General features: G+C 41.1%; 2 protein-coding genes across 2 annotated transcripts; both read left to right on the top strand.

The window, feature by feature from the left end:
- The first annotated feature begins 28,417 nt into the window (after window positions 1–28,417).
- On the top strand, window positions 28,418–28,978 carry FERD3L (Fer3 like bHLH transcription factor). The gene has a single exon (XM_062495505.1). The coding sequence runs from the start codon at window positions 28,418–28,420 to the stop codon at window positions 28,976–28,978; it is 561 nt and encodes a 186-aa protein (XP_062351489.1).
- Window positions 28,979–45,896: 16,918 nt separating this feature from the next.
- On the top strand, window positions 45,897–46,912 carry TWIST1 (twist family bHLH transcription factor 1). Its single transcript, XM_062495492.1, has one exon. It carries the CDS (start codon window positions 46,343–46,345, stop codon window positions 46,910–46,912), a length of 570 nt encoding a protein of 189 aa, XP_062351476.1. The 5' UTR covers window positions 45,897–46,342.
- The last annotated feature ends 25,177 nt before the right edge of the window (window positions 46,913–72,089 follow it).

The following is a 72,089-nucleotide window of genomic DNA, read 5'->3' as shown; positions in this document are numbered from 1 at the left end:
TAAATACATGGAAACCCATAAAAATATTTACAAGACACAGCTAATCTCAAGATAACATTCTTTTGGCCATTGTAAAACTGACTCATCAATATAATGGAGTATATTTTCAGTTACTTTATTTTAACTTTCTTTTTTACAGTTAATATTTACCAGGTCCCTGGGGACGAAAATTACCTCACCCTTTTGCTCCAGGTCTACAGCTGCAGTCTCTTGCCTCACCATAGAAACGCCTGGAATGCAGCGTTGTGTTTCTTTTTCTGTTAGAAAAATAAGAGAAGCTGAAGTAGCAACTGCCACCAAGACAGATAAATGCTTTTATAATTTACTAATTAATAACTTAAAGCCACATTACTGAGTGCAATATAGGTGATTTTTAGGTAGTTTAATGCCCCAATAGGCAGTAAGTCAGCTGCAGTACCTGGTGAATCTTACTTGTTCTCAGAATATAAGTTCATTTGGGTGAGCCAGAACAACAGCAGCTAAATTTAATTTTTCATAATTAATCTGGAGAAGAACCATTTGTCTTTTCAAAGCAACCAGTGATTGTAGGGAGATTTCATTTCAGAGCTCAACACACAACTTATAGAGCATTTGAATTTTAACTAGTTAAGTTAAGCCCCCAGACACTAAGGCATGGAAAATCTATAGTTCTTTTATAAAATCTTGGCCCCTTTTTATTTCAAGAATTCTTAAGCAGAGTGAGAGCTGCATCTCTCTGAGCCAAGAACTATATCTTTTGAGCCACGCCAAGAAATGAGGTAGAAAAAGATGAAAAAACTTGTAGTCCCAGAGTTGATAGGACTTGGCTTTGAAATGGCTTCTGTGATTCTTCCCATTACAGTGCCATATGACTGGAAGGAGTTACAAATACTGATATCCTTCCATAGTGCACAATGACATATTTTTGTTGCTTCTGTTACTATATATGAAAATCTCAGCAACCAAAATGTCATATTCTGTATTTCTTGGAAAAATATTATTTTTATACTTTGCATTTGAATGCAGAAGTGTTAGTGATTGCTATTTGCCTTTTGGCAGCATTGCTATAACTTAAGCCTGACAAAGTATTACTCAGCTGTGAAGACAAGACTTGGACACACAGTGAGTGTTGATATCAGAGCATAGTACCATGGAAAATGAGTTTCCTAGGAACATAAAACACTGCTCATTATTTACCTAGTCTCAGAGTTTAATATAGGGAAATGACATATATTACTGTATTAGATAATCTGTAACTGTTATAATAGACTATTCTTATGAGGGTTGTTTGAAGCAAAAATAAAAAAGGGGAGAAATTGTATAATCTATCTATGACATTATATCACCCTAGTTAGAATTAGGCCTGTGCTTCTCTCCTGAGCAGATAATCTACAGTCCTCAAAGCTGTAGGGTAACAGTTAAACTGAAGCACTGAGAATGATATTTGCATTAGAACTGTAGAATTTACTTTAGTCATAGTAGGGTCAACCCTTCAGTGTGCAATGCACAGAATAAAGTCATGCAACTAAAGGTCTGCTGCTGTTCCCCCTACCTGTCAGATGAATATCGCTGTCAATGAACAAAGAACATCTGCTATTCTTGTAATTCTGCTTTGGAACCAATGCAAATTTCTAAGCCAGTGTATAAAGATAAACTTCAGTTGAAGGCAGACTGGGCTGGCAGTTGCAGGGGTCCAAGAGCTGAATCACATTCTGGTCTCAAAAGGAGAAACATCTGTCTAGATGGAGCAAGACAGACAGCTGCAGGCAGCAAGTAATTCTAAATTTAATCTATTATTACATCATGCTTGTTAGATTATTTTTTTTCAAATTTAATTATTTTTATTCCAGGCAGAGTCTGTCTTTCTTTGGCTTTGTTTTTGATTCATCTTAATCAAAGACAACTCCAACAATGCAAATTCCTCTTTATTATAGTGGTGGTAACTGTGGAGCATTGAAGAAATACATAATGGCTTTTTATGAAAACTCAGCCCCCCAGAAACCCTCAAGATCAGGTTGGATGGCACTCTGAGAAACTCAATGTAATTGAAGATGTCCCTGGTCCTTGCAGGGCATTTGGACTAGATGACCTTTAAAGGTCTCTTCCAACCCAAACTATTCCATGATTCTATGAATATTGGAAGAGCTCTTTTCAATAAATATGTATTTCTGAGCCACAATTGTCAATAAGACCATACTACTAGTCTTCGTTTTCATCCACAGCACAGGACAGTGGCTTTGTGGGACAATGGACTGGATCTCAACTTTTCATTGACAGAAGGAATAGTAAGGAGTTGCTCTAGCAAAACAACCTACTTAATATGTTATAATTTTATTCAGTTGGCTGGGACAGAAGAGGAAGGAAGAACCAAAGCAAATATACTTACAGTACCAACCTGGGATCTCCTGCATAACATCAACAGAGTAACTTTAGGTTTGCAAAGCAAATCAGAATATATGCCAAGGAGGGATCATTTTAAATTGATAATTTAATGGTAAGAAATTTCTCATTGCTTAAAGATAATAGCAAAAAATGTAGGATCAACAAAGTAGAAGGTAATTTACTGCCCCTAATGTTCAAAACCTTGAATGTATGCAAACACACGTCAACAAATAAAGAGGTGAAGCAAGTACTCATATCAGCTTCTAATTCAGCTGGATCAGATCACTGTTTGCAGTCTGTAATAAACACCTCACATTGAACTTTGCTACCTCTGAAGCCGACAGTACTGCCAGATACTCCGTAACTCACGTCACTTGCTGTGGCTCACTGGCCAAAACTTTTAGAGATTTCTTTTGTAACCTACCATATTTTAGCCTGGGGGAGGGCATAAAGAAATCGCACTATATGAAATAATATATCTTATTTTTACACAGTCCTGGAAATTCTTATTTTGAACATAAAGTGTATGATATTATTTCAACTGGAGCTGAAAGAAAAAAATATTAAACTAAACTAAACTATTCTGATTTCAATTCAAGCAGAACCTAATTTATACTTGATGGACGTGTTTATAAATAGATATCTACTGACTGAAGCTTTGTCTCATATTATTATTCACCATCTAATCTTGATTTTTAAAATTCCATGCAATCATTTATCCCCATCACACCTCTCCATGGTGCTTTTGTCTAATTATTCTAGGTAAAACACATGTCCAATGTCAGAAAAATTTATCCAAATAATTCAGAGGAAATAGAAAAGCCAAACACTGGAATAATATGGAGCTGGGTAAAGCCACCATATTGCTCAAGACTTGCACTGGATTTAATTCATCTCATCACTAAACACAAAATAAAAGCATCACCTATTTCTAAACACATTCCTTCCTGTTTGGAAAACTCAGCACTAACTACTCTTAGTCAAACTCCTAGATTAGATCCTTAGTCCCAAAATGGGTTTTTACATGCTTTTAGTTTTACTGATGGTTGTAGAACACCTTCCTGTGCAAACCCTTCCTTTTTACTGACATGTTTAGCTCACAAAAATGCACTGCTGGAATACGTCTGGGATGCAAAAAGCCTAACCTTATTTCTCTCTCTGATCTGCATTATATTGCACTCTTATCTTTATCCCTTGTGTTTCAGAATTATGATAGAGGCTTTGGTTACCTGACCATTTAGCACTGAGTAATAGGTAATATTTATCTTACAGATATTAGTTAATTAGACCAGGAGCACAGACACGTTTCCTACACTGATATTTGTAGGTTATCAGATTGTGCAGGTAAATTGACATCCAGGAATTTCCCTATCAGATAGTCATATCTTAATTCATTTTCACAAGGGAGCCAAGATAAGGGTGATTTGGGAAGAAAGATGCAAGAATACTGTTGAGAGGAAATCAAGACAGGGGACTAAGATGAAAGAAATTGAATATCTGAATTTCTTGATCTCTTCTGGCATAGACTCCATTCTAAATATTTTATATTTGTAGCATTTGGGACTCAGCATCCTCCTTTATACCTTCCCTTCAATAAAATCATAAAAGTGAAACAAAGATATTAGAGGAAGAAAGAGAAAATATATGCAAGGCAGAGAAAGACAAGTTGGCTTAATGAAGTAACAAAATCAGAACTGATGGGGCCCTACCCATGGCAAGGGAGATGGAATAAGGTGATACATAAGGTCTCTTGCAACCCAAACCATTCTAGGATTCTATTCGATGAAGTAGAAAGGTGGTAACTTTCTCCAGATCCTCTAATAGATTTATGAGTTTCCTATGTAACTTGTAGTCTTTTTTTGTTTTGTTTTGTTTTGTTTTGTTTTGTTTTTGTCATTTTCTCACCTTCCAGAATTATTCACTACATATGTCAGTAGATGTATAATAAGGATAAGAGAATAAATGCAAATCCTACTGGACAGAATGTCCAAGATGTAAAATATTTCAATGTGTACAGGATCTAATTAATATGACACTAAACAAGACATATTTCAAATGTGCAATTTTCACGCCTTTTTCTAGATACCATTAAAAAAAGGTATATCAAACGCATAGAAAGGTGAAAAATTACATGATTATTAACCCCATAGGGTTAAGTATAATAGTCTGTAGAAAATACAGGACCATGGTAGTTGGGCCTTTCCCTTGAAATGGCTAACAGGTGATCTGCAGGTGACACTTGCACCCTGTAACTTCTACTTCTGCCCATACTCTTCAGCACAACTTCAGGGAAGTTGCTTCAAAAAGATTACACAGTAAGTGAACCTCAAATCCAGGTTTATTCTTAACAGTCAGATCACTACTGTTATGCCTGCAACCACCAAACAGGAGATCCTCACTTCTTATGTGGTACCTGGTCACTTGAGACCAAGGGGCACCACAAAGCAACAGCCACTAAGTAGGTTTGGGGCACCCTAAATTCAGATCCCCTCCTGATTTTTTTTCATTACAAGTTTTCTCTAATTTGCCACATAGTAGTGTGGGTAATATATCCATAATTTAGTGTACTCACCATCTTGGGGAAGTTGAGGGCTACAATCTGAAATACTTTGATTTAGAAATAGAAAACCTCCTTTAATGTGAGTGCAATCAACAACTGCCTGCCAACTTTCAAGCATTAGATTTTATAAAGTTTCACATTTTATAGGGAATTAAAAAGCACATAGCCCTTTTGGCCTTACTGAGGTCTGTAGGAGCATCTCAATACCATGAAACATCTTTACACTGGCAGCCAAAAGGGACTCAACAGTCCTTGTGAGTCCTTTCCAATTCAGAATATTCTATTCTATTCTATTCTATTCTATTCTATTCTATTCTATTCTAATGAATAAAAATTAATTATCAAGTACCTAAGTATTTTTGTTAGCTACCAAATTACTTTGTTATACAGCAGCTGCTTGATTATCTCAGTCTATTGAGTTAAAGGATAAGCTTGTAATTCTTTAATAATCATGACCAACGGTTCAAAGGTTTTAGCCTCACGCCTCAAAAATAGAAAGCTAAAAAAGTTTTGAACACAGTTTAAAATAACAGAGACAACAGTAAGGCTTTTTTAACACAGCAAAACACCCTTCCTCAAGAGAAGTAGAAAAGGTGTATCAAATTGCTTGATATAAAGGAATTTGAGTGAAACAAATCACTTTATATCAGTGGAGAATATAGTTCTGTTGAAGTCAAATAGATAGAACTTGATATGGAGAAAAACACTATACTCCTTTACAGCAGGATGTCCAAGAAAAAGCTTTTACAGAGAAGGCAGTAAAAATCCAGCTGATGCAATGAGCAGGAAACACTGGGTAGCAGAAAGTTGATTAAGTACATGTAAATTGGAAGACCTTTCCTTGGGCATTCAATCACACACAGAGTCCTGGGGAAAGTCCAGAACAAGAAATCTTCATGTGAATTGCCAGGAAGGGGGAAAATGTGCCCCTTCCTGGAAGGCCTGTTATCAAAGAGTGCCAGAACTTCTAGAAAAAGTAATAAAAGAAGGAGGGGAAAGAAAAATTGCAAACAAATGCATTGTACAGCATTTGACTGTGTAGGGATAAGAATTGAAAAATGATACAAGTGTGATAGGCCTTAACAAGCCATTTATAAAGAGAGAACAAAATAGGGCCACTCAGGGTGAGAAATTACGTAAGCTACACTATGTCTACATTGGTATTTAATTCAAATTAAACAATCTACTTGAATGAAATATGAACCTTAGCTAGATTTCCTGAAAGATGTTATGGAGGCAAGACCTAACATAAATACACAGAGAAGAACAGCATCGGCATAGCAAAAGACACTACTGAGTCAAGTAGATTTTGGGCCAAAACTTCATATTACAAAAGGCCAGTGTGGAAATACTGAAAAACTGGTAGTTTGTAGATGTCAGTTCTAGAAATGACAGACTCATATGAGGGATACAGGTGTTTATTTTTCCCCTCTCAGAGCAAATGAGATCTCCCTGTATACATTTTGCTGTCTGTGAAGTGCAAGCACACAACATCTTATAGACAGAGAGAGCCATCAGAGAGCACACAGCAATCACAAAGATGCTGAAAGAATAGCTACTATCCACAGAGCAGGGAGTGTCTGATTTCCATACTGTGCACTGCAGTTCTATGCATTCCAGTCAAAAGGAGATGATCTAGTACATATGTCAGTGGACATCTCTTTATTTTGTGTCCTCTGCAGTGCTAATCACCAATGTGTCCAGCATACGAAATCTTTATTAATGTCTTCACTAAGAAGGAATAACCTGGATTTCCTGGTAAAATCAGTTAAACATTGAGATTGTCAGGTCTTGAGTCTCAAACTGTGTACTAGTTTTCTCAAAGGTTCTATGCTTGGCAATTAATGAAAAAGTGAGAATTTCATTTTGGTCATTTGTGGTTCTAGAAAAATAAATCTTGAATTTCATAAACCAATTAGTTGGAAAGGGTCCAGTCTACAGAGGCAAATGAAAAAAACAAAATGCATTATGACATTATCAAATTTTTGAGAGGCTGATATGGGAAACAATAACAAGCTTGTCATCTCCAGAAAGGAGAAAAATCCATACTGAGGCAAAACAGAATTTAAAATTTGTAAATTTTACTAACAATCTATAATTTATCCTGAAACTCTTTTATCACGGGCATTGGTGTCTTGGTGACTTCAAAGGACTAGTAAAAAAGACTGATTTCTCTGAAGTCCCATAGACAGTAAGAACTTTATTGTGCTGGACAGGCGAATCCAGGTCCAAAGCTGCAATTTGATAATACTGAATTTTCTTTCTTTATTTCCCCTTTCTTGTCCTGTTTTGATATCATCATCTGAATTTCTGGTAAACTGAGATCAGAAAACTTTGGATTCACATTTGATGTTAAACTGAGAGGTATGTATTTAACGCTTTGATTCCCTGTGCAAAATTTTTTCTAACCTAGGAGCCAACACCATAAACATTTTAAATGTAATGAAAAACAAATCTACAGTTACATACAGAGCTACCCACTGACATAATTCTTTCTGCAGGTAAAAATGAAAGCATGTTCCTGGGTGCACTTTCAACATATTTTTCCATCTGTTCCAACCACTGTTATATATAAGAAAGAAAAGAAAAGAGAAGAGAAGAGAAGAGAAGAGAAGAGAAGAGAAGAGAAGAGAAGAGAAGAGAAGAGAAGAGAAGAGAAGAGAAGAGAAGAGAAGAGAAGAGAAGAGAAGAGAAGAGAAGAGAAGAGAAGAGAAAGAAAGAATAGTTTGTGAGGCAGAATAATGAAGGGCAGATAATAAAATAGATGTCTTCATTTTCAGACTAAAGCAAAATTTAAACTACCAGAATGTATGGGATGACAGAATTCCTGTCTTCAGTTAACATGATGTCTAAAAGAATTTTGCACCTCCAACATTCCCATGGACTTCAGGTCAAATTACTCATAAATGTATTTTATTCATAAATGTAAGATCCATGCTAATTTTGAATAAAATATAATTAGACTATTTTTAATTTGCAATGGCACTCTGATGATTCAGGATCAAATTAATTTGAGATAAAGTGCATGCCATTTCCTGATGACACTGGAAGTGTGCCTGGTCCTCATAATAGTGAATATTATTCACCATGTTTAAAGCTTTATAAATAACTGTCTGGTAAATCTGTTGTTTAGCCATCACTCAGCCTTTGAATGTGCAAAAAGACAAGCACTACTTCATCAATAATGCCAATGAATGAGTTAAAAGTTCCACTCTTTGTTTTTGCTGAAGGAAAGCCTCAAAGAATCAGTACAAATTATAACTAAAGATTCCCATGGCTCACTCTCTCCTAGTGCTTAGCAACAAAAACATGGTGCCCCACATAGTTGCAGGGCCATAATGCCAATATACATAAAGAGTTAGGGGTGGGAGGGTTAAAGGAAAGATGTCAGTCATATTTTGAAGAAAAAATTACAGTAGTGGCTCACCAGAAAGTGTTATGGCTGACAATCTCCATCATTATCTTATTTATTTGTATCATAGTCTGTAATTAGAGGCAGCTGATGTGCTGAGAAATATCTTTTCTACTAGTTACAGAAAATAGGGAAGAACTTATTCAAAGCCTAGTCAGGTTTCCAAATCTTTTTAATTCCATGCAAATTTTCCCAAATACTTTCTTAATAGAAAGAAAGATGGATAAGATACTAGTTGAATCCTACTTCTATGTTAAAAATGTATTGCTATTTCCATGCTTATTATTATTTATCAGTCTCAAAAAAGCATATAGATGCCACTTGACAAGAGATATTGTGCTCATTTTGTGAAATCCTGAAACAGCTGAGGTACAACTATAAATCTGTTTTATGTAGTACACCATTGAAAATTACTTACTTGATTTAGGATTATAGACATCTATTTTATGCTCCAGCTAGCTACAAGGTTACATCTTAGTTGTGGTTTTTCTTCATCCATTTTTAGGCATCACTGTTGCTAGCACACCATTCTTATTTATATGGGTATAATGTCATAACTGAAGCAACAGAAAAAGTTAGCCCAAGACACCTCAAAATCCCCTCTACAATAAGAGATGAGATTTATAGTTCCAGGGTGAGCTCACATAAACACAATTACCATATGAACTGTCTGAGATATAGATAGCATTGCCTAGGGCAATTATCAAGGGCCTCCTTACCTTTTCTTTATCATGTCCCCTTCTGTGTCATGTCTCACAAATAATGAGACCACAGCAATCCCTGCAGAGCCACTGAGACAAGAAAATAATAGAAGCTGAAAGGACTGGTTAATCCTTTCTGTAAGTTAAAATTTTTGCAATTTGGCACAGACTTTACAGGCAATGATATAATGAATTTTGTACTTACATGATACATGATCTAAAAGGAAGTCCAAAAGTTAAGTGCATACATCTTTTGTGAGTCAGGTTTAAATTCCCAGGACTTCCAAGGAATGAAGAGTGAACAGCCTGACTACTGAAATATGAAACTTAGCATTGTTATCATGCATATCCATCACTTTTGTTTGTTAACCTATCTGGAATGAGAGTATTTGGAGGGAGAGCCATGGTGAGCATCTGGCATGTACTAGAGTAGCTGAGACATCTTCAAAAGGACCATATTTTAAGTTCATTCCAGCAAGGATGAACTAGAATGGGCTCCCTTAAAATATAATTCAACCATTCAGTGACTAATTTAACAAAACATGTGGAGTCTGTTTATGCCCTTAAGAAGCATTGATTTTATTATACCAAGGTTTAAACATAGTTCTGAGCCATGAGATCAATACATCAGATTAACCATTTATCAGTTGGAAGCTGACACGTGCAAATTTTTATCAGCTGAAGAGTTTTTCCAGTACATTTAGGTTTGGGCCCATGAGTTTCTCTTCATCTTTCAAGTGTCTGTTAATGCTCACAGAAGTCACTAGCAACAGAGAATGCATACACCTCACTACCTCTCAGTTGCCCACCAGCCCATTGAGGCTGTTCATTTACACAATGCCCTTTGAACATCTGCATAGGTCATTTATTTATTGGTGTCAGTTGATCGACAGGGTAGAAATCACTTCACATTGTAAAGGATCATTCTACATATGAATTAAACCCTAATTAAACAAGTTGCATCCAGTTCACATGATCTTCACGACAAGCCACCATAGTCTTAGTTTTTAAATGGAACTAAACAACTGCATAGGAAAAGAAACGTGTGGGGAAACTTTGACACAGAATGAACAGCCTTACCCCTTTGGCCCTCAGGGTTTCAGACCTGCCATTCTACTCAACAGATGTCATGTTGCAAATCTCTGTTCACCCTATGGCTCTCCTCTTGGGGTCTGCTCACGTTCAGGAACATAAGAGATCATGTCATCCCACAGGACCTATTCCTAGAAATGTTTCACTCTCATCCTTCACAAAGATATCACTAAAGGTTCAAATAACCATACCAGCAATGACTATGTCAAAACTCTTCTCACAAACTTTTGAAATAAATCTCCTGAGAGAACCATTTAAAGACTACATAACCGATGTTATTAGTTAAGTATTATACACTGCCTATTTGAGATGACACAATTCTGTGTGTAGTCTTTTATGAATAACAGCTATTCCTCTTTAGCTTGTTGACTGGGGAACCATAAAAAATTCCATATGGGAATTTAAGTCAATTCAGAGCCAACATTTTGCAACATTTTCTGAGTGATCAGACAAATTAAAATATTTAATTTGGGGTTGGAAAAGTCAGAACAAAATCATATAGCCAATTCTGTCCTGCTCCAAATTCTTATTGTACCCAAGCCTCTTTAAATAAAAATGTGGGATTGGATTCATCTCTAGCACTAAGGAAGTCACGGCTGATCTGCTTACTCAGTGAAACAACAATACTATGATACCACAGTCTCAGAAGACTCACTACCTGTGCATTTCATAGGAAAGGGTACAGCAGATGAAAACATCTGTTGTTTCTGAATTCCTCAAGTTGTTTAAAAAGAACTGGAACTGCTAATATTTAAAATTATAAACATATGAACATAACGCTACCCACTTCTACAGCTGGAAATGTCAAACTTAAGTTTTAAAATCTACATTCTCCAAATACAGCATTTTATTAGTTACATCAGTATTATCAGGCAAAGCCAGCTGCTTGTCAATGACTGCTGATCCAAGCGAGAAGGATTCCACTGCATCTGTTTAGGACAATAGATTAGACTCTAAAATAAAAAGAAATCTCACAGAATACATCAGCAAGTGTTCATAAATGGTCAGCTGGACAGGAGCATACAGAAATCAGTGTCCATTTGACCATGAGGAGGAATGAATGAAATCACTTATATTGTAAGGAAAAGCACCAACAGGGCAAGGACAAGGGTGATAATACACAGATGTACAGAACCAGGGCTAAGGGAAAAGAAGAGATGTCAAGTATGTCAGAGAGAGACTGCTGCTAGGTAGAACAAGCTGGTAGTATAGGAGAGCAGATGCCACTTGTAGAGGACATAAAGAAAGGAAGAATACCTGCAGGGTAAGAGTAGAATGTGTGGAGAGAGAGAGAGAGAGAACTGCAGGTGCTATGCCTTCTCTGGGAACAATACTGGGTGGTGGAAAGGGTTGGCTGTTAAACTAATGCTTCTCTTATTCACTGGAGTGGGGCAAATATGACATAGGTTTTAACATCGCATTTTTATTTCATCTATGCTTGAAGGTAGAATTTGAGCCCAACTGCATGGAGGCACTGAACAAAACACTTTAAAAATGGCCTTTGTCTCAGGAAACATAAAGCCTGTTAAAGCTTGCTGTTCTTGAATAATATTCTGAGGAATGGCAAATAGCACTACGATCAAAATGTTGGTTTTTTGAAAGCCTGTATGTCCTTTCTGAAAACAACCAGACCTTTTACAAAATTTTAGTCCACCACAATTATAACCAGTTTTTGAAAGAATCCTCACAGACCCACAACTCTTTCAGCAGATATACAACTCATCCAAGTACATGCAAACAGAGAAGCATAGTGGAACAGAAGAAATCACTCAGTAAAACTCCCTGTATTAACACTGGGATGAGAATTTATTCAAATCCTAGGAAATTGTAACCCTATCTCCAAAATTTTCTTAGCTAAATTTGGTATCAAAGTCTCTAGCTTCTTTATAAATTATGTGGTAGCAATGAAAGGAAAATCCAAGCCCCTATCTAAGTTAGAATTCATCTTCAAAACCCTGGTGAAATCGAGCTTTTGTTCCTAGGTTTCCTCCTTGGCTGCTTCTTGTGATCAGCCTTGAAAGTTTACAGAGCCCTGGTTATCTTTCCTGGGTTTAATCCAATCCTGATGGAAGCTGAGAAGAGTCTTTGTCCCATTCCTCCCCCACATCCTATCCCAAGGGACTCTCTAACCCGGACTCAAGCTAAGCTACACCAATGAAAGCCATTGACAGAAGGTTTTTTTATACATGAATTTAAATTACCTACTCTGTGCAATGCATCATGATGAGCAAATATGTTAAGGAAGAAGAGCCAGACAAATTCTCAACCTAAATATGTTAACTATATTTGTCTAAGATGGGTTTTAACTGTACAGAAGAGGAGGAAGTTGTCTCTCTCTCTCACACTATACCAGTTTTCTTTCTCTCTGCTTTGGGTGGTTAGGCATAAGGCTTCATCAGCAGTCTATGTGACCATAAAATATTGACTAGAAATTGGAACAGACGTGCAGGATCTCTTTCATTCTGGCAGTGGAGCTATAGCAGCATGGTACATTCCCCCTTGTCATCTTCTCACATTCTCACACAAGATCAGCAGAGGTTCTTACAAATAACTTATCTTAAACAAATTTCTACAGACATCAACAAAGGGAATATAATTAAGCTTCACTGGTTATTCACAGCAATGCCTTTTAGAATTTTGAACTGAAATATCTGAAAGATAAAATCTTGGTAAAAATCAAGTGTTTCTTCCTGTTCATAATTCTTTTTTCCTGGAGTTTTTTCTTGAAAAATATTTATTTAGAAACCATGCATTTTTTTTTGCTTGAGTTCCTGAATTGTCTTGAACCTAACCCAGTTTGTTATGAACATTAGAATAGAAATAAAGATAGAAATAGACAAAACCTTGTTGTACAGTAATATGAGGTCATATTCCTAGCAACTCAATTCATCTAGTCAGTAGTCTGCTTTGGAAAGGGTGGTTGCCTGCCTTTCAAGGATAAGCATTTAGAAGTTTAATTATTCACTCTGCAGTAACAGGTTCTGTCAAGAGTTTGTATTTCATGTAGCTGTTCCTTCTGGCAAGATCCTCCCTGATATTTGGTGGACCAGGCGCACATTTCAATCGACCTTGCTTACTTGAAGGCAACTGATAAAATCCTGTCTTTCTTAGGTGGATAATGAATGTGATTATATATGCTAATATTCATGGTTGTGCACGATAAAAACTTATATGTGTCCCTAACGATTGATCTTGACTAGATGAATTTACAGTGTTGTGCTTTCTAAACTCTCTGGCCAGGACTTGCATCTGTGCCAGTCACCTGCAATGCCTGGTATCCATATGACCAGCTTCTCTAGTGTCACCCTGTTGTAAATTGTGGATATAATGGAAAGCATTTCAAATTGCTTCCTTAGCCAATACTACAAACCTGGCCTACTGTTTTCAATAGCTATAGCAACTGATATTATTCCTCCTGTAAAGAAGTAATTTTATTCTTGTTTTGCCTTACCTTTCCCCAGAACATTCTTATTAAATTCATATAAGCATCCCTCTGTAACAGGCTGATTAAAAGAGAACTGCATTTCATCCTGAGCTCATGTGCAAATATTTCCTCAGTTAACACATCTCTCCATTCCCACTAGGATTAGATCATTGTACATCTAATATTTCATAAGAATTTGCTGCTGATTTGATAAATTGAAAAGATGGCATCTTCTTTACCACAAAGTCTTTTGCCCCACCAAAAAAAAAAAAAAAAAGACCATACTGTAATAAATAACAAATATACAGTACAGCTTCCTAAGACAGATTCCAAGAATTTTATGTGCTGTAATTTAATCCTTAGAGAAGCAGAGGATATTAAATGAACTAAACTGTCTTAGCCAGAAATCTCTGATTTGGGCTGCTCTTTGATGTTTATATCTGAAAGTCTTTGATGTCTTAAAATTGTTTCAGAAATTAGAAAAAAATCTTGACTTTGTAAATCATTTTGTGGTTACATAAATGACAATATGATGATGAATGGCACAGAATTTACAAAAATGAATCATTTCTCTGAATATTAAGTTAATCAAAAAGCCAAGACTGTCTAGTATGAGCTCCTAGCGCTTTAAAGATCCTTTGGCGTTCCAGATGCACAATGAAACAAAAATAGTGTAGCCTTATTATGAGCACCTTTCCACATCTGCAATCCTGTTATACAATAAACTCTTGTTCTTTTGTAACAAGATTGCACTGGTTCTTTTTTTTTCTTTCTTTCTTTTTTATTATTAATTTGAAACATGTGGTGAGAGGGTAATCCAGTAAGCCATAGGCATTTCATATCAGGGCTTTCATGCAATCACATGTAACTTCAACCATCTGGGTGGAAGAACAGATAGAACCTGCTTTATATCGATAGACTGTGAATGATAGCAAGGAGCAGAAAGAGTAGAGTTCTAATGAATATTATAATTTACTTCTACAAACATAGGCTCATTGATGGAATAAACTGGTTTTGCTATTAAATAAAATAACAAGCACTAGGAAATGTTTGTTGCATTTGCAGCATTTTAAATGTATAACTTTGTAAGTGGATGCAAATGGGTACATATGAAAAATAAAAGAGAACAAGTTGCATGCATACACGTGCATAAAAAGAGACATTTCTGCCAGCAATGCATTTTTCTGATTGGTAAATAAATGCAGCTTTTAAATTCATTGAACTTAGTGATTAGGTAGACAATCAAAAGATAATAATTTAGAAACCAGATGTCTGCTTTCATCTTGAGCAAAGAGAAAGCATTTTCTCTGAAAACACATTCATTTATTGTTTATTTTCAAAGTGAAGTTTAAAATTAAATTATAGTGTTTGGAAGGAAAAAAATTAAATAGACATCTGAAAGAAATAGAATCTATTTATAATTTTACCTTTTTGATGTCAGAAGATATCCTAGAGGAAAGCCTTAGGGATATAAATTCTTCTCAGACTTAGAGTAAAGGCATGCAATTTTTTAAGATGCATTATCCTGTATCAAAGTTTTTGGAAAACCTGATAAAAATTTAAGAGTTCGTGCATCTAAAAGATTAAAACCAACAACCAATGCAAACAGTTAAAATTATTTACAGTCGTGTGAAATCCAAACTGCACACATGTGGAGTGCTCTGTATGTTGTAAAAACTGCAGTTCAGTCTGGAATTCCGTACAATAGAAGTTGAGAGAAAAATATGTGACACACAACATCTTTGCCTGTACAGTACAAATTAGTGAGTTTCTACCCTGTGTTTCAGTAACATATTGTCTAATCATTAAGACAATTCTTTGCTGATGTTTTCTTTTAATGTAGCATTCTGTTCTGTACAAGTGACAGAATGGAACAAATTCCAAGGTAAGAAACTGAGCAATGAAATTATACTCTGTTTGCATGAATAGTTTAATAAATAAGATATTAAAAGACTTATCTTCCAGATAATTTTTTTAGATAGTTAGTAGTTTAACTGACTGTTGTTGCTCCTGCTTGTGTGTGTGTAGCCAGCATTCTATGCAGTCCCCAGGCATTCAATACTTCATTTTAAAGAAGAGCCAAAGCCATAAAACAACAAATTACTTTATGACTTAATAAGTTCTTATCACACTTAAAGAGTGAATGGCACTGCTTCTGTATGGATATCTATGGACACAAACAAGTTGTTTGCCTTTTTGGTACTAAAAAGGTCAGACATATTGTATCAAAATAGTCTGCTATATTTCATGTATATTTCCTCAGATGCCATGAACACAAATAAATTCAAGACCTTTTATTTTAACCTAAATAAACTCTTCTGTGGAATTTTTTTTTAGAAACTGAGGACTAGAGGATGTGCTTTATACTCCTGTGGGGAATAAGTGTGCTCTTTCACAGGAAAAAGACAATGGGATTCAGAACTCCAGATTCCAAGGATCAGAATCACAGAAATGCTGTTTGCAGGGGATATTTGGAGGTTTCTCCCTCAAAAGTTTACTTTTGCTAGCTAGCACTAGTTCAGGTAAGACATAACTTAGTGCTACCCTGCCTAGGAATCTCACAATTGAAGATTTCCCATCCTCTTTGGGCAGTCTGTTTCAGTGTTGTACTATCTGTCTGCCAAAATTAGGAGGTTTTTGTCATGTTTGTATCTCCCCTTCTAGTAGTTGCAGGTTACTAGGTTGCTCCCATGCCCCACTTAATACAGTCCGATACATGATCTACCTATTTTGCAGTTTGCAGTACTGGTTTACATTCCACCTGTAGTCCATCACAACATTGTTATTTCCCAACCTGTATGGATACATGAGGTTGTTCTGACCCAGATTCAGGATCCTCATGATGTTCATGTTGGTCCAGTTCTCAAGAATCCTTTGAATTAATGTTTTCCAACTCTTCATGTCAATCATTCTTCTGTATTAACAATATCTGAGGATTTACCTGAGGACATATTCTGTGTCACCATCTAAGCTGTTGATGGAAATGCTGAACAATGAGTCCCAGTACCAAACCATAGGGTACTTTGCTTATTGCCAACTGGAATACAAAGCATTGATTCTACTACGCTTTTACTGTGGTGGTAGAACCAATTTGCAATGTATTTAACAAACAGCCCATATTTCCTCAGATTCAGAGAGAATCTTTTTGGGGACTGTGCCAAAAGCCATCCTGATGACTGGGTATCTATTGTTTTCCTCCTGCCTGCTCAGCCTGCCATCTCATGACAGCAGGCAATCAAGCTGGTCAAGTCTGAACTAGTTGTTCCTGATTGCTTTCATGTGTTTGAGGATGGATTCCAAAGGGGCATGCTTCACAGTCTTCACGGGGATTGATAGGCCCTAAAATTCCCAAAGTCCTTCTTCCATTTTTCCTAAAGATATGTGTAGTGTTAGATATTTTTGATAGCAAGGAATTTTCCTGGTAACCACAGGGTTTTTTCAGAGACTGTAACACTGCAATCTCTGCAGCCAGCTCTTCCAGTGGCCTTGGATGAATGCCATCCATTTCTACTAGCTGTAAATTTCTGTCAGTAATACTTACCCTGTTTCTACTGCATTATTTGGTATCCATCACTTCACCAAATTACATAGGTCAGCGCAGAGGTGTGAGATCAGGCAATGCCTGTGAAAACCAAGACAAAACCCACAAAGCCTACTTCAATTTCTTCTGTATCACTTCATAGAAGTAGCTTTCCTATCTCAAAAAACTTGCATTTTTCCTTAACTTTATTTTGCATCTAACTACAGTCTTGTTCCATCACCTTTTATGTCCCTGCCTGCTTTTAGCTCAGACTAGATACTGGTCTGTTCATTGTCTCTAAATACCAAAGAAATTGATTACTATACATGTGCTTTTTCATTTGTTTTCTTTCCACTTCTTGCATGTTGTCATTGCATTTCAACTAATCAGAAAGATTCCCATTTAGCCAAAAGAAAAACTAGTAAGGGGTCTTGGACCAGTCAAGTGGCTGCATTAGGCTACACTGGTTCCTGATGTTCTAATCATCACTTTTTGACTTGTGAAGCTGATATGAGAAAGGATAGGCTGGTGCACAAAATTGGCTTCTATGTCTTTTTGGTGATTTTCTGTAAGCAGTCTGCTCAGGAAACATGAAAAGTAAAATGGGAAACAGTGGCAGATAAAGCAGATAAAGTCTGAAAAGTCCAGGTTCCAGTAGAGACCCACTCAGTTCTTTAGCCTTGTTTTCTCAGTCAGTGGTTGAGAATTTCTCTCAGCTGGAAAAAAAAAAAAAAAAAAAAGAAAAAAAAAAAAAAAAAAAAAAAAAAGAAATTATTTTTAAACCTTTGACTTCTTACCCCTTTTAAACTCTTATTTTTCCAAGAATTCTCTGACAACCTCAAGACCAGCAATATAGCAGCAAGTTCTGCCATTGACTGAAAATAGCACCTGTGACTGTAGCCGCAGAATGGTATTGCAAATTTCTTCTTTTTCACCCTTCTGAGAATTATTTTGTAAAAATTCTAACATGCATACATGTGGCCAGTGAGAAATTTTGCTGAATCCATTTTTGCTAAAAAGAGCACCAGGTTAAGTATGTCGGTTAGTGACTTTATACTGCTACCTAGGTCTGCAGTTGGTTTAATCCAATGATTAATTTTAGTTTAATTATTTGTAAGATAATTATTTTGAATATTAAAAAGCTATTAACTAAAACACTCTGCTCTCCCAACTCTTTAAGTAACTGTTTCTGTGTTAATCTTTGAATAAGTCTAATAATATTAACTCTTTCAAAAATACACAATGCACTTAAAACATGTGGTTTAAAATATTCTGAAGAAATTAACCATAATTCTAAATAGCAAATTAAAAAAAAACAAATTATGTGATTGCTTAAGAATGCACTAAGAAACTCTCTTTCAACACAGGCTTAGAGGAATGAGTCAAGAAATCCTGGAAAAAAATCTCTCATAGCAATAAAGACTAAACCAAAACCACCACAGCTAGTCTTCAACATCCTAGGACACTCCTGACTGACTACTGTGTACTAAGGTATAACAAGTTTTTAATTCACAGTGTTGATTTTCTACCTGAGCTAAATTAAATGAGATTATATATTCTTTTTTACATTTCAAAAATAGGAAAGAAAATAGATTTTCTCAGTTATTCAATCTTTCTGCAACTAAAGATAAAATGGATTGTTCCATTCCTAAATTATTTTCTCTGGATCTGGTCTCACAAATGAGACAATCCCAGAGAGATTTAGCTTTGAAAGCAAAAGTGAATGATTTGATTTTCCCCGACTTTGTGAGCCAGGATTACCTACCAATTAAAGAATTAAGCTAGTAGACCAGAGACAGTGGGTTTGTTCTTAGCTGTGCAACTAATGTATTTTTGGTAACCCAATGCAAAGAATCAAGGCTGCGTCTCTTCAGCTTATCCTTTTACAAGGTGATATACATACACATTTTGCTGGTGTGGTATTTACATGCCTATACTTGCAATTTAGAGCCTTTCTACCCATGAATGAATAGAATCAAATATGTAAAGAGAGAATAGCAGAATAACATTACTTTCTACAACTCACGTACTCTAGTGTTAGCAAAACATGCCATAGCCTGGACTCTGTATTTATGTGGGTAGCAGTAAATATCTGCAGGTCCTGCTTTATGTGTTTCCATAATTGCACTTGTGGTCTGGGGACATTTTAAATGCAAGGAAGGAGTTGTCTATGACTCACAATGTCCTTTCTGCAAATGAGTTGATGCTGTTGTTCCCCATTGTTAGCCTGGGGAAAATCCCTAACAGGGACTGAGATTTCATTATTCAGTAATTCTCTGAAGCTGGGCAAATCTGAGGCAAAGATGACCTGGGACAGGACATGAAGAAACTGATTTTTATCAGTGAGTTTATAGAATAACTGGACTATGAGTTCTCATTCCTTACTTCCTAGCTTTTAACATACACTTGGGCACATATTTTATTTACTATTTGCTTTCAAAATTTGCTACTTACATATAATTTTATTAGGTATTGTCTTTATTTGCTAAACTCTCCCCTTCCTCTTCATGTTGGGGAGGGAATGGGAGAAACATTTCCCCTGCATAAAAGTAATGTCTGGTCTTCCTTGATCTTCAGGGCCAGGGTAGCACTTTCCCAGGTATTAAAATACTCAGCTTCTCCTTATTTAGTTCCAAAAGCCTTTTACTCACTCATTATGATTATTGCTTTATAACTACTGATAAGCACCAACCTCTGTATTATACCAATATTTCACTTCTGTCAGAACCTAAAAGAGAAAATGGGAGGAAGTAGAAAAAGTGATGCAATGATCTACATATAGGAAGGAAGAGGGCTGTTTAAAAAAATCCAATACCTTGACACATTTTGTATTTGTAATAATCTCAAAAGATTAATATTTATTTTACTTTTACCCAAAACAAATAAAATTGCATTGCAGACATTAGCATCTACGTGTCTACGTGCATGTGTCTATGGCACAACTTTATGCAAATTTATTTTTTCAATGAATAGTCTGACCAGGTACCTAAAAATGAGATGCTATTTTTGTTCTAATGAGAATAAACAAAGGCAGCTCAAATAATATTTAAAAACCTACATGTGAATTCTCCAGAATGTAGTGAATCACATAATTGGAAAAGACAACCTTACACAAGATTTGAAGTAGTCGAATGTTTACCTTGCCAAGATTTTTCTATCAAAATGGTAGATCCTCTCATCTCAGTTGGTAGTGAGCAGCACCTTTTACCACCTTTGAAACCTTTTCTAAAGAAAATTCAGCTTCATGAGCATTCAAAACATTTAATCTCGTACTTATGAAAAATATTAAAAGAGAAAATTAGAAAAATTAGTGTTTTTTGTAGCATAGATTATTAAAGGTATAGTAGACTGGCAAAGTTTTTACTGTGATTTGAGCATGAAAAGTATTATAAAAACATTTAGGTTAATTTCCTCCCCTACACACATACACATGAATCAAACAAATGGGTTAAAAAACATATGATTTAAGAAAATGGCTTTGAGCTTCTTTACCTTCTAATGTTAAACCCATAAAAAGAATATATAACTAATGCCTATTTCAGTAACTTTAATATTGCTGTTAATAATTTTATTACTAATAACAACATGAGTTCTACAACTCAATTACACTGACATCGATGATTCCTTTTATTCTGTAATCCAGCCAAAATTATCATGTGTAAACAAAACAACTGGGAAATGAACGGATTTCCTCATCCTTCAAAATACTGAAAATTGTATATTTTTCATAGGACTACATTTTCAAAAACCCCATTTAAGACCTACTCTGCTAGACCAGGTTACAAGTTATATGGCTTCAAATATTCTAGATTGCTTATAACTTTCCATTAATGTTGCCAAATTTCTTAATGCTTGAGAATGGTAACTTAGTGTAGCTCTGAGTGTTGTACCAGACCAAGGCCTGGGGTTGGATAGCCCCAGTGACAAGTGAAAATGGGCTCTATGATTGTATAGAAACACAGAGGGCAAATAGAGCAGTGAGAAGGGGGAGTCTGGGGGAAAGAGCAATGAACTTCAAGAGGTGAGAAGACTGAATCCCAGGAAGGTAGAACTAAACCATGTTCCACGTGGAAATTAAAGTAAATAGCCTCTTTTCCTCAGTCTTCAACAGTAAGGACAGTTGCTCTCCAGGTACCCAGACCTCTGCTGGAGGACAGGGGTAGGGAGCAGAATGAAAACCCCATGGTCCCAGGGGAAATGGTCAGCAATCTGCTACATCACTTAGATGTAAGTGATGTAGACACACACAGGTCTGCGGGGCTGGCTGGGATCCACCCAAGGGTACCAAGAGAGCTGGCAGAAGTGATCACTCTGCCACCTTTCATCATCCAACAGCAGCCCTGGCTAACCAGGGACATCCCAGGGGGCTGAGTGTGAGGACCATCTACAAGAAGGGTGAGAAAGAGGATATAGGGAAATACAGGCCTGTCAGCCTGACCTTATTCTGGGAAAGGCCATAGAGCGGATCATCTTGAGTGACACCACATGGCATGTACAGGACAACAGTGGGGATCAGGCCCATCCAGCAGGAGTTTATGAATGATGATGCCAGCAAGTATCTGTGAAAGCTTCTGGAAAAGTGTTTGTTACCATTCCCAGATCCTGGTGGCAGTGGAAGAAGATTTGGCTGCATAGTTTTGAAGGCAGTAAGCAGCACAATGGATCTAAAGATTTCAGCCCTGCCACTGGCACACATGAGAAAGATATGATGGAACACAGAATGGAAATCTTCATTTTACAGTTCATTTTAAAAATGTGGCAAATAGCAGTTACACTGGTATGTATTTTGAAAATCACATTTGCAGAATCAAACCTTTTAGGTTAGTAAGCAATCAAAGCTTACGTCATGTCATTAATAAAAACACGTTCCAGAAATATATTAGTAAATCTCTTGATGAACATATATTGCATATAATTAATATAAAAATCATATACCATCCGTGGAGGAACCAAGTATACAAAGCTGAATATTTTAATAGGATCTCCATAAGGTTAAAAGTCTCTATAACACAAAAGGTCACAGAAGTTAAATTCTAGATAAATCAAACTGGAGCTCTCAATTCCAATTTACCTTATTGTTCTATTTGCCACAATTCTTCTATTTCTGTTTGACATTTGTTCTGTTCCTGCTTTCCATTTGTAAAGAGAAAAAAATACTCAATCCACATGTACCAAGCATATTGATATGGCATCTGCTAAAGCATGAAAAATGTTCTAAAAGCGAGATTTTAAATCTTATATCTAATAATGACTTACTTACCACAGAAAAAAAGAAAAAGGTTGAATGACTAAGCAAAAATAAGCAAACACTATTCACAGTATTAGCTGCTTCCAGTGTGTTGAATGGGAATAAAATAGAAATTCAGTTGGAAAGATATTATGTGATACTGTAATTGTAAGCTACTGTCATAAATGCACACAAAAACACGAGCTGTTAAGAGCTATTAAGAAGGACTATGAAGAAAAGAAATTACATACTAGCCAGAAGCTAGCAAAGCAATGGATGGCTGAGAAACTTGGCAAAGGACACATGTTTTCTGGAAATAACTTTCAGTTCAGTCCCTTTGCTAGTTGCAGGAGATACACCTGTGAACTGTAAAAAATATGTAAATTCCAGGAAAAAAAAATAAGAAAAAAAATGGAAAGGATTAATCTCGGTGCCCTATCAAACATACATTTATTCTGTTGATATATAAGCAAAATCTTCACAGAAAACTACCTTTCAGGCTAACATTTCCCTGTATTTTAAAAATTTTGAGAAGTAGAAGAGAAAAATAACATTCAATAATGCCTCTAGTACATAATTATAAAACAATAAAATTAAATATTTGCAATAAAATCTTTGAAAAAAATCTAGACTTCTAGGTAAAGAATACATATTTTATTGCATTCCATTTCAACAAAAAAATATTTGTATAACAAAATTAAGATTAAAGAAGCTATGTTTGAATAACATTGCACTTTTTCATGGATGCTGATAAAAAGCCAGGAAATTCAAAGTTAAGTTTGACATTCCAACCTTAATGCATGTCCTGTTCTCAATCCCTCCCACCCCTAAGGTTATGATTAAGGAAAAAAGTATCATTCATAAAACTTTGCAAGCATGATGAATCCCATCCCACCCTAACCACAGCTGTTCATTTCATTTGTCTATGATTTACTCAAGATTACAGTTTCAAACTTTTTCTTCATCATTTGGTCCCGTATGGGGAAAAATCAATAGTTGCTTCTCTTTAATCTCTTCAAATGGTGTGTAATACCACTGTAAATAAGAATGAACTGCACTTTACTGGCAGAACATACCTAGTTTTATTAGGTTTTGCCCAAAATATTGATTTTTCCTAATGATTTCCTGTGTCAGGGAATAATGATGTTACTGAATGTCACATTTTTTGTCTGAGAAAGCCAAGTTGTGAAACCTGATCTTTGTAAGTAGGTGCTTGTATTCAAATTGGAGTCCTGTTAATGGCAGGCTGTGGCACAGGAATGCATTAATTCAGTCAGATGCAAGTAGGATCAGTGCCTGAAATTACTGATAGAATCAGACTGTAAAGCTTCAGCTCACTGGATATATTCTGGTTTTCAGAACAGAAATAGTACCTCTGCTGAACTAGTAAGCTGGCTTCACCTGCTTTGTGAGCAGAGATTTTTCACATATATCACCAGCCTAAGGAATAGAGTTAATTCTTAAACTGTCTATACAGGTAAACTGTAAAAGAAAAGAAAATTTGCAGAGAATTCTTGCAGACTCCAACTCTAGACACTGTACCAAATACACCAGTTGTGTTTGCCTACATACTCCGGATATACATCTTATTGGATTTTTTTAGTCTTCATTCATACACTGCTAATTCTAGAGATATGGCTCATCCTACAGAACTGAAACCAGCATCTCCAAGCTTTTCACAGTCTATCATGAGAGACAGATTTGAAGTGGACCACGATGTTCACTACAGGTGTTCCTATCTCTGAGGGAACCAGAATGTCTCCATGATAACTTGATGTTTGAATAAGGTGCAGCAGTTTGATAATTTGACCCCATTTCTAGTACCCATATTATTTACCTTAACTGATGCAGTCGACAAATTCTTTCTGCAAATGAGATCTGGGGAAGTCAGGCTGAGGTAACTTTATCCTCTCCTCCATACATTTCACCTGTCTCTAGTGTACCAAAGGCTTTCCCAGCAGTTTCAGCCAGCAAAGCACTGGTTCCTCTGGTCTGTATTAGCTTTGACCTTTACTTCACCAGCCTACTCAGTTCTGGTTTTGTTGCAAGGCACTCGAGAAAGTACTGACCATTTAATTCATTTTATACATTTTGTTAGGTCTCCCTCAGCTTCACTCAGTTGTAAAATCTTTGAACATAAACTCTACCACAGTCCAGTGCCCACTGTCTATTTGACCTCATAGTGCATTGAGATATTTGAGGACTCTTTGACTCTTCCAGTGATATCACATTCAATCACATTTGTTATGCTTTCATTTTAATACTGTGGCATTCTTCTAGCATCAAAATAACCAGTATTCAACTAGCTTTGAATAAATATTTAATTTTTAATATTAATTTATTTTTAATATTAATTCATCAGTGGTGTCCATAGTGCCTTCCTCTTCTCCACTGACAGAGCAAGGGTCAAGACGAGATATTGTCCAAACTCTGTCTATTCCCTTGTGAGCTGGCCCAATCTCCACACCTGTATTCTGTATTAATCCTGTCTGGCCTGTCAGGAATGCAAATTGTAAGTCCAACAGGACAGGAACTGCCCTGGGTTTTGAGGTAGTAAGATCCTGATCCATGAACATTACTGTAATTTTAAGTTTAGCAAGAAGATCAGGCTGCTGCAATGTCAATAATTTGAGAGATTGTATTAGTGTCCCACAGACTCCATCTGTTTCTGTTATCCAGGGCAGAATTTGAAAATGACAGCAACTGTCAAACTATTAATGGACCTGTTAAATGAGATTTTTTTTTTTCCATTCTACAAGAAAAGGGTAGGCATTTTTTTCAGTTACCTATACTTTTATGATTTGCAAAGCAGACAGTACCTTTCAGGTTTTTGTCTAATGAGTCATATCTGATGGAGAGTACCTACATATTTCTGCATCTTAGGATCACTGCTGATTTCCAGTGAATTATCCAGTAATGTGCAGATCTCTGTTAAAATCTATAGCATCTATAGCAATTAATAATTCAAACTTACCAGATTGGCTGTATTTTCCTGTGTGATATTGTGGACAATTATCTGCACAGGCACACAGCACACAAAGTGATAAATGGGCTCGGCAGAAAAGGATATATATACTTTTCTGATAGGGCTAATAGATCAGAAAAGTTGTTTTGGTTTGAGTTTTAAACACAAACCGTACATGAGCATCAAGAAGAATTTTATAGATATTTCTGAAGAATAATTTTGAAAATAGCTGCATAGTGGTATGTAATTGTAGCCATCAGTTCTTAGCATCTCTAAACACCTTGTGAGAGAAATTTTAGTTGATAAACAAGTGAACTTAAAAGATAAGTTTAGAGAGGGGTGAAATAAGGTAGGAGTCATAAAGAAAACTGCACTTATATTTAAAAGAAATCTAGAACACACTTTGGATCACCTAATCTGCTCTGAGACCAGTTTGGAGTAACAAAGCAGCCTCTTATGAGAGTTCACTCTGCTCCTCTGACATTCTTGCTTTGTCTAGGCACTGAAAAATCTGTCTTGCAGCATTGGATATTCATTATACATTGCCTCAGCTCCATACTTTCCCCAAAGTGACAAAAATCACCAAATACAAAAAGTACCACATATTAGGTACCACAGCTGATAGAGTTTATTCTATATAATCTAAAATATTTAATATCAGAAAAAAGTCAATATTTTAGCAAAAAATAAGGGGGGAAAAAAGGATAAAAAGCAGAAAAACAACAGCTTTATGAGAGTATTCACCTTGGTAACAAGTCTTCATTTTCTGCTAGGACCTCCCAGTCCTGTTACGGTCCTGTATTGCTTCCTTTAGGCAACATTATTATTTTTATGGTTTATGTTATATTACTTTGTAATGCATTATTAGCTAGAAAAGCTTGTACCTTTACATTCTTGCAATATAAACCTCTTCCAGCTCTGGTTGTCTTTGTACCTTGCATCCTGCAAAAAACTGCAACTAGAGAGGTGAGCAAGAGCTTCTTTGGGAAGATACTTTGTTGAAGGGCGAATCTGTCCTCTACTAAATGCCATTTTCCTACAGGACAGTAAATTCGTGTGAAGTTTGACATTGAGGTGAAGAGTTAATATTTTTCCATTATTTTATTTCACTATCTGAAGTAGTTTTATTTCCACTATAATTTTGAGTTCTGCAGTGACATATCTTTCCTGGCATTTGTCCTTAATATATACCTCCATGTCTTTAAACAAAATACTTGTCACCTCAGCTAAAAGTAGCCCAAATAAGTCATGGTCCTTAGTGGGTCAGTTATACATATCTGATCTTTCTTCCACCAGGTATTTTTATATAACGCTTGATATTTACGGCTTTTCAACTTACTTTTGGATGCTCTCTAGGCAACACCTCTCTCAACAGAGGTTTTACAGCTCCTCCTTCCCTCATTGCTTCATTCACCAGGTGTTTTATTGAACCGTATTAGTCACAAATAAACAAGTCTGAGCGTCTCTCTCCTTGCTGGCTAAGAAACCTCTTAGCCCCAGCAGGAATTAAGGCAGTCCCCTTGTTGCTCGCTCTTTACCCATCCTTAGGGGGGCTGTTGAAGTATCCTCGGTGCCGCCTCTCACTGTCCCGACAGGCTGGGGAGAGGCTGGTTGTGGTCCCGGACGAGGGGGTGGTGGCGATGTCCCCTCCGGTACCCGCAGCGCTGCCCTGGAGCTGTCCAGCGTACCTGAGCTCCGCGCACCTTCCGCAGCCCGCGCACACCACCCTGGAAGAGGGGACGGAAAGTGACTTTCCCAGGAAAGGGGATGAGTAGTTCGCTCGCTGAGTTGTCAATGACGACAAATCCCGGTTCGCGGCGGGAAATGTTTGCCATCCTGTAGGCAAACAGGAAGTATTTTCGAGGAGAGGGATCCTTCGGCCGCCCCCGTCCACCTCCTTTGATCTCACGGGCTTTGAAATCCCCTTAGAAATTAGAGACTAATTAGCCCCAAAGCGAGAGTGACAACAATGCATGACAAAGGAGAAGATTGGGTTTAAAGAAGGCAGCTCTAGAGTGATGGGCTGACGCTCCTGAGAGAGCCGTGTGTACAAATCGTGTGCCAAAGAAAATCGATCGGATTCGACCTCGGTACATCTGACACTGCCAAGGATTGCCAGGGCCGGGCTGTTTATTTAGGGAGAGTCTGTGGTGCGGGAGGGTGGAGACACAGCCCTTTTTCCAGTCTCACAAAACAAAAGCAAAACAATCCCCAGCGTCTGTCCTCGAGGAAACCTTGATCAAAGAAAGGTACCCAGCGGTGTCGGGTGTGTGGGTGGGTGTGTTTATGTGCATTTCACGGTGTTTTGGGGCACGTATCCAGAGCTATCAGTGCGGGCGCTCAAGTTGATTCCTCTGTGCTCTGCCGGTGACCGGGACGGCTCTACCAAAGGCGCCACCGCTGCCCTGAGCAGGACCAGCTTACCTTCATCTTACGGGCAGGAAGAAGGAGTTTCAAAACAGGTGCAATAAGATGGTCTGAACCGAAATGAGCTTTACGAAGCAGCCTTTTACTGGAAAGATATTTGAACTCTGATTGAAGGGGATTTAGGGGGAATGGAGAGACGATTCCAACAGTTACTACTGGGAATGCAATAGCGGGTCCCCTACAATGCTTACTTAGGCTAATGGAGGTCCTGTCATTCAGTTCCCATTGCGCTGGGATACAGGGTAAACATTCCCCGGTGACCCTCTGCATGCAGGTCCCCTCTTTAGGACATCATTAAAAGCATACAAGCAGTTGCCTGACATCAGTTGTCAGGCTGGCTCCCAGGATTCAGAGATCCCGACAGAAAGCAGGAAAACAAGCCCAGTGGAGCCCCGGCTCTGCTGCTGGGGGCTTTAAGGAGGCTGAAAATCGTTTGGTTGTGGGTGTGTAAGAAGAGACAAAAGTGCTCAGCAGGTAAGAGCGGAGGAACTGTTCCAAGAAGGAACTGTCCTTGATCGCTGTGACAGGATTGACTCGCTGGGGACTTCTCTCTCGGGAGCGTCCACGCGTCCCCGAGGGGATTGCCTGTCTCCTCTCATCAGCATCACGGCGAGAAATTTTACAGCCGCTCTTTCTAGTCCTGCTAATCCTGTTATCCGGGGGGTTATAAATATTAACGTCGCTGGGGCTGGGGATGGGGGACCAAAATAGGCCCTCTCTGAAGTAAGATGTCAGCCAGCCTTTTCCCAGTCCACCAGCGCCCGGGGCTGCTGGATGAGCTGCACGGCAGAGCCCCTCCAGTGCCCTGCCCGGAGGGGCTGCTGGGCACCTCGGTGCTGGATTTCGTGGCCGACCTTTCCCTGGGCAGCCCCCAGGGAGCCCCCGGGGCCGGGGCGGGCCTGAGGCTCTGCGAGGTCACCGCCGGGCCTCCCTTCGGGGACAGAGTCCTGTCGTTTCGGGAAGGGATGGCCCGGGGTTTGCCCCTGGCTGCCTTCGGAAATGGAGATCCCGAAGAAGAAGAAGAAGAGGAAAGGATGCGCAGCGCTTCCCTCCTGGACAGACCCAGGAGAAAACGGATCATCACCTACGCCCAGCGCCAGGCTGCCAACATACGGGAGAGGAGGAGGATGTTCAACCTCAACGAGGCATTTGATCAGCTCAGGAAGAAGGTTCCCACCTTCGCCTACGAGAAGAGGCTCTCTAGGATAGAGACCTTGCGCCTGGCCATAGTGTACATCTCCTTCATGACTGAGCTCCTGGACAGATGCAGCAGACAGGAGGCGAGCTAGGGAGCGTCCGGGCCAGGCGGGATGCAGCTGGGGCTGGGCATCACCCGCGGCAGCGAGCAGGTGGCCTCGGCAACTCCCTCCTGGGGAAGCAGAGCCGTGGCTCCTGCCTCGGCTTCTCACACCGCAGCCAGGACTGTGTAGGTGTGGGATGAAAAAACAGGAGTGTTTGGAGAAGCATGCGCTGGGGTCGGGAGGAGTTGTGGAGAAGATGGATGGAGAGGCTCAGTGTGTTACAGATTTGTTAATATTTATAATTTTTGTAAACGTAAAGGGGGGGGGGGGGGAGGAAATGAAGGTTCGAGACCCTTTGGTTTGTTTTATGCTGCCTGATTGCTTTAATATCTTTCCAATTTGTCGCCTTGGAGAAAGACTGGGCCGGGGCAGTGGAGCCCTTCCAACGTGCAGAACGCGTTTCCAGCGGGTTCGGTTCCTGCCCAGCTGCTTGCCAGGGAAATCTCGGCCCGCGCATTTTAACCCAGCGCTTTCTGCCTTAAAAAAAAAAAAATAAACAACAACTCCTTTTTCTTTGAAATCCGGTCTGCCAAGTCCACGCCGTGTGTCACGGGGCCAGGGAAGCCGAACATCTGGACACAACCGCTTGTTGTCACGATTTTCTTCCCGGGAGCGGCTCTGTCCTTACGTGTGGGCGGCCAGCACCGTCGCTCGCAGCGGGCGGGAGCTGGGCAGGAGCGGCGATCCCGGGAAGATGCGGCTGCCCGGGATGCCCCGCAGCCTTCCCGGCACCGGCGGGGCCCGCCTGGGAAACCGTCTGCGCCCTCCTGAGAGAGAAAACTTGTGAGTTTGTGGGCTTTGGTTTTGGGGACGTCAAGCAGAGACGTTTTCTTTCTCACGGAACATCTTTACAAACGCGCGCACACACACGCACCACGTTTCATCTCTGCAAGGAATAAAAAATAATGAAATACATTCTGAAAAGCCGGAGTGGGAGGAAAGGGGGAAGCCCGAGGCGGGCATGCCCCGGGGATGGGGACAGGGACTACCCCGGGGATCTCTGTCCAGCGTTACCTACTGATGCCTTCGCAGGCATCTCTGGAGAGGGGAGAGATGCCAGGAGGGCTGCAGCGGCCGCAGGTGGCCGTGACCGGTCTGGGAGTGGGGCCCAGGGCCTCCCCTAGAAGCCTCTCCGACCCATCTTGATGTGTCTCTGCCCTCCCTTCCCTCTCCCCTCCCCACTTCTCTTTGCTGCCGGCGCCTTCCTTTGCTGCGGCTGGGAAAGACCTGGATTTCTCCCCGCGTTTGCAGCTGGAGCAACCAACCTGCTCAGAGCCCGGTCCACCCGCATTAAATTGCCCCTTCAAGGCAGTGCTTCTGCGTGGCTTCAGAGGACAGCTTTTTATCTCCATTATACAAAATTACCGCGATATTAGTAAAATCAAGATTTATCCTGGGTTCAAGCTAGTATATCTAGGATACATAGAGACCTGTAGTCTCTTATTTCTTCTGTCGTGTTTTGTTAGCTCTGTGGTGATTCCTCTTCTTTTTCCTCATGTTATTCACTTTAATATTAATAATGAGAGATCTAATATCCTTTATTAATAGTCTAATATTCTTTCTCTTTTCACTTGTTTCCCTGGTTTCTTTTTCTACTAGTTTTTGTTGACCTCCCTGACTCCACACATTGCATCTGCTCTCTATTTGTCAAAATTATTTTTTTTCCAAGAGGCAGTCAGATAGTTAGCACAGCTGTATCCTTTCTAGGAACTGGGGGGTTTCATCTCCTCAGATGGTTTTGTGTTGTTTTGGGGTTTGTTTTCTTTTTTTTTTTTTTTTTTTTTTTTGTTGTTGTTGTTTTTTTTTCCTAAAAATAAAATGAGAAAAGGAACTATGAATGAACAATGTTCCAAAATTAACAATTGTTCACTTAACCCAATCTCATTTTAGTTACCATCATCTCAGGCTAAATGATAAAGACAAATTCTTTAAGGACAATGAAATATGAATTTAATATTCACTTCTTACCACTATTTCTCTGTGATCTCTCACAGTATGATTATATAACTTTCCATAATTCTTCTTGCTCTTGTCATCGAATAAAATTAGAATTCTATAGCACATAGAGTCTTAAGTTAAGAGATTCATAATATAAACATGTCTGTAACAGATAATTCAAAAATTATTGTTTTTCTCTCCTTGGTTTAATAACAAAACACTGGAATTTGTTCAAGATCCAAGTTTTTTTTCTTTTTTCATATTTCTGTTAGAGACTAGAGAAAAGCTGAAAGGAAATGTTATATTTTGTTTTTAAATATAAATGGATCTTGCATTGTGAATCCTGATTTCTAATGGGTCACTGGAAATTTTGCAGCAATACAAACAGCAGTAACATTCTTATATGAGCCACTGATATTAATTACATTAGAAATTAAAAATGCAGTTCTGGTATAAGCCAATGAACACAATATGCAAACAGCACAGAAAAAGTACCAATATGTATTTGAGCTACCCCTGAGTGACACATTAATTTATATAACCTGAGAACCAACCTGGTGAAATTGGCCTTTTTTTTTGTTTGTTTGTATTTTTCATGCTTTTCCAAAACTGATGAAGACTTACCAAAGAAAGCAGTCTAAATACAGTTTTTTCCAAGGATCCAGTGCTGAAATTAAAGCATGTCCTTATACCCGTGAAGAGCTCAGTGAAAGAGCAAGATGCCATACTGACCCATCCCTTGGCCCCTGTGGATATGTCGAAAACCTGGAAGTTTAGTCTGGTAAGAATATAAACCAATTATGGGAACGTTGCAGACAAGTTTCTTGCTGGAGTGCAATCCCATCTCGTTGAAATAACAGAACTGTGGGGTCCTTTCTCCCCTAATCCATGTCTCAGTCCAAGATAGCTGCACTCTAATCCGTGGAGTCAGCACAGTACAACAGCCTGTCAAGCTTGGGAAGACAGTGAAACCCCAACCCTAACAGAGTGCAGAAGTGCTGCTAACTTCAGCAAGGCTTGGATTTCACCCACTGCAGGGAAAGGCCTTCCCCTTGCTCAGAATCCCTGCAGACACCAGGGCTGAATCCAGCTCCTTGTCTCCCCAAAGCACAGTGCCATTATCACCGCATTAAGAACGAAAACTGACAGTGTCAATTACTTCTGGGAAAAGATAATAAGGGGCTTTTTAAAGCCTTAGAGCTGTTTGATCATAGCCCATTTTTAGACCCTGGTCTGAGGTTTGTTTATGTTCTTTTTGGCCACTGAAGACTGACTTTTGGTAGAAATTTGAGTTCCCTTGAAGCTATCATGTTACAATTAGTATTCAGACATATAAACTAAAAAATAAGACTAAATGAAATCATATTTGAGAGACATTTCGTAGCTTTCAAAGAGAAGTATAAATAATCAAATAATTTTGCAATCTCTAGTTAGATTGATCTTGTTTTACAGCTGCTGAACCTGATAGGAGGTTTAAGCAAACCAGTGCTGGAAACAGAATAAAATATTATGATAGCAGTGCAAACTTCTGCATCCACTCTCTGATCAGCTACTATGGCCCCATGATTGGTGTTTATTATCACATTTGTCAGCATTTCCATCATAAACACTCAAGTGTGGAGGGTTTATAACTCAGCTATAAAAATTCCCCCTAGGATGAGACTTGATAAGTGAAGTCTTAGTCTAAGAACACTTTTTTTTTAATTATTCTTCTACAAACTTTAAAATAAATTAGTTATTTGAAGTCATGGAGGTACTAAGCAAAAGTAACAGAAAAGTGGCTTTGATTTCTTTTTCAGATTGGTGATTCTTCTCAAGAAGAATTCCTATATGACTATACTGGTCCTTTCAATTAACTTGGACTTCTGGTTTTTGGTGGGTTGGTTGGTTTGTTTGTTTGTTTTTTTAAATTAAAAACAGCTATGATATTGAAGCTTAAAATGTGACTGCTGTGCATGCTGAGTCCCTGTTGTCACAGGAATTTGTTGTTTTACTAGGCTTGAATGCTACTAATGTGCAACAGCAACTGCCAAGCTTTCCCTAGTAATACAAGAGAATAGTTACAAGGGTGAATAGGTCTGCTGGTTATGCTCTTTTTGTAGTATGGTAAATTGGTGCTTCTTCTAAAAACAAGCTAAATATAATCAGTTCAGATTATTTGCTCTTCAGCTCTGCTCCAAAACAATGCTTGTTTCAGAGAGTGAGATGAACATTTGTCACAGCAATATATCCAGAATAAAATAACTGACAGAATAAAAATATTCAACTGTAATTGCCTAGAATTTTAGCTTTTTAGGAAGTGCAGCTTGGATATTATTTTTTAAATTGTGTTTCATCTAAATGTTGCTTTTCCACTTCTCTTTTCTAGTTTCAGTGACTGCTTTGTGTCTTGCTGGCACTAAAAGTTTAAGCCTTTGAATTTTTCACGGCTACTACTCACTCTGCTGATCACCAGCTACACTCCAGTTCAGTGGTCCTTACATACCTGAAATTCCTATTTCTCCAAAGCAATCAGAACAGGGAAGTAATTCTGTCATCTTTACTTCTGTAGTACAGTTTTCCACATTAATATATACTTACAAAGAATATAACATATTCTAACTGTAGTGTGCATTACATTATTTTAGCATGGTTTTTGCTGCTCTCTGTGCCACAATGGTGACACAGATCATGTCGTCCCATGCCGAGGGGTTTTGAATGGCTCCTACAAAGAGTTGTTGCACCGCAGGACAACAGGCTTCAGTATTGTCACACATTTTTGTCATACCTTTGCCATAATTTCAAAAAGAAAGATAAAGTATATCCTGCTGGCTTAACTGTCTCTCCTTAGCTCTGAAAGCAGAAAAAAGATAATAATTGTCCCTATGAGTTCCAGTTCCATCTTCTATTGCTCCAAGTCTTACAGGAGACCAAGGACAACTAGTACATTTTATGATTTTCTACAGAGCAAAGAGAAAATCTGTGAACGGAGATTCTTCAACATAAACACATGCACTGAAAGAAGAAGTTAATTCAGATGTTGATATTTCTTTTTATTTCTAGTATTGCTTACTTACTATGCATTCTTTAACCTTATTAATAATTCTAACTTTTGAAACTTACAGTTATCAGAGGGAAGAGTGGTAGCTATAGAACAAAGGACACAGGAATAGATATATCACAGCAACCACCATTACTGCTTGAACTTCAGGTTCATGTGGTATAGATGTTGTCTCTGATCTCACTAGAATACAGTTTAGCAAAAACTTCCAAAGCAACCAATGATTTATGATTCTTAATTATTTTGCGTGGCAAAGATGAGATATCATATGAAGGTCTTGAAGTCACTGCTGTAACAAAAGTTGTGACCTGAAGCCATAGCCATTATTTTGGTGTTTGATGATGAAATGGTGGTGTGCATCTCCACCAGTCCTTTTCAGCTGTGAGTAGTGATTACAGTGAAATTATTGCTCATATCCAGTGTTGCTGGGAAACTAAGTTAGACTTTGCAGTGCCCTGAGTTTCCTATTCAAGCTCTTAGGGTCTTGGCAGGGCTCCTTCCATGTGGAAATGTGTGTAAAGAAGGCACTGGAACTTGTTCCCAGAGCCCTGCCAATGGGAAGAGGCCATGATCTCTCCAAGGGCTGTTTCTGGGTAAAATGCCATCTGCACCATAAAAAATGTACCAAGAGACTAGAAATATAAATAAAAGTTTCATTAAACAGAAACTTTTGCAAGTGTAAGGGAAGATTCAACAAAGCCTTGCCACTCTGCTCCAAGCCTGTGCCTGGTGGCTCTTTGAATTTGCCTTTTAACCTGCCACTGCCCTGCTCCCCTCCCTCCTGGCAAACAGAAGGCCCTTATGCTACAAAGAATGTCTCCTTTGGAGCACATTTACTTGGGAAAAGAATGTAAAACCTGATAGAGCTAGATCCAGCCACAGTTCAGCAGATTTCATGTTGCAAGTGTGCTATATTTCCTATTAAAGCTGGCGCCAGCGATCACTTTCTGCCATTCAGTCCACTCCGTGTGGTTGTATATTTTCTTAATGAGGATCTGAAATCAGCCTCTTTCACTTAACTGAGCGTCTGCCAGAATTATGCCATCTTTCCAAATGCGGAGATCATATGATCCATCTGTTGTCTGCAGCCATGCCGGGGAAATATTTTCCAAAGAGAAATGTGGGTTGGTCCCAAAAGTATGTAATTATCCAAATGCTGAAGTGTTTCAGATGTTTCAAGGTGCTCTTGGGCCTGGTCTTGGGCACTGAAGCTCCTATGAAGTCTTTTAGAATAACATACATAACTAAGTCATTGAGTTGCCAGGAAATTTTTGGAGTACAGGCGTAATTTTTAAATTATTTTTAAATAACTTCAATCTGAATCAGATATTTAGGTCTCAGCAACATCATCTGGGGACATTTGTGAGACTCACAATCTTAATAGTTCACTTTTTTGTTGTTAATATTATCATATATGATACAAAATATAAAGACCATTAAGTGAATATGCAGAAAGATGTTTTAATCTACTTTTATAATTATTTAATTATATGCTAGAATACTGCAGTAACTCTGAACACCATTGACTCTCATAACTCTGCAAACTACCAGATGCAAAAGAAGTTGTAGGATGATGAATAATAGTAATGGAGGGGAAAAAAAAGGGAAAGATGATTGAGAGACTGTAAAATGAAGGGCTATCTCAGATCTTTCTCTGCCTTACATGAAGGCGCGTGGAATTCATTTCATATTACATCTGACTCTGTTTAAATTTTCTTTGCAGATATCTTGAATGTTGTCAAATATTATTAAACTGACAGTTTAGGCCCTCATCAGGTGCAGCCTCCTTGACGTACAGAACCAAATTTTAATCATGAGCAAATGGAACTTTCTCTGAAGTTCTGATAACTGTGCTTGAACTATTAAGCCAGCCCTTGGTAAGATGGACTTTAAAGCCTGTAGCTGCAAAATACCTTTACCAACCCCAAGGTATTACATTTGGAAACATCCACCTATTCACTGCTTTATTCTGTCAGCTGTTCTTGGGTTGACAACAGCATAAGTCAGTTCTCGTTTTTATATGTTTCAGACATCCAGGAAAATAATTATTTCAGCATTCCCTCTCAGAACACAACTGCCATACCTATGGACAGAACCACATTATGCTGAGGAAGTTCTGTGATGTTACTAGCTTAGGGTTTGCCCTTGGAGAGAAATAAGTTCTACCAAAGCTGTAATTAAGACACGCAACATTCATCATATTTTTAAAGTTTATAATATCCTGGGATATCTCCTGAAATACATAAACTGAACCGAACCCAAAAAACCCCAAACAAATGAACGAAAACAAAGCCAGATAAATTTCTCACAATGTTTTTGAGAATAGTAGGAGCATGAATTATTAGTGTACCATTGGCCAAATTATTTGAAGGATCCAGTACATGAGCCAAATATCTGACTGGAGAGCATTCTGGTGTATAAGAGCAGTGGTTTTTTCCTTCAAGCTGGAAAGACTTGATAGACACCACAAAGGAAAAGTTCTAATGACATTCACTTCAATGCTGCTTCCCCTTACACAACACAGTTCTTGTGAAGCTATGGGTCATTAGAAACATTTATTGTGAGAGTTTTTGAATCACTTCTATAGCATATAAACACCAAATATCACCCCAAAGATGCAGTGTGACTGCAGAGATGAAAGGAGAAGACTTTATGCCCATATCATTTTCTTTTGCTGAAAACATCCAGTGACACATTTTCAAATTACAGAAAGTCTACACCAAGGTTGGCAATGACCACCTTGCAGTAGCAGGGTGGAAATGCAGGTGACACCGGGGAGGTTTCTTAATGAAAACCAAGGGGAAACACAAACCTATATTTGCTGTGGTTTCTTTCCACTCCATGTATAATGCTACTACTGCCTGCACGGTGTTGCTCACCCACGTCTGTATTGCAAATACAGGCGTGGTGCTTATCTGCATCATTTGTGGTGCCACAGCTGTTACTGGGGACCTGCTAATCCATTCCCTTCAATTTTGATGCCCTTACAGTAGCACCTATTCCAGCATGGGTTTCACATGCCATTTTTAAACACTCTTGAGCAAAGTTCAATGTCAACTTTTTGTTACATAATATTTTGCTAACTTCTATGACTTAAGGAGCAGCAGAAATCCTTTTTCCTCAATGAACAGAGGTATATGTGCAAAGAAATGCAATACCTCCCATTCCCATAACCACAAGGAATGAAAAAATATCTTCTACCTCTTTTTAGCAGTGTAACTTGTTTCTGATATGGCTTAGATCTGTGGGAATATGAAGGGCTGTTTCTCGCAGCAATAGCTGAGGGACTGTATTGCCTTTTTTCCTCCTGTCTATGTGTCTTTGTGTTGGCCCCTTACCCTTAATGTGAGCAATTATGAAGTGCTTCCTATCATACTTGTGATTTAGCATTAAGAACTTAATTTCCCAACAGTGCATCTAATCTTTAAAGATGGTTATTTTTCTTAATTTTTGGATGAAATCTCCTACTCACAGTGAATTCTGTGAGGAAATGGTAGGACTTAGACAGTTAACCTGCCAGCTACACTAACAAATCAGATAGTTTGACATCTAGACCAGACTATTAGTTCCTGCAATGAACTGACAACATGAAACCACAGATGGAAGGATTTGGTGTTGCAAAATTTTACCTGCCAAATTGGAGGCTATGTTGTCCTCTCGGAAGAAACAGCCCATTTTGTGATGCATTCTCAAGAAGGAGAATGTGGCAGCTGTTTCACTTTTTGCAGCAACATGACACAGTGTTATAGGAAAGAAAATACAGAGAGTTATCTTAGTTGATTGAAATGAAGCCAAATGACAGTGTGCCATACCACAGCCACTCAATTACATACGTTGAATGTAGATAAAGTTGTAGTTACCCATAATGGACTTTGGCCAAAAGAAAACATCATGAATCTTTCAAAGACACTAAAGGATTTTCACTGACCAAAACTTTAACATGTTGGCAGATAACTACTAGGTTGAAGGCCATTTGGGGATAACAAAAATAGATCATAAATGTCACTGTAGATAGCATATGGCTGTAAGCCACTGAAATATAATTGATCAAACTTCTATCTGTTTGGAAGGAATGATGACCATTTTACTACAAAATAACCCAGATTCAGCAAAAAATTTTTGCAGACATATGCCATTCAAATTATTCAAACCTCTGATAAAGTGATTACAAGTAAGCAGTGCAGTAAGCTCTGTGAGGCAGTAGTTTATTTTAATACTTTTTTCTTTTTAATTAAAATACATTCTTTTTTATTTACTATCCATTCTTGTAGAGAAAAAGATGACCAACTGAATTATAAAGTTCACAGTTTTGAATTAAAATCCTTCCTATATTCTAGTGAACATCTTCTACCTTCAAATTAATTACAGCAACTGCTGTTGCCAAGAGCTGCATTAGTCCTTCTGAAAAGTGTGAAAAACAAAGTCTAACATTAGATCAAACATTAGAAAATGTCATAAGTTGCTCAAATATGAAGCAAGACATAAACCTGAACATATTTAGAGTCAGAAGAGTATTTTGGAGTTAGGTTTCTACTCTGACTTTGAAAATCTGAGCCATATCTTATCTAAGCATAGGGTACAGTCCATATGTGCCCTACTGAGCTCAAAGCATCCTTGCACTGACTAGGTCAGCAACCACATTTCTGCTATGCAGAAAAATGTGGATGTTTTGAAGACTAAAAATTAATTACAACCTTTTTTAAAAGGGCTATTGTTTTAATAATGAAAAATTCCACAAGTTCAACTAAATATTAAAGAACAATGGCTGATGCTTTATTCCAAAGGCAGCCTTTCTTACACTCTTATACACTTTCTTACTCTTTCTTACACTTACACTTTCTTATACTCTTAGGCTGGACCAATTATAATTTTTATTTTATTTAAAGTTTAATTGACCCTTTTTAAGACTTAATCCAAAGGCCACTGAAACAGTCTCCTTGACATCAAAGGATTTTGGACCGAGTTCTTAATGAATGTAAGCACAAATGTTCCAAAAGGAGAAACAAATATTTCTCTGCTTCTGACATGAGTTATTTTTAGTGCTGCAAGGTCAGATAGTAGGTTTTGGCATGAGAATGTTTGATATAGATACTTTTCAAGGAAGAAGCAGTACAGTATTTTGCATAAATACAAGTACAGATGTTTGTTTGGAGGTCAGAGTTCATAAATAGTCAAGTATGTACATATTACATGAGCAGTGAATGTGTGCTAATTTAGTTTAACATAACAATAAACTACTACCTCTCTGAAAAATTGCCTTTGGAATTTGGTAACCAGGATTTGTCCTCTAGATCACCTTAATTGTTGACCTGCAATATGATCTCTGGTCAGAAAATAAAGCCAGGGATGTAGACCTATGGACAAATCAGTTCTTTGAGGTCAAGGTAACCTAATCATCATCCCATATTCTGCATGGAAGAAAAATGAGATTGGGTTGTAAATGAGGAGTAATGGTGGTTAGAAGACCTTTAGGTATCATAGCTGATAGCACATAGCACAAAACAATTATAATCTATCCACATAGAAAGGAATATATAAACTTGGATCCATGCTGGCAGACTTTTCTGAAAGGAAATACAAGCTGGCAGAGATGGAAATAAACCCCTGCTCCCTCAAAAGTTTTGAAAAGTTTTTCTAGTTCTATGTAGGTGTCCTTGGAAGTAAGATAATTGTGGAAAGAGTGCGATGGGTTCATTTCTGCCTTTTCCTTCCAGGCCACCTCCTCTGCATGGCTACATTCAGCCCATGTAGTCTATGGCCAGGAAGAGAGGATGGATGGCTTCCATCTTGGAGACCTGGCATTCAATCAGCCTACCAATCAAAAAAAAAAAATCAAAACAAACAAACAAAAAAAAATTCCTATGCCCAGGGAAGCATATGTGTATGTTGGGATGACCTTCCATGCTCTTTCCCTCACACCAGAATTTGCTCCCTGCTTCAGATGTAAGGAACAGCCTATTATTATTCTGTCTATCGAACTTCTCTGTTCATTTTTGAGTTATGGTTGTTTCTCACATGACCACTTTTTCATTTTCATCTGTGAGATTCCAAGAGCACCTGAAATCCTAAAGTAGACCACATGTAGTAGGAAGCACTGGGGATGGGGATGATTTTTCCCAGGGTTGCAGTCATGGCTAACACGGTGAAAGTCTACTCCCATGCTGAAATTCTGGCTCTATGGCTCTGATTTTAATTGCTTGAGTTATGGGGAATTTGAGTCTACCCATAAGAAGAAAGCTTTATAGAATGGTTTATCCATGATTGGTGCTGGAGATGGTCCCCCACCTTGGAAGAAAAAAGCAGAGTTTTTGGCTAAAAGGGCCTGAAGTTTAATGGAGTTCCCATGGGTCAAGTGTACTGAGAGATTGAATATATAGATTTGAGTAATGTGTGGGAGCAGGAAGAATACAAGAAAAAAATATATTTATATAGTCCAGGAAAAATGCAAGAGATGGAAAAGAAAAAAATTAAAGGAGCTGAAATATCTAATAAGCTCCATTATTAATAAAAAGAACTACGATCCCCTGGAGTGTAGATAAGATGATTTTACTAAGTGGTCTTTACCGATTTAGATGTGAAACTACATAAACAAGACCCAGAGCCATAATTAGGGGCAGAACTCCACCGCAGCATCAGATATGTTGATTCCTTGTGATGGAAAGGACTGCTCTTGTCTAGGATACATGAGAGGATACCACTCCGGTTTCCTCTGAGGTATTTAGGATCTGCTTAAAGAGCCCCATCCACGGCCACAAATTCTTTCTGGAGCTGAATAAAATGTTTCATCTTAAAAAATGCACGTTGAAAATAATCTCAAATCTGAATTTATTGGGAGACCCGTCTCCTATGTGGGATTGCTAGCTTGCCAATAGGATATAGATATTTCTAGGTCTTGCACAGAATCGAGGGCTGGGAGGAGAGGATGGATGCCGGAGATGCCGCAGGTCGGTGCGCGGGGGGCGCAGCGCTCCCTGCCGCCCGCCCAGGGGCGGGAGGGATGGGCGGCAGGACCGGCCGCGAAATGGGGACGCTGGGGACACTGGGAGCAAGGCTGCCACATCCTTTCGTGGCAGCAAGCTGGTAGGACTTGTACACGAACGGCCACACAACGACCTTAAAAAATGAATAAAAATCATTGTACCAATTTTGACAATGAAACGGACTCTTTAGGGGAACTCCGCATTATCCATCTGTTTTCCAGAGGTACCGAACGAAGCGAGCGTCAAAGCGCCGGCAGCCAGAAGCCGACCCGTGGGAAGCGTCCGCATGTCCGCGGGGGATCCTTTCCGCGTTCCGGATCTCTCCCCAGGACCCAGCACGGCCGCCCCCCGGGTGGGAAGCCACTTCAGGGAGATAAAGCCCTCGGGGCTCGCTGAAACACGGGCGAACAGAGCCGAGAGCGGGCGGGCAGCGCTGCACGGCCCCGAAGCTCGGGTGACCCAGCCTGACGGGGCTCTGGTCAAGGCGGGAGCGGCTCGGCCGGGGAATCGTGCCCTCCGGTGGCCGCCGGCAGCACAGCCCGGCCGAGCCGCGCCGAGCCGAGACGAGCCGAGCCGAGCCGAGCCCAGCCCAGCCCAGCCCAGCCCAGCCCAGCCAAGCCCGGCCGAGCCGCGCCGAGCCGAGCCCAGCCTAGCTGCGCCCGCCCCAGCCCGGACCAGGTAGGGAGGATGAATGACGGGAGACCCTTGACAGCTTTTCCGCGTCCTTGGTTGTTTGAGCTGCCGCGGTGATGGGAAGGAGAAAAGAGGTGAAAGAAGATGAGAAACGGGTCCCGCTCTCATACCCTTTATATAGTCATTCTGCCTGCCTGCTGTTGCTGAGAAGAAATTTGTACCAGGGCACAGTGAAAGTTCTCAGCCTGTTTCCCGGTGTGCTTTCTAGACGGAGCAAATTACAGCATAAACGCCGGTGGGGAAAGTTGATGGGTGATCTCTTGTCTCTTTTGAAGGTATATGGTCCTGACCAGGCTTTCACCTAGAATCCATAGGAATAAAAATACCTGGCTGTGGAAACTAGTAGGGAAACCTCAATTGATTTCAGTGGTCTTTGCAACAGGAAAATAAAACCTCCAATAAAACACCAAATTGAAGGTTTCGGCATCAAAAACTCCTAGGCGAGCTGTCTCTAGGCGTGCATGTATGTAACACATTGTTCTGTATTCCAAGGAATCACCAGCAGTGAGAGTTTTACCACAGCGAACAGCCTTTGTGACCTAAATTACATGTGTATGTACTTGCCGTATGGACAATACAGAACAGCCTTATTGCAATCCAACTGTAATTTTTGTGTATGCACAATATGTATAACACATCTATGGGGACAACATTGTAGTTGCAACCCCCAGATCTTGAGCACATTAGTTCTTAAATTTCTGCACTGATTTATAAACAGGCAGACAAAATCGGGCTTTTCATTCATTCATTCATTCATTCATTCATTAATTCATTCTTAAAAATCAAGGAAAGAACCAACCTTTTGACCTACTCCCCTTAAAAGCTGAGATGTTTCTTCCTGGCTAAGGCAGTAGATACTGTTTGTCCCATCCTGTGGGTGTCTCAACACTTAATGGATGACTACAGAATGGCTGGCATAAAGTTGGGGAGATTCTTTACAGTGATTTTCCTGTGATCAACCATTACTATAATGATCTTCACAGACCAACCTACTCCTCATTTATTCCTCCCAGGAGTTTGTCATTTGTTTAGCTGTGTGTTCACAGGCAATCTAGACAACTGCTTCACCAGTGTTGTACCTTTCTGCACAGGTGACAAAATTCTGGTGTTCTCTGGGTCCTGCCAGTTCATCCCACAACATGTGTTTTCCTGAGCTGAGGCCCAGGGAAGATTGCAGGAATGGACCTGGAAATACCTCATGAAAGGCTCTGGATCTGTTTGCAGTTTTGCTTGCTACCACCAAAAAGTGAAACAGGGTTGAAATTCTGCCCAAGGAGCCAGGAGAGTTCTTACCCAAGCCATGCATATGCATAGAGAAAAACAGGACATGACATCCTTTTTCTCATGCTCTAAAGTGGTCTGCAGGACTATCTTAGTGGCTTAGTAGAGGTTCAAAAGAGATGGTTTAACACTGAATAATTAAAACACAAATTTTATTTTAGTGTGACATGCAAAGGCCCCACCCTAATCCCCATCAGAACTGTAGATTTCAAAATAAATTAGAATTTAATTGATTTTCTTTAATGTCTGCACAGACTTCACTCCCTTTCCCTCCTGACATATATATGTATTCACACTGGAAAAGATCAACAGTACATGCATGCACACACAAGTACATCCTCAGATATAAACACACCAGTATGTCTTTCTCTTTCACACAGACCCCCCAGACATGACTGTCTCACACATCCACCCTCCTCCCAACATAGCTCCACACACCCCAGCACTAGGCAAGGTTGCTGCCTGCCAGCAGGCCTAGGGAATCCAGGCAAGCTCCCTCAGCCAGCCCAACCCAAGTCCCCCGGGACATATTGTTGCCACCACAGCCCATCTGACCCCTACTCTCCTGTGTGGGTCTTGACAGTAACATCACGGACTTAGACGCCTTTGCTCCTGATCCCATAATTTGTGAGACAGAGATAAAACAAAAGCCAGAATGAAGATTGGGGGGGGGGGGGGGGGGGGGTAGGATGTGAAGGCTTGTGCAGTCCTGGTTCATACAGCAGTGTGGAACCACATGAGTCCTGCTAAACAGTGCTGGTTGCTTTTGCTGCAGTTTACACAAAGAGTAGCTGACACTAAGCAAAGACATCTACTATGGTCAGCTACTCCTCTCTCCTCAACTCCATCCCTACATTTCTCCATGCTTTCTATTTTTACAAACCATGTAACACTACTTCTCCACCTGTCATTGACTGCTCCATACACCCTCCATGCACTGCTCTACACACTCTCCTCCTGCCTCATGACAAGAAGGTGATGTCCTGCATCCCATTCAAAGTTCAGGTTACCCAGACAAGTCATGCATCCCGAAAAATCAGCTCAGGAGGTGCTGTCCCTCCCTTCTTTCAGGCAGCATCCTGTTCTGAGCAAGGTAATAGCTATCCAGGTTTGTTTTTCCCTGTGATGTTTTCTTCTCATAAGAAAAATGAGGGACGGTAGGAAGGCAGGAAGGAAGGAAGGCAGGAAGGAAGGAAGGCCCTTCCTAGAGCCACCTACGGATGCTCATCTCTACTGTTTCCAACATTTCTTCTGTAACGACACTGCTCAACACTCCAGAGGAGTAGTGAAGCTCCGAGTACAGATAAAATTATTGGTGAGAGGAAGGTGAAAGGAGAGCCAGCTCTTCTTACCTTGGGATCAGCAGCTGCTGCCAACACAAGGGAACCCCTGAAGGTCTCCGGACAAGCCATGGTGTTAAGCTGAGTGAAGAGGCCTGTGGTTGCAGAAGACACAGCAGGAAAAAGCCAAAAGCCAGGGAAGCTATGCAGACTCACTCTGGGTCCGTGTGCCGGCGTGCCTTCCCTTGCTGGCTAAGGCGGTCCCTGTTCCCTCCCCGATCCTGTTTCCAGCTGTTTCCCAAAAGAGTAGGTTTTGGGCAGACTGCTGTGTGCTCGCACCCCGGGATGGAAACCCGAGAAGGAGAGCTCGCAGAGAGGGGCGGCGAGAGGAGAAGCGTCGGGACAGCTCCGGCGGCTGCGGGTGCCCGGCGGGCGCTGCGGAGGGGCCAGGGCCAGGCGACCGTGGCCGGGCGGCTGCCCCTCGGCGGCGGCGAGCAGGGTCCTGGCCCCTGGCAGCTCCCGGGATGATCCCTCTGCCCGGAGGAAAGGGAGTCAGTCCCCAGGCAGAGACGACTCTCCCCGGAGAAGATGACACCGCTCTTCCAGAAGCCTTGCTTTATTTCATAACTGGGATTTATCGCTCATCTGCCATTCCGTTCGCCCTGTCCGCCCTCACACCTCCACCAAGCCGGGGAGCTCTGCGTTGCCGGCGCTGCCCGCTCCGCCCCGCACCCGGCCGTGCCCGTCCGGCGGTGGCTGCCAGGCTGGCAGCGGAGGAGCGCGGTCCCCACGCAGGGAGCAGAGAGAGTTTCGCCCCGTTTACTGATGGATGGCGATTTCTGGCTTTCCCTCACAGGCGTTCCCCGTTTGAATCTGAGCTGTTGTTAAAAGACACACCACCTGCTCTGTACTGCCAGCGAGCTGGGAAGGCACAAAGGCGGGGGATGGGAAGAAATAGTTTTGGCTGCAGACATGGAAGAGAAATTAAAATAAATAATCTCTTTTCCCAGGAAGTGCCGGACTCGGGCGCCTTGTGGGAGGACGGACTGAAGTGAGTGGTCAGCACACAAAGAGTTTGGGCAAAGAGGGTTTGTAACCCTCCCGTCTCCCGGTATGCCAGGTTGGAGACGCGGATCCTCCCGGGTTCCTCTTAAGACGAGCTCAAGGACTGGTACTTATGCATGTACGAAGCCAATGCTTGGTTTCCCCTCTGCTTCCACCTCTGAAGATGGCTTTCTCCGAGCGCAGTCCTCCAGGCTGGCAGGACGAGGCTGTGCCACCACCCCTCCCCAGCCCAGAAATGTGCGGCTCCCTCGGCAAGTCAGAACCCGGGGCGCTCAGTGATTGGGAGTGCGGCGTGTGCTAAAGAGGGTCAACATTAGGATGTGCCTGGGTGCTGCCCCGCGGGTTATTTCCCTTTTCCTTCGTTCCGCTACAAGCCGTGCCCGCTGCAGCGAGGAAAGCGGGCTTTCCCCGGCCGCTCGGGGCGGCTGCCCCCAGCACAGGCACTGGGCAGCTCGCTGACCCCTTCGCAACAGCGCACCGGGTGCTGGGCATCCCCATAACCTCCCGGGCCGGCCCCTCAGCACCGCCCCAAAGCCGAGCGCTAACCGAAGGAGTCTGAGAGGGAAACCACGGAGAGGGAAACCGAGAAAGAGGTTGGGGTAAGGATGTAAGTGCGTGCGTGTGGGGAAGCCAGATCACTTGTGAATGGCTTGAAAAAAAATAATTGGGGGAGGGCGTGGAGGGGGGGAAGCGGAAACTTTCCTATAAAACTCAGCAAAAGTCCCTCCTCTCCACGTCAGGCCAATGACACTGCTGCCCCCAAACTTTCCGCCAGCAGGAGCTATAAGAACCTCCAAGTCTTCAACTTTCTCCCAATCCCAGACACCTCGAAGGGGCTCCAAGGAGGGATCGGGAGGGATTTTTTTTTTTGGTTGGCCTTTTTATTTTTTTCCTCTTGGATCCTGATGCCATCCCCCCTCCCCCCAAAGTGAGGTCCTCCCTCCTTCCTTCCCTCCTCCTTCTCCTCGCAGGCCAGCGAAGCAGCCGATCAAGGGGGAGCTGGCGGGTTAGGTGCCCCCCTCTTCTCCCTGCCCTCCCCCCCCTCCCGGCCCGCTTCTCGCGTCTCCCCCCAGAGATGATGCAGCAGGACGAGTCAAACTCGCCAGTCTCCCCCGCCGACGACAGCTTAAGCAACAGCGAAGAGGAGCCGGACCGTCAGCAGCTGCCCAACAACAAGAGAGGGGGGCGCAAGCGCCGCTCCAGCCGCCGCAGCGCCGGCGGCGCCGTCGGGGCCGCGGACGAGCCCTGCAGCCCGGCCCAAGGCAAGCGGGGCAAGAAGTGCGGGGCGGGCGGGGGCGGCGGGGGCGGCGGAAGCAGCAGCGGCGGCGGCAGCCCCCAGTCCTACGAGGAGCTGCAGACCCAGCGGGTCATGGCCAACGTGCGGGAGCGGCAGCGCACGCAGTCGCTGAACGAAGCCTTCGCCGCCCTGCGGAAGATCATCCCCACGCTGCCCTCGGACAAGCTGAGCAAGATCCAGACCCTCAAGCTGGCGGCCAGGTACATCGACTTCCTCTACCAGGTCTTACAGAGCGACGAGCTGGACTCCAAGATGGCAAGCTGCAGCTATGTGGCCCACGAGCGGCTCAGCTACGCCTTCTCGGTGTGGAGAATGGAGGGCGCCTGGTCCATGTCCGCATCCCACTAGCAGGCGGCGTCCCCCACCCGCATCCCCCCGGCAGGAGCCCTAGGTAAGACAGGGACCCCGAAACCGGCGGGAAGAAAGGGGGGAGGGAAGCGTGAAGCCGCCCGCTGCGCCGTGAGCCGGACACGCGTGGCCGTGGGGCGAGAGGGCCCGTACCCCGCCCGGAGGGGCCTGGCTTCCCGGAGCAGCCGGAGAGCGGGGCGGCTGGAAGTGCCTCCCCCGCTCCGGCGTGTCCCTCCTCCTGCGCGGCCCGGGGTGCGCCCCGGGCCCCGGGGGCCCACGCGTGGCCGGGCGGGGTGGGCTGCGGGCGGGAGGCGGCGGCGGTGCGGGTGTGCCCCAGCCAGATGGGGCCGGCCTGAGATCACTTTTTCACCAAACGCTGCGGAGCCAGCAGGGCTGCTGGGATGGCCCCTGCTGCCGCCGCCGCTGCTGTTGCTCATATTTTGAAGTGAATCCATGTCCTCCCGTTGTGCTGCCCGATGAGGGTTTCTTACGGCCCCAGCAGTCCCTTTCCTCTGCTCTGACACAGGGGACCGCCGGGCTGGGATATCTATCACACGGTCACCGCACCGCCCGCTCGGCGAGTTCTCCCTTCTCCCTTCCTGCCCGATACGCGTATTTCCAGAGCCAGAGAGGTGTAGGTAGATGTTTGTGTAACTTTCGTTTCAGTAACGAGTTTTCCGCCCTTTCTGGGTTTTTGCAGATGACATTGTTCCCACAGCAGGAGAGAATGGACAATCTAGAGACTCTGAAGTTGGATACGATTTTTTTTGATCTTGTCTAACAGAAAAGGTACCAAGGATTTCTTGGAAATTAGAAGAGTAATATCCAAATTCAAAGCAGGGCGTGGGGAGCACTTAAGGAAAGAAAGAGAGAAGGGCTTTGGACAGTGACTACCCTCTGGGCGTCGGTACAATCCACACATCTCTGCATTCTGATAGAAGTCTGAATCGTTCGATTTTTTTTTTTTAATTTTGACGAAGAATGTTGGAATTGAACTTTTTTTTTATTTGCCTTTTTTTTTTCATGCATGCATTCCCAAGCGGTCGTGCCTATGAGCCAATGATGAAAGGAAATACATTATTGCATTATTGTGGACTTTCTTCATTCTTGAATGAAACCAAGCAGCCAACCAAAAATACCCATGTAGAGATGAAAACCAATTTTTTTTTCCTAGGGGGGAATAAGCTGGGCTCAAGCTGTTATATACCCGGTTCCTAACTTTTTTATTATTATTATTTTTCCTCTGAGAAAAAAAATAAACATTTTATTTATTTATTGATGACCCATGTTAAAATGCAAATAGATCCGGTGTCTAAATGCATTCCTATTTTTATGATTGTTTTGTAAATATCATTGTATATTATTTTTCTGCAATAAATAAATATGATTGAAATTTTAATAACCTTAAAGTTTGGTTTCTCTGAGAATTCAGGGTTAAAACTTTAGATAAATACCTGCTTGTTGAGCTGTAAAGACACCCAGGAGAGAGGGGGCACTAGTATAAACAAATCAGGCGAAAAACGCAAATAAACTAGCTACTGAGAGACACAGGCACGTTATTTATTGAGACAGCTTTATTATTCTGTGCTGAAGCTCACTGCATCTGCAGAGGAAGGTATTGTCTCTTCTCTCTTTCTCTCCCTCTCCCCCTTTTAATCTTTGCGCCAGGCACGGCGGAGTTGTGCGGGGAGCGGAGTTTTCACAGCAGAGCTTTACCCCTGCCTTCGTGTTTTGCCCCCAGATGTGAGGCAGGAGAAAGGCCTGCTCCCCAGCCCCCGGCACTTTTGCTGATATCCCTGAGGAAGTGGCATCGGTTTTAAACAGGGATTCATCCATCCAAAGGCAAAGCAAAAGAAAGTGAGCTTGAAATAGGGAAGTGTCTAGAGAGTGGGGTTTTCCGGTGGAAGTGATGTTTACTCTGCTCTCTAGGGTTTTATATAAAATATATACTAGCGATCATATTTTCGTTGTGCAAAGCACGGAGGGATACTCTAACCCGCCCTCTTCTGCTTTTCTACGTGTAGGGAACATATTGCCCCGCTTTCTTTTCACCATAATTTCCACGGGGTCCCAGTGTGCGGCGCGAACCTGGGCAGCAAAAGAGAGGGAACCTCCAGATCTGAGGGCTCTGAAGGAAGGTGAAAGGGAAGTTGTTAAAAAAAAAAAAAAAACGAACCCCCAAAAAACCCCAGAAAACAAAACAACTCAAACAAAACCTCAGCCCTTATAAATGGACAGCTGATTGAGTCTCTGCTGTCACTTGCTTATCTCCCAGCGCTTGGCAGCCGGGCAGTGAACAGGGAGAGAAGCCTCCTGCCCCTCCGCGGCCGAGAAAGGTGCGCGGATGCGCGGAGACCGCTGCCTTCCTGGGAGCTGAGCACTCTCCTCCTTGGAGACAGGGACTCTGCCGCCGGAGTTCGGCCAGGGTCGAGGCTAAATAGGATGGGGTACTTTTTCAAGACAGAGCCTGTTTGCATAGCTCATGAGTTCATTTTATTGCCTGTATTTATTTCCACATCCACGTATTGCCGTCTATCACCCACATAACGGTATCATGAATATAATATCGGGCATATTTTTAGCCAGTGCGCAATGTTTACAGGAGAGAGCTTGCAGCGCTTGTTTGCACTGACGGATTAGCGAGGACTCAAAAATTAGATGACGGCCCTGGTGGTCGCAGCTCTCAGTGATGGAGAGGCAGAGAAGCCGCTGCGAGGTCCCGAAGGCTCGCTGCCTTTCCCCGGCACTCCGGCACCCGCAGCCGCTCTCTCAGAGACTCCGAACCCCCGGTTCCGATGCGAGAGGCTGCCGAGAAGCAGGTAATGTTTGCCCGCGTTATCTCTGCTGCAGCGAAGGCGAGAGGCACGGGGAGCTGGCGCAGCTTTGGCAGTGGGGTGAAGGGAATTTGGGAGGTTATAGATGATTTTGGTTGCTCCTTTTGGGGGAGAAATCACACTGGAGAAAGGTGTGGAAAACTCCTCACATCTAGAAAGAAAACAGGTTCCAGGGGTGAAAGAAACAGCCAAGCGGACGAGCTGTTCGGTGCTGAAGAGAAGGTGTGTTGCGTGGAAGGGGATTCCTCCGAAATATGAATGAGGAATCAAGTGCACTTTAGAAGCCACGAAACAAACTGTGCTCGGCCTCAGAAATCGGTAGAGGCCCCTTTTGATGGACTTAAAACCTGACTGGCTCTGCTGTAACAAACAGCAGGCCTCTGGGCCAGCCGGTGCAACTTTTTTCCAGCAAGCTAAACACCCGAGTGAGAAAAATCTCTAATTCCTATCCGTGGGGTTCATGCTACCGGCAGGTCTTTCTTTTTCACTTCTGCGTCCCTCCGAGAGAGTCCCTGCCGGCGCCGCAGCATTCCCGGGTAGCAGGCATTCAGCTGGTGCTCTTTCCCGGCTGACAACTCATTAAATAAAAATTCGTGAGAGATAAACCTAGCGTACTAGCGTACCCTTTCCTGGGTTGAAACTGGGGACCGTAGATGCCTGGTTCTCCTCGGGCTGGAGCCAAAAACAATTAAGTCAGCGTCAGGCTTACTGAAGAAAAAAAAAAAAAAAAGAAAGAGAGATAATATGTATATTAATTTGCCTTCTGGGAATTTTAAACACTCTTGAAATCGGGAAATTAACTCGGCCTTTGGAAATCCTGATTGATTTCCTTTTTTTATTATTATTATTTTTTTAATTTTTTTTTTCTCGGAGGCATCAATCTGCCCCGTTTATTCGCAGACCAAGAAGTCCGGGCCGGGGCGCGGAGCGGCGGTGCCGGCTCTGCGCCTCCTGCGGGGCGGCGGGCGGGGGGCGCCGGCCGCGGGCCCTCGCGCATTCCTGGGTTTGGCAGGGGCCGCCCCGCTGCTTTCTCCAAGCCGGTATCGGATTCCTCCCCGGCGTATGATTTCACTTGAAGTCCTGCCCAGGAGCCCTTCAAAGTGCGCTCTTGTCCCGCTCCCATGATGTCAGGCGGTTTTCCCTGCATCTGTAATTTTAAGAAAAACAAACAAACGCGCCGTGGGGATGTGGGGGGAAACGGAGGGAGAGGGCGGGGGCACAAAAGTCACGGAAAAGCGCAGGGGGAGAGGGACTCACCTGCGGCGCCGGCAGCTCGGGCACCTGCCTCCCGGGGCCAGCCGCCGCGGGGCTCGGCGGCTCCCGGGAGCGGGCTCAGCAGCCGGAGCCGGCGCTCCCGCAGTCGCTCCCGGTGGCTGCATCCGCCCGGGTCACCCGGCTCTCCCTTCACCTGCCCGCTCCGGCAGGCAGTAGACCCGCCGGGAGAGCGGGAGCGCTCCCGCCATAAATTAGCATCTTTGGGAAGCGGGTGGTGGCGGTGGTGACGGCAAATCCAATCCACCCCGTAAGGGGATCCGGGAGGCTAAAGCAAAAGAAAAAAAAGAGGCGCACACATCCACATCCCATCAGGACTTATTTTATTTGCTGCACGCATAACCTGCCCGCAGTAAACATGGCACAGGATGTATTTTACATTAACTTCTGCACCAGCTTCTTTCGACTTCAGTCCACTTAATGTTCTTGGCAAATCAAAGCACGTGTCCTTTGAAGAAGGTGTGTAATTGGAGTTTAAGGCATGTATGGAATTCCCAGATGTCTATAAAGTAAGAAGGAGCATTTGGCAGGTCACTTGAAGGTGGAGCAGGTTAAAATCACTTGTAGAAAAGTCCCCCTTTTCTTTTTTAAAAGCAAACAAGCTGGCCATTTATACGGACCGAGTGATCGACATTGCGGGAGGCTTAGAACGGTTTTACAGAGCAAGAACAATAAAGCTGCGGTAACCTAATGATGATGGTAACACCCGTTTTAAAGTACGAAATAAAACGCAAACCAAAACTAAATATTCAGATCGGCGAAAAAGTTGTCCATTCTCTTGGTAGTTCTCGGTCTCCTCCGCCCGCTCAGGAACACTTACACTGTTCTTATCTACACAGTCGTCTTGTCTTGGTTAGCGGACGCTTCCCCATTCTTCTCATAATGAGGTGACATTAAATTTGCAGAAACTTTACAAAAATTCTCTTGTCCACCGTATGGACACAGGCAATAAAATAAGTGTTTTACTCCAAAATAATTCAGACGAACCACGCTGGGATAAAGACGGCTGCAAAGGTATCAGGAGCAATTAATAATAGCAGATATAATAACGGAATAGATTTGGGACAATTAGACGCTGATCATTTCGCTTTGGAAGTATTATTAGCGTTCGTGCAAAACATTAGCCCGAGCAGGACCATGGGTTCGCCTGGGGGGGAGAGATAGGGGGGGGCCGCAAATCCTGTTTGCATGTGCTGCAGAAATCCCAAAGCGGAATATTGCGGCGGGAAGAAGACCCGCTCCGCCCTCCTAATGCGGGGAAATCTGGAGGTGGGAAGGGGAGAGATGAGGAAGGATGCTCTTGTGAAGGGTCGGGGTCTCTCCCTCATGACTAGGGTTGCTTTGTTCTATTCGGGCAGAGGCAGAGTCATTAAACAAGCAGTCAAGAAAGGAGCAATACACGCGACTGCAGCCGTGGAGGAAAGGAGAGCTTCAGAGGGGAAGGGATTTTGACATGTGAAAAGTTAAGCAGGTACCTGAAGGAGGTTTATTTTGACCAGATGTTCGAGCTTTTATGAAAATGTCACGTGAAGCGAACAGATGTACAACTTGCAAATGGAGCCCCGCCTTGTAAACACTGGGAAGAGAAAGGCTCGCAGAAATTCAAGCATAAATAATTCCTCTTTTTTTTTTTCTGTATGTGTGTATTTGCACATATATGTGCAGTATGTAGGCTCTACTTAAACTGATTCTTATTTGTTCGTGAAAAAAAACAACCAGCCAGCAGTTCTGTTCGAGCTTGCTATCCTCTTCCAGTGCACCTAACCAGTTTCCTTCCTTCCTTCCTTCCTTCCTTCCTTCCTTCCTTCCTTCCTTCCTTCCTTCCTTCCTTCCTTCCTTCCTTCCTTCCTTCCTTCCTTCCTTCCTTCCTTCCTTCCTTCCTTCCTTCCTTCCTTCCTTCCTTCCTTCCTTCCTTCCTTCCTTCCTTCCTTCCTTCCTTTTCTTTCATTTTATCTTTCTTCCTCCCCTCCTCCATCTCTTGCTCTTGTTATCTCTCTTTCTCCCTTTATCTATTTTTCTCTCCTTATTTTCTCTCTTTCTCTCTCTTATAATTCTTTCTTTCACGTCGGCTGACCCCTCTCCTTTATTGTCGGGTCCGTTTGATCCCAGGGAAAGTATCGGATCTCTCCTGGGAGGAGAAACTGAAACTAATCAATTGCCTTCTATTTGAAGGTGGGTAGGAGCTCCTAAGAGCTCAGAAGAAAGTCTGGGCTGGCAGCCCCCTAAGCGCTTCGGTCGTGGCGAAGGGGGGCGGCTGTGCCCGGCTGTGCCCGGCTGTGCCCGGCTCCAGGGAGCGGGGTCCGCGGGAGTGGGACCCCCTGTCCTGCCCTGTCCTGCCCTGTCCTGCCCTGTCCTGCCCTGTCCTGCCCTGCCTGCTCTGGCCCAGCCCCTGCGCGGGAGGGCGGCAAAGCCACGGCTCTCCAGGAAATTAAAAGCTGTCCTCCGTTCGACGTTCGCAGCGAGGCGCAGCCGGTCCCTCCGTATATGCCAGCTTTGCGTTCCGGAGTGGTTCTTTTTTTAATTTTTTTTTGTTTTGTTTTGGGTGGTTTTTTTTTGTTTTTGTTTTTGTTCTTCTTTTTTTTTGTTTGTTTGTTTCCTTTTGTAGGGTTGTTGCTGTTTTCCACAAGGTCCTGTAGTATTTAAATGTAAAATCTATGTTGATTTTACCCCCGATGGCCGCGGTTATCAGTGCGGCTGCAGGCTTGGCAGGTGGTGGGGCGGAAGGTGATCCCTGTGCCATCCCACCTGCCCGCGGGTCAGGAATGGCCGAGGAAAGACCCCCGCTGGAGTCAGAGTTCTGTCGGACTCTTGAAAACAACCTGCCTGCGTTTCGTTCATTGACCATTTCTATGAGGTGTAGAGATACCTCGCTTATTTCTGCACATCTATTTCTACAAGTGAATTTGACATATTAATTTTGAACTGCCGTGGAGGCTTTTATACTGGGTACCTCTATTGAATAATAGACGAGTTTTCGCTGAATTTTGCTAGATAGAAATTTTCCAGTCACTGTTTTTCTTTTTATGCAAAGGTTTGCAAAGGCAAAAAGGCTGGCATCAAGCACGTTAGCTTTTAGAATGACAATGCAGGAGTATATAATGCAGATAAATAGACTAACGTACTATCCATAATAGATAGAATCAGCCTGAAAATCCCTAGGGATTCTTAATCAAGATTTATTGCCTTTGAGTCACAATCAAATGATCTTGTAAAAATGTCTGAAGTTTTTTCAAATAAAAGAGCCCTTTTATTTAAAGAAGTTGAGTACTTCCCTCCCCCCCCCCATTGTTTCTTATCTATTAATGCTATAAATGATGGACTCAGGATAGCCAAGTGTTATCACGATTTTCAGCAAACGACTATTTGTATTACATTTTTAAATTTGCAATTTAGAAAACAAAGGGAAAATGGCTTTAATGTTTGTGTCAGAATTCGAGAAGGAGTAAACCTTTCCTTTGCGTGTGAAAACAGGCAAATTCTGGACCCAGCCACAAACATACACACATACACACACACACACACACACACACACACACACACACACACACACACACACACTCACTTCTGAACCATAGAGCTATCAAACATGTTTAGTGACTGAGTGAGACGCTGCCTATGAAGGGGTTGTTGATGTAAGTGCCAAATTAGAGTTAATTTCAAACAGGCGGCTAGTTCCTCCATGGAACCTCAGCACTTTCAAAGTGCTTTGCCATGCTTCATATTTAATTATTTGCAATGGAAAATATATCCATTTCCCATGAAGAAAGATGAGCTAATTGATAGGGTTTTCTTTCTTTCTTTTTCTTCCTTCCTTCCTTCCTTCCTTCCTTCCTTCCTTCCTTCCTTCCTTCCTTCCTTCCTTCCTTCCTTCCTTCCTTCCTTCCTTCCTTCCTTCCTTCCTTCCTTCTCTCCTCTTCCTCTGTCAATCCTTGAAATGATGGCTATTTGAAAGATGAAATTAGGGACTGGGTAGATTCCTAAAATCCTACACGGCTTGGATCCATGGAAAAGAAGAGAAGAGCAGGGCATCAGGAAGAGGTTCTGCCTTTGACTTGATAAAGCACGTGTCAGATTCTGCGGTTCAGGCAATTAAAACTCGATTCTCATCAAAGGGCTTCATAAATCACCAGGAGAAGTGAACTGGGCAGAGACAGCTGTCTGTGTGAGCAAGCAGGGGGCAGCTTCTTATCCCCACCTTTCAGACACTGTTATCCTCTCACACTGCCTCCATGGAGTCTCGCTGAGAGTGGATTTTTCCTGCTGTTTTATGGAGGCTTGTTTATTTATGGAAGCATTTCAGTTAGAAAAAATATATGGAAGGAGTTTGTGACCATTGGTGACTATCCCAGAAGCAGAGGTGCCACAGTATTTTCTTTTCTGATTAGAGAAAAAATACTAGATGCTGAAGAAATAGTGACAAGAAATATTTCCCTTACCTTTAAGAATGAATCATAAGATGTCTGATTATCTGTGCTGGCCTCAGCCCTGGACAGCCCTGGATGCAGAGCAGAGAGCTCATACTCAGCAGCTCCTGGCTCTGCTCTCAGCTGGCTCCACTGCTAGGATCTGGGCAATGAAAGGGAGAGGTGGAGGGGAAAAAGGAGAAGGAAAAAGGATTTTGAATCTCAATGAAAGCAAAGCCTCTTCATTCTTGGAGTAGAGCACAGGGAATTCATACAGCCCAGTGTGTGCCAGCCCCTGTCTCTGAGTAGTCCTCAGGTGTCAAGGACACTCCTGCCATTCAACTCCCCTCTAGTGCATCTTCCCATGTCAGATGTGGTGTACTGTCGGAGTTTACAGCCTGAAGGGCTGCTCTTTGATATTGGAATTTAGGGGTGAACATATAAGTGCTCTCAAGGTACTTGTCAAATCTGAGTGCTTTCTGGGTGATTTATGGCAAGAGGCTCCTTTCTGACACTTCCAGATGCCAAACCTTTCACCTTGCAGAAAACGTGCTTGCAATAGCCAGGGTGATTTTGTGCCTGCTCTTTAAAACAGCTGGTCTGGGGTAATAAGGTGGCAGGCAAGCCCAGTAAGCAACCTCTTTATGAGATTTGTCAGTGGTTTGAATGGTTCCTACGGTCTCCTTCCAGCATCCAGGCTATCCACTGACTTGCAACACATCCTATCCCTCCAGAGGAATGCATGTCACCTTTTCTCTCACCACATCATTCCTTCAGATTGCCTTAATTTGCATTTCAGCCAACTTGCAAATCTTTCTCTGCCCTGTTTGTCATTTGACCATCTGAATCACCAAGAGACCCTGAAGCTCCTTTTAATACAAGGCTTTTCAGAGATTTCACTGAACAGAGGGCAAATATGGAGTGAGAATTTGAGACAGGAAAAACAAGGGGCATTCATCTTCAGAGTCCATAAATCACCATGAACTCTCCCAGGCTACTCCAACAAGCCTGGGATTCCCTTGCCAGAGATGAGTCACAGATAAATTACCCAAGGCCTGCAGAGAACAAAAGGTATTGCCAAAAGCTGCAAGGGGATGAGTGTTCTCCAAAAAGTAGCGGAAGCCTTGCAAACACATGCCTCTCGATGGATGGTGGAGTCTGATCTGCATTCCTGGTTCTCATGAAGAGCAGGAAATAAAAACAAAAATAGATCAAGATTCACTGTGTGTTGACTTCTTTCCTGCATTTCTTGGCAGGTGGACTCAGATGTTTGATCTCACTAAGAGACAGATAGTTTTCCATAGGAAAGAGAAATAGCCCCTCCTCTCAAACTAAATGCATCAGCAAAATAAATTAACATTGATCTTGGCTAGGACTAGGTAGGGAAAGAACTATCATCATGTTAGCATTAGCATTGCAACAACAGTTGTTCATCTGATTACTTCCTCTGTGAAACGTCATTATAATCTAATAAGGCTGATTTTTAAAGATTCTTCAATGCTGTGATCAAATTATACCATATGGAATATAAACAACGATGGAGAGAGAGAGAAAGTGAGAGGAAGGAAGACAGGAAGGAAGGAAAGAGAGAGAAAGAGAGAAAGAGAGAAAGAGAGAAAGAGAGAAAGAGAGAAAGAAAGAAAGAGAGAAAGAAAGAAAGAAAGAAAGAAAGAAAGAAAGAAAGAAAGAAAGAAAGAAAGAAAGAAAGAAAGGAAGGAAGGAAGAAAAAAAGAAAGAAAAGAAAATGTTAAGAATTTTTCCTGTATACAGAATTATGTGTCTGGGGAACACTGTCAGGCAATACTTGTTGCCTGTATTAATGAGGTTAATGAGGAGAGGAAACTAAACCCCTCTGCTTACATCCACATTATTCCAATTTACAAGTGTATCTTCTTCCTCTGGATGATAAATGGATCAATCCATCTTTTAAATTTTTTTTTTGTGCGGAACTGGTCCTCTTTCTTTGAATCTTAATCAGAAAAATCAACTTTTCAGTTGATTTACATAAGACTCTAAGGTCTTTTAAAGAACCTTGCTTCTCTCTCCCGTCCTTTGTTGGCCAACCATATCAAGAGACTAGGATTTCCTTAGTCCTTCTACATCCATATTTCCCATGGAGTGAAAAGAAGCTTTCCCAAACTTCAAATGTATCATATATTTAGCATCTGAAGGATATTCATTTTTTGGAGCCAGGCTAAAAAAGCCAATAAACATTTAATTATTTCTGAAGCATATTGGTGCACTTACAACACCAATAACATGTTACTGTATCTTGGCACTGGGAGAAAGCTCAACAACATAATTTCGTATTTCCTGGTCAAGACAATGCCCCCACCAAAAGGCAACATAGCCCCTCAAAAGTGCAAATAATTCTAATTGTTTATCAAGTTAGCGCATAATAGGTTGGTGATAAAAGAGGCTATTACCTGAATATCACATAATGATAGAGAGGTATTAAAGATTCATATACAGGGAAAAACATGTATCTAACTTCCCCTGTTTTTTTTTTTTTTTTTTTTCCCAAAGCAAACAAGAAAGAGAATATTTTTGTTGATAAGTTTCTTGTTGTCTGAAATGAGTTATCTCCACTTGACTATGCAGCTATGGGAATAGAGAAAAAATCCCAAATATTTTTCTGAAGAAATAGAAGGGAAATCCCCAATTTTAAAGATAAAGATATCTTCAATATCTCAACAATTAGCAATGTCATGCAGAGGAACATTCCTTATATGGCCTTATCTAACAGGATCAACTCCGTGGGAGTCCTTCAATTCAGCTCTTGGAGCAATGACCCAGGCCGCCACTGTGTTATTTTAGCATATCCCAAACTAGCTCTTAGATAAATGGGAATTCCATCTGACGAATGTAGGAGACTGAAATGGAACACCTTGAGAAGGCCTTTCTATTATTGTCACACACAACTCCTAGCAAGACTTGACTTCAATTTAGGTCTAGGCAGGGAGAGTTTTAAACATGACATCACTGTTTCAGGAGTTATATATCAGATTCTACTGAAATAAGGTAACATACCTATGCTGTCACTTTCATATTTTAATTAAGGAGAATAAGTATGCAAAGTATCTACAACTGTACAGCCAATACACACTGAAACCAATACACATTTAATTTACACCCTGTGTGTCTAGCTAACCCAAATGTAGTCCTATATCCAAATACTCAACTTTTATTCTTTTCCTTTGTTGGTCTTACCAACTCTCTGGTCACCAGTCAGTTTTTTTCAGAAAGATTTATTCCTGCCTTTATATGTGAAATGAATCTTCTGTTTTCCCTATTTCCTTAAACAATGCAGAACAGCTAAAGAACCAAAGTTCAAAGCTCTAAAAAAACCCCAGTTCTGAATTGGATCTAGATTTAGTTCAAATGAGGGTTAAAAGTACAGGTTTGGGTTTTTGTTTGCTTGTTTTTGTTTGTTTTTGTCCAAATACACCACCTACCACAGGGCCTAAATAGCAGGTGTTTGAATAGTGATGTCTATCTGGAAAGAACATTGGCTACTACTAATTGGTTATCAGCTTTCTGTTCCACAGACACTAATGCAGCTGGAGCCAGGGCAACTAGAAGATTTTGGTTTTATAGGAGCTTTGCTAGGTTAAAAAAAAAACTCCTTTTTTTTTTCCTGTACTTTTTTTCCCCCCTATGTATTATTAATCCCTTCCTTTCCTCCATCCCAAATTAATGGTAGGATGTAGTTTAAATGATTTATTTGTATTAAGTTTTGATCTTTTACCTTATTCATGCACATCACTAGGTAATGTAGACATGCCAGATGAATGCCAGTTTATACCATTTATATAAAGTTACGTATAATTTGTGTCCTGTAATGGCAGAGAAAACAGTGACATCAGTCAAGAAAAAAAAAACCAAAACTTTTTCAAAGCTTTGCCCTGTACTTCCTCCAGAATACAAGAAACTACTAGGAGATTAATAATACTTGCCCACTTTACAGGGGACTTAATTAACCTCTTAATATCTGAGTACATCAAATGGAAGATGTTACCTAAGTAAAATGCATTTTATTCCTTAGCTCAATATATAGCATTATACAGTCTGTACTATTTAACTGCATGTAATTACATCTCTATGGAATACATATCAATTTACACTACTGGTTATATTCCCACTGGTGTAATGTATGAACATGGGTTAAACCAGGAAGTCTTAATAGATATTCAAAGACCATGAAGAAAAGTGTGACTGCTGTTCTGAATATTTGGGGTTTTTTATTTCCAATTATATAGATATTATGAAAACTGGACACCTCTATATTAGTATTGTATTAGCAGGACTAAACATGTTGCCTTAAAATCTGAAATATTTAATTATATATTTTCTCACAAGCCAAAACAAAACCCATTCCAGTCTTTTAAGATTCTATTAATGTTACCTTCATTTGTATTGCTTGGAAATGAAATATAACCTAATGCTTCCAAGAAAATATGGACTTTTATACCTAGATTTTTTGGGAACAGTCAAGCTGAATGCTATGTCTACTGGGTCAAGCATTGGCCCTTTTTCTCTTGTTGAGTGCCATTTCACTCTAAACACTCCCACCAAAGAAAATGGAGCTGTTACGGAAGTGAGAAGTTACTCACTGTGAGCTGGGATCCCACAGCTGCCAGTAGCAATTCTTGTTTAAGAAGAGAGGTGTTAATATCTGCAAGGAATGGTAGGCTTTTGACAAAGAGCAAAATTCCAATGTAACAGAAAAAAGGGGGATGCAGAAAGAAGATGATTTGTCAAGTCAATTTTGTACCACATGCTGTCAGTAATGTCTTCCTGTCATAACATGGCATGGATAATTTTTCCAAACCATGATGTAGCAAGAGAGACTGTGACCTTTTGATCTTTTTTTCCAGCAAAAGAAGAATATGGCTGGTTAGTTAGCAATACTGGAGCTAATTGCCCATGAAATTAACTTTAAATTAACCATTAATTTTTATCAGTTTAGCAGTTTCTCTTGGGAAATCTTAAATAATTAATCAAAGAGATATTTAAGTAACTTTCTAGCCTGGATGTTTTGCAGCATCATCAAATATAGTGTTTGTCTTTTCCAGTTCAGATTCTAGATTTCTCAGCTGTATTAACAGAAGAACACCATTCTCAAATAATGTAGCTGAGAGATATGGCCAAGTGTTTATTTGAGACTTCAGCCACTCTTCTTTCTGTTTTACACCTCTTTTTGTCATTGCCACTGTTAGGGCCAAGTACAGCTATATTGAGAAGAATCACAATCTCAAGGCAAGGTGTAGCTTTCTTCATCCTCTAATACACAGCACATCTTTATTTCATTCAGCTCCACCTGAATGCATGGAAGAACAGTGCAACCAATCTCTTCCTCCATTCTTATATCTGCTTTAATTTATGGTAACATTTCTGTAGTGAGTAGCCCACAAAGCTCCTCCTGAAGATGCCATTGAACTAGCATTCCCTCCCATACTGTCCCAGAAACTGCACTGAAAATATTATGAGAAAGACAAGGAAATTCGTTGCAGCTCCTGAAATTTGTGTCCTCAGTGACCTTGCTGAGGACTCACACCAACCTCTTCACCCACGTTATTGAAGAAGTTCAGCAGTACTGGGCCCATTATTGAGCCCTGGGGGACACAACCAGTGAGAGACCTCCAGCCAGACCCTGCACTACTGATTACAGCCCTCTGGGATCTGCCACTCAGCCAGCTCTCCAGCCACGGCACAGTCCACTTCTCCAGGCCACACTCCCTGTGAGGGTGTTGTCAGAGGCAGCGTCAAAAGCCTTGCCAAAATCAAGCTGGACAATGTCCTCTGCTCTTCCCTCAATCCATCCAGGCAGTTGCTTCATCGTAGAGGGCAATCAGGTTGGACAAGTATGATTTACCTTTACTGAGTTCATGCTGACTTATCCTGATCACCTTCATGTCATCCGTGAAGACAGAGTTGTCCTCCAGAATGAGGTGCTCCTTCACCTTTCCAGGGATGGAGGTGGGGCTATCTGGATGGTAGCAGCTCCTCCTCATTCTTGTCCTTTCTGAGGTGATATTTGCTTCCTTCCAGTCCTCAGGCACCTCTCCCAATCTCCATGACCTTTCAAAGATGATTGTGAGTGGCCTCACAATGTGTCTGCCAGTGTTCTCAGCACTCATGAATGCGTCCCGTTAGTGATGCAACCAGGGTTTTTAAATGCTGCTGAGAACAAAGCTAATGTGAACAATCCCCAGTATATCTGACTGTCAGTACTGTCAAAAGATCTTACTTCTTGAAAAAATATCTTGTTTTCTCAACGCTTAATCTTTTTTGCCCAAATGTTCACAAGTAAGTAAGCAGAAACTTTGCTATGCCCAGCTCTTCCCTGAGGCTATGGAGAATCAATAATAGCTTCTTTTCATTGCACAAGCCTGGCTTAGAGACATGGGCAGGAGGTTTGCCAAGGCCACCTGCCCCAAGTCAGCCAGCCAAGCCTGGGGACCTGAAGGGAAATGACCCACTGGCTTTGTGTGGGGTGTACAGCAAGCATCAGGGGCACACCACTGCTGGAGCAGGGGCTCCATAAGCCCAGGACAATTAATGTCTGTGTGGTCATCTGTCCCACAAAATCTGCAAACAGTGCCTTCAAACCAGGCAGTCAAAATAGTTACCAGAGGAGGCTGGCCTGGGATAATGGATCTTGCTATTACCCAGCAACACAGATTGTGATTTCCTAAGCTTTATGGATTTTATCTGAAAATATCAGTCAGATCTTCACAGTTTCTCTCCATTCAACAGTAGCAACAATTATCCTTCAATTTCAGACATCAACTCACCTCTCTTTCCCCTCCACAGGAAAAGCGAAGGGAGAATAATCATTCACTAGTGGAAATAAACCATTATTTGAATAGAACATTTTCTTCATTGCTTGGCAGTTTGGTATCTCTCCTCACAAGTTGGGATACATTTATTATTCCACAGTAAAATTTTAGGGGATGAACATAAGAGAGTGGGGACATTGTTTCAAAGTGTTTGCTAACACAGCAGACAAAAATCATTTTGTACTGATCTGAAGAGATGGTGGACACAGGCTGTGTTTATTTGTTATTATGCTTTACAAAGGTATTAATCATCAGCCTTGTACTGAGCTTTGCACTTTTCTCTGCACATAACATCAAAAGAAAGTTTTAAAGCTCTATAACCTCTATAACTCAAGAATGCTACTCTTGAGTATTTCTGTTTCTTGTTTTGCTTTGTGGTCACTAACCACAGGAGAAATTTGTCTTTTTTACATATGCTGGAAATAATTTACTGACTTTAGAAATATTAAACCACAAGAAACCCCCTACATTAAAGTAACATTAAGGGTCTGCCTAAAACCCACAAAAAGCCAGGAAATTTAGATTTTAAGCTGAAACTCTGATCTGATACTCCAACCCTTATTTACCTCATAGGGTATAGGTATTTCCAGTGAGGGGAGAGGGAGACAAATCTTGGTTGCCTGGGTGTTCATGCCATTCCCTTGTCTTTTCTCACCAGCTGAACACCACTATCAGTCAACAAGAAGCACCTGATCATGTGACATCTTTTGGCACATCTTTAGATTTCTAACAGGACAGATGATAATTGTTGAAAAGGAGGGGGAAGCTCCAGATCCCTTCTCACCTGAGAAACTGTCAGCTTCACAAAAGATTTTTGTCTCCGCAGCCTAACTTGTGGAGTTTGCTGACACAGGAAGCTATGGAAGCAGACAGTATCAGTAATTTCAAAAGAATTAGACAAACTCATGGACAGTGTGTCAGTAAACAGAAACTTAGTGAGTGGTCTACTTCTAGGATCTCTAGCAACAGCTGTGGATACTGAAGATATATATAAAAGACATTATCTATCTATCTATCTATCTATCTATCTATCTATCTATCTATCTATCTATGCCAGTTCTGTTGTCTCTGACATCAAAAGAGAGTTGACCTAAAAGGGCTTTACTCCCGTTCTTGTTGTTTAACTGTCCAAAATAGACATAAATGACAGTTCCATCCTTAATTATTATTTATTCTTCTAATTTCCCTATGGAAACACTTCTTCATTTTGGTAGTTCAAACCCCGGTCAGAACTATTGAGCCAGACCTTTCATAGCATTGCTCTGCCTCAGGAGCTGAGCCACAAGGAAAAGAGTAAATGGTCTGTGCTCCTCTTCTTGCACTGAAGAAACACTACTTTGCTCAATCTACTTTATATTTAGAGCAGGGTGCAGCATAGTCCTGTCCTGGTATGTATTTCAGCTTTTCTCCTCTACCAACAAGGAGAGAGGCAGCAACAAATCCGTGCTTTGCATCTTCTTTCTTTTCCAGTGAGCTGGAGGAAAACAACCGAATTGGAAACCACCATGAAGTACCTGAGACAGCTGTTTCAGAGAAGCAGCTTGTCTGGAGCTGACAATAAGAATTCCATTTATATTCCCCTTTTCAAGATTAAAACCGCCAGTCCACTGGGTGGTTTAGATGAGCTGGGTAGGTTCATCAAAAGACTGTGAGCTGGTTTTGGAGGTCTTGAACAGGTACAGAACTGTAACCGTCTTTACTGAACTGCTAGATGGGACTAAAGTCTCACCTAGACAAAAAGCTTCTTTTAATTAATATGGATACAGCAAAGGAAATATTGCTGTGAACTGAGAGTCATTGTCTTCTTTATTAGGACCTGCAGAAACTCTTAAATGGCATATATATATATCTCCAGGCCTATTACAGTTAAGTCAGGGACAAATGTTATGCTGAGAACACATATGCTGAGTCTACACCCATAGACTATAGAATATTGTAACTAATATTCTACCTGTGACCTTATTTGCAGTGAAAGATGATTCTGATAACAAAGTGAAAAATGTGGGTGGAACAGTAGAGCTGGCAGTCAGCAAACAAAACTCTACTATTTTACAGCATTCTGTAGTATATTTGTCCTTATGCTTCAGCCACTTTTCTGTGACAATAAAAACTGCACGAAGTTTCATTTCCATAATAGTGTAAATTTGCCAAGTGTTTGACAAAAATTTCCAGGCTTGTGTTGCAGACTGCAAGTCTTCATGAAAGTCATCAGATGTGAGAGTATTTGGATGCTGAAATCAGTTCGGATTAGTGAATGGAATGTACCAAGGCAGGAAGAATCTGTGCTATCAAAAACATTTTCTATTAAAGATATTACCTCTGTGCTCCCTCAGAAAAGGGGGCTGCTCATTATTAGGCTTTAGGTATCCACATGACTAATTTAAGGCTTATGCACGCTGATAATAAAGATTATGGTCATACCAGTGCTTTAATTTTTCCTCTTGGTATTGTCTTCTTGCTGTTTTTTAAGGCTTTCAAGAGGCAATATTCTGAAATACTGTGCATGGAAACGATAAAGTGTTGGTTGTGACTTTACTTTGAACAAGTTCTCCTGCAGAGTATCATATTTAAGTAAATTGCCATCAAGTACAGCAAGCAACACAATCATTCACATCCAACAGAGCCTTTTGATCATGTTCTACAATGCAATCAAGAATCACATGAGAATTCAAATATACATCAACCTCATTCAATGCTAACTAGGTGACAGAGAAAGAAGAATTAATCGTGGATGTCAATTAATTGGCTGGTGCATTAGCATAGAGAAAGAGGCATTAGGTGTATGTAAAAACTGTATATAATTTTAACAGGCTCATATGTTCACTGTGGTCTGCCAATGTATGGTTACTCACAGCTGGAAGATTATTAATAGTGTTTCATGTGGGTACACACACGCTCCTGCTCCCCCCATTTTTCTCAGATCAGAAAAAGCTTTGGAGCTTTTTATCCACAAGGCACATTAAGGTCACCAATTGGGAATTGTTAACTGATGGTTTAATTGGGGAAATGTATAGACTCTGTTGAACTTCAGCCAATAATTTAGCAGATAGATTTATGCAGAACAACAGATGTGGAATCTCTGAAGGAACACATGGTACTGGCATAGAACTATCTCTGCCCTTACTTAAATTACAAGTGGAACAGAAATGTGACAAGGAGGTGAGAACTGATGCGATCTGAAAATATCCCCTGGTTTTAAAAAAAGGGCATATTGGAAAATAAATCTTTCTTAGAGACAATATTAATCCTGAATTCACACAGACACCGGAGCAGCCTGCAGTTATAACCTTAACCATTTCTAGTGCCACTCATCTGCAATTGGTTTTGTGCACTATTCCATGAAGTCACTTCTTCAAGTGTTTTTTCTGAAATTTCTTGGAAAGTAATTGTCTCCTTCCAAACCCAATCTCCAAGTTGCCTTTTTCAAGTAGGATTGCTGGAAATTGGCCAAATAATGTTGTTTTTGTTAAAGTGCATTTGAAAATAACAGTTGTGTCTGATGTTAAAAGTAAGTTCTTTGGGGGTATGTAGCTCTATTTTACCTGCTCTTTACTTGACCTCTCCAGCAGGCTATGAATGAAATCCTGATCTAAAAAGAATCGCTAATAGGACTCCCATCAACTCCCACTTCTGATAGGAGCATTGATTAATTGATGAATAGTGCAAGAAAGTATTGTTGCTGGATCCTATTCTTTCATTTTTTTCTTACTCTTGGACAGTGTTTGAGCCAGTTTGGAAACACATGCTTTGAGATCCATCCATCAAAGTGTAGGAAGGCAGTTTCTTCCATCCTGAATCCTACTTGGAAATGATCATGAATGAGGGATACCATTCATTCTTTCTGGGCAGTGAAATAAGTTTGTAAAGGAAACTACCCATCTAACTAGCCCATGCTGAAGTGCATCACTCCTTGAAATATGCTGGAACAGCCAATTCCTGTGATTTAGTGAGTTACCTGAAAGAGGCATATCCATCATTGCTCTCCTCTGATTGCTCTCTTTACTTGTTGGTATACTTGTTCTATTAAAAACTCCTTACAGTGGAATTTGCTTACGAGCACAAGTAATCATGGCCTGAAAGCACCACAAACTTCATTTTCCACTTCCTCCTGTTCTTGGGAGAAGAAATTGGAGTGAACAGCCTGTGGTAGCCTGACTATTGTTGTCCATCCCTAAATGAAATTGGCAACACTGAGTCTGTGCATAAAGAGGACAATTTCTGAAGAGTGGTTCCAGGACTCCCTCTTAGCAGTGCATAATTAACTCTGGCTATGGGGACTGCAATGGCCCTGCTTTTGTGGAACAAGTATATAGCATTTTTTGGGATGACTATACATTCCTTTACTATTTAGGAATGAGAAGTATGATGTGGAAGATTTTACAGTTTTCTAGTAGTTTAAATCTCTAGCTCAGATTGAGGTTCTTCTTGGCTTTGCTTTATTATGTTTGATATGGGAATTTTTTGGTCAGGAAAGGAATGAAGGGGACTGTACTCAGGATGCACTCAGATGGGAATTTCTCATCACAGCTGAGAACAGTCAGACTACCTCTTCCTGTTCATCTTCATTCACTTTCCTCAGTTCTTAGGCTACCATCTTTTACTTCTTTGCTCTCTCATTATTCTTGGAGAAGGCAAGAAATTTTTGGAGTTAAAAAAATAATAGATCAAAAGTGTCCAAGTGAATCAATTCCTTTTTTTATAGACACATCAGAAAGACTTTATACACAGTTGTGGAAGTAGATTTTAGGGAGCACAGCCTCTGGGAAATGGAAGGAAGAGAAGCTGGGCATAGACTCAGGAACAGCTGTAGTAGCAGACTTGACTACAGTTTCATTTTTAGCTTCTGGTTCAATGGGTTATAGAAAGCACATCACATCTCACCCTGGCACTGGATGCACTCCCACTGACACTGGAGGGAGGAGGAGCTGATCTGTGAATGATGCTGATTTCACATTAAACCCTGTTAAAAATTAGGGCAAACCAGATGCTTTCTTGGAAATAAATGTAAATGTGGATTTTTCTAAGATTTCAAGACTCAGTGATGAGAACTTGTGAACGAGCAGAATAGCATGTTTCACATTAAACCTGAAATGTGTGTGTGTGTGTGTGTACACATGTATATATGCAGCCTAAGGAAAATGGGTCATAATTGTACTTTCTGTTGGGCACTGCAGAAAGAGCAGAATGTCTTGATTGTTCTGTTATCTTACTTTTTGGCGATTTTAAATATTGCAGCCCTTGATGTGCATTTGACTCTCACCCTCCACCCCCACATTTGAGATTTTGAGATTGAATGAATTTGACATTTTATCCACCTTTCCTTGATTGCACAAAAAAATTTTACCAATTTTTAGTTAAACATTACGTTCTTTCTTTTCAGGAGCAAAAATACTTTATTTTTAACAGCATTTCTTTTCTTTTTAAATATTTGTCAGCTAAAGCAAATCACTTGAGAATAGTCGATCTACTCTGCTCATCTTATTGGTGAACATTCCAAATCCTTTATGGTATTGCTGTCTTTTTTTCCATATAAGGAAACAGAATCAGAAGAGTTATTAGGCATCAAAGGAAGATCTATAAAATGCCTGAACTGATTACACGTGTAGAGCATTCAGAATCTGTCATCTGCAGGTAATAACAGTGACCTAACCTTGGATGTCTGTGACAGAGAGAGAAGTCAAACACAGCTGAATGCAGAGCTGGAGACATTCTCTGTTGGTACAACTTTGCTCCCACTTTCCAAAAGGAAAGTTTCATGCAGATGCTCTTGAGGTACACAACAGGCATCCTTTGTAATGGTGACCAGTCTGTGACACCCCTATTGAAGGGGGAGGAAATCTTTTGGTAAGACAGAACCAGTGCAGAGGACAGTGTGCATTTAAAAGTGGTTGAATGAGCTGATCAAAACATTAGAAAGATCTACTACATCTCTTTCTCCAGCCTGCCTGGGAAAGGCTTCAACATCCCAGGTGTGAAGTATTCTCAGAACTTAATTTTTTCAAGTGTTCCAGGTTCAGTGCTGTTTCCCCAAAGGGTAACACTAGCTAGAGTAAAGCCTTGCATTTCCTGAAGAGACAGAATTTAGCAGCCTGGACCTACACACAACAAACTTAGAGAAATTAATGAGCTTTATTGACTTTGATTTTTCCTGGTTTTGTTTCATTTAGTTTTAGGAATGTTTTTTTGAAGAGTTGTTTTGCATTGCTGTGGCTTATATGCTGCCACATTTTGACAATTAACCCTATTCTGAACCTCTGTAAGCATGCTGGATATCAAAGAAATATGCCCAAATATTTTAGAGCATATGGAAAATTCAGCCTTTCAATAAAAAAAACAACTCATTTACACAGACATGAGAATATTCATTCTAGGGCATTTGAATTCCTTGGCACTAGCATCAATACTTTAGAGTATTACCATGCACTGATGATGCTCTTCCTCAATTCCTCAAATAAAAGCAGTATGTTAAACCTAGTTCTGGTAAGTGGTTTAAGATCATGAATAATTTTTCCCTACAGCACCTTTCTCTTTGCAGAACTCTGAATTTTTAACTTCAGAGGCAGATGGAGGCATAGAAGGAATTACTGAAACCCCCTTCAAATACAAGAGGCTACATGAGATGGCAGAAACAAGCAGAGCTTTGATGAGCAAGACATTAGAACTCATATGAGATGAAGTACACAGCACATTCTAAATAGCCTCTGGAATAGTAGGTCCCCTTCCCTTCCCTTCCCTTCCCTTCCCTTCCCTTCCCTTCCCTTCCCTTCCCTTCCCTTCCCTTCCCTTCCCTTCCCTTCCCTTCCCTTCCCTTCCCTTCCCTTCCCTTCCCTTCCCTTCCCTTCCCTTCCCTTCCCTTCCCTTCCCTTCCCTTCCCTTCCCTTCCCTTCCCTTCCCTTCCCTTCCCTTCCCTTCCCTTCCCTTCCCTTCCCTTCCCTTCCCTTCCCTTCCCACCTTACTTAACCTGATGGAACAGAGAGCAAAAGATTAAAATCTCCCCCATGCAAGGAATGCCCTTAGGAAGGAAGGAATACAGGGCTGACAGATATCAGCTGTCATAAATCCCCACTTCCTTAACTATTGAACCCTGGTATCCTCCAAGTTTTCTCTCATACAGCCTTCAGCCTTAATCTTACCTCCTGCACCCCAGGTTACCACAAGTCCTCTTCAAGTGCATTTTATCTTGATCACTCTACTTCAAGTCCTCCACTTTTCAACTTGCTCAGGAGCAGTCATGGGCATAATTTATTTTCATTCATCCTCTGAGTTTTTGCTGGATTTAGGTTATTTCTTTCCCCAATGGAGCTGTAGGACCAAGGTACATTAACAGTGGGCAACCTCAATTTTTTTCAGGGTAGTCATTGTGACTCTTTACTCTCACTCACCTTAACCTGAGATGAACCTGAGAGGTTACTTGATGTAATTATTTGTTTTTAGTAATTTTTTCCTTTAAACACCTAAAGGACTCATCTCACAGCTGCTTGAGTTTACACTAGATTTCACAGTGATCAGAAATAGATGTTAAAACTGTGAGAAAAATAGAAATAATTTCCTAACCCTGGGGAATTGCTGTAATATCCCTACTTAATGTTCTTCATTGTCTTCTTTGTAGTATGGAAAATATCTTGTAGAGCAAAGCACCAAGCATGTACTGAAGGGTTAATTTAAAATATTTATCTTCAATATCCAGGGTATCACTGGTGATCAGCTGTCTAATGCAGAGGAAACCGAGAAAAGCCTTTTCATTATTTTCAGCTAAAGTGGTGACATAAAACATTATGAATGCAATACATAGAAAGAGAGGGAAATTGCAGCTTTACATTTTCCCCAGCAATTCAGGTAAGAAAAGTACATTTCTAGTTCTGGGGTTCACTTTTTTTTGAGGTTGCTGCAGCAACCTCACTCATGCATCTGTCTGAATTTGGAGGTTACAATAACCTCCCTCTCCCCATTGATACTAGATATACTAGAATCATTCTAGAGACCAACTCTAAGCTGAGGAATCCCTCAAATGAAACAGGTGTTGAGGATAAATAATTTTACTTGACAATTTATATCCCTGTAGCCCTGGCGGGAAAAGCTGCATTGAACCGAAAACTAATAAAATTTTGCATTCTTTTTATTATATTATTTTATTGATCAGTATCTTAAAAGATTAGTTAATAAATCTAAAGGTTTCCCTATTAAAAAGGATGCCGTGAAAAAAACATTTCTGTTCATCTTAGACAGTGGAAATTTCAACTGAAACTCTGTTCCTCTCTTTAAAGTTCCCATTTCTTCATTCCATCTCTGTTCAGTCTCAAGAGCCCACCTCCTTGGCCTGCTCAGAGCTGCTGCCAGTGCTTTAATTTCCTCTCACTACTGTAAAACACAGAGTAAAAGGTTGCAATTTCCTTTGACATTAATGTCACACCCTAGCTTTTTAGCAAAAGAAGCTTACTGGCTGTAAGACTGTGGTCTCACCCTGTGAGGGTGTCCAGTCCTGAAGGGCCAGTGTGCTTCTGAACAACTCAGTCTCTTGCCCCAGCGTGGGAGAAGTCCAGGCACTGACTGGGAACACGGGGAAAGTCAAGATGAGCCCTGATTGGGAAGTTGGATAGGACCATCCTTACCACGACTGGTCCCCCTCCACCTCTGCCTCACTCAGCTGGTGTGAGGGAGTAAAACGTGAAGCACAGAAAGCTGGCACAAGCAGACAAGTGTGTCCTGTCACAGGGAGCAGTGTCATGCAGCTCCCACCAGGATCCAGTGCCTACATGTGAGCCATGCAGAGGCGTGTTTAAGAGAGATGCAGACCACTCACAAGATTTCTTTCCACAGTCCTGCTGAAGAAGCCAATGCTTTTCGAGCTAGACAAGGGGCATGACCTTACATTAGATCCCACCCAAAATTTCTTTGATTTGGCCTGTGTCATAAGCCTGGCCACTGTGTTGTGCAGTAAGCAGCAAAAGCTTTGATCTACTGCTTGCATGGGAAAGAATTTGAAGGCATTGAACTCTTTGTATAAATGAAGTTTTCTTGGACCAGTCCGAAGGTTTGCTGGGCATAGTTCCTTCCCAGGGGGTTTTCTCTGATGTGAACCAGAACCATCCCAGCTCTAGCTCTAATAACCTAGCATATTTTACTTCCTTTTGTACTTTGACTTTTAACACAATCACCTTTTTAGGTCCCAAAGCAGCATTTGTATCCCTGCCCAGTAACCCATGGGGCATTTTCAGTAGATGAGGTGTCCTTGAGGAAGAGCAGACCATCCTATTGCCCTCTGGGGTATGTCTAGTCTAGAACGGCTTTGAATACCAGTTTTGAAACTCTTCTGCTGGGCTGGCTTTGGACCTGCTGAAACCATCTCACAGATACCTTAACTACTGCTACAAGTATTCATGAAAATTCTGACTCATTTTCAGTGTCCTAGGAAAAAATTAATTTTCACTCAAGAAAACACTGAAGAAATACATAAAACAGATTTAAGTAAATGGGATGAAAATAGTACTGAAAGTACAAACTTCATAAAATTCGCATTGTGCTTCTAGGTGCCATATAAAAAAAAATATAACTCAAGAAATGGACTCAAGACACTGTGGCTGAATTTGAAACTTTAATTTGCATATTTAAACTTAACTTTACTGTTTTAATATTTTTAAAGATTAAAGGCTACTTTCAGTTTATTCTTTCTTTTTTATTTTCTTTTAAAGGGGTTGATGGATCTCCAGGGATTCTTATAAAAGTACAGAGAGAATCAAAATTACTAAATTAAGGAAACTTCCACTACAGTAAAGTGGGAAAGACTTAGACCATTTCAGTTTTTGAAATAAGTAAGGATACTTCTGGT

This window comes from Cinclus cinclus, chromosome 1, assembly GCF_963662255.1.
Source record: "Cinclus cinclus chromosome 1, bCinCin1.1, whole genome shotgun sequence".
NCBI classification, from domain to species: Eukaryota; Metazoa; Chordata; class Aves; order Passeriformes; family Cinclidae; genus Cinclus; species Cinclus cinclus.
Note: the sequence above shows the minus strand (reverse complement) of the source record. Positions and strands in the feature narration are given on the sequence as shown.

What these genes read in the sequence shown, in the direction of transcription:
- FERD3L (XM_062495505.1), top strand. Translation starts at nt 28,418, where the DNA reads ATGTCAGCCAGCCTTTTCCCAGTCCACCAGCGCCCGGGGCTGCTGGAT.
- TWIST1 (XM_062495492.1), top strand. Translation starts at nt 46,343, where the DNA reads ATGATGCAGCAGGACGAGTCAAACTCGCCAGTCTCCCCCGCCGACGAC.